General features: G+C 35.9%; 1 long non-coding RNA gene across 1 annotated transcript; it reads left to right on the top strand.

Annotated features, from left to right (window-relative positions):
• Window positions 1-16,319: 16,319 nt before the first annotated feature.
• LOC146890747 (uncharacterized) lies at window positions 16,320-27,471 on the top strand. The gene is made up of 3 exons (XR_014998268.2): window positions 16,320-16,577; window positions 25,395-25,656; window positions 25,826-27,471. It is a non-coding gene; the product is annotated as an uncharacterized LOC146890747 (long non-coding RNA).
• Window positions 27,472-72,089: the final 44,618 nt, after the last annotated feature.

Genomic DNA, 72,089 nt, shown 5'->3' with positions numbered 1-72,089 from the left:
TGTTTGGTCCATAATAAGAAAATCAATGATTATCCAGCAAAATTTTTGAATATAAGTCCTTTGTAAATGAAAAATATGCATTTTAGTTCAATTTCAAATGCAATGACACAAACACATCGCAAACTCAATTGGATGAAAAATGTTGTGCTCATGGACAATGATGCCAATAACAGAAAGGAATTCCAATAAATTCAAACTGGTAATTGGATTTGTTTCTTCATAGGAATTACTGGATAGCTCATTACTCATCATTGTCTATAACAGGGAAGATCAAATGACCACATCTCCCCTAGTACAATCTAACTGCACCTGTTTTTAATACTATAACAATTCATTTATGTTTGCCTTCTGATTATACATTAACAGTATTACTTACTGTAAAGTGAGATAGAAAATAAGTATAATATTTTTTTCAGGTTTATGGTCAGAATTAGAATGTAATTAAACATTTTTATGAGAGAATATAAAGAATACAACAAAGATATTTTATACATTACAGAAAATATAATATATAAAAGAAAATATAATACATAAAATTATATAAGAAAATCTTGTAATCTAATGCTGCTACTTCAGTTTAAAAAGCATCTGTTATACAAATACTGTAAAAGGAAATGATCATGAATCTGATAAATGTTCCCAGACATATCATTTATGAACAGTGGGCTAGAGATCAACTCCTTTCATCAACTAGCACCTCATTTTGTGTGATGTACATGGAGATCCCAAAAGGGCTATAATTTTATCATTTCTGTTCATCCTTGGCTGATTGGAACATGAAATGAGTCCTACGAGAATCTACAAACATTCAATTGCCTATAAAACTATACCATAAATATTACTGTTGTTCAATAATAATATTTTGTCTTCAATTTTAATTGGCAGAAATGCTGCTTCACAAGCCCTTTAAAGAACAACTTTCAGTGAATGATCATAAATCAGCACCCAAGACAAGCCCAACACCATAGAGCCAATTCTCCAAATAGTAATGTTTCATTACACAAAATACAAGTAACAAGATTTATTGCATAGAAGAGAGTCCTTGTATTACTGGCACGTCTTTAGTTATAACGCCCACAAATGAAGCAGAACTTCAAGCAGTTCTGCAACTAGAACTGTGGCTTTTCTGATAAGGAAAGGTGTTTCTGTCTCATTTCATTCCCTTTATATGCAGGTTACAAGGAGAAACACTAAACAGAGCAAATTCAAATCTAGAAGGAAAGATGATAGAGGAGACTTATACCTTTATTAATGCTTCTCGCCAGAAGTCAAATCAGAAGATTTCAACTTTTTCATAATGTTTTCAGACTGGGGGTTGAGCACTGTGTAGAAATATGTCCAATTAAAGGATCACTTCAGCCTTCCTCAAGTTTAGTCAATTGTTCTATCAGTATTAAAAAGAAAGTAAAGGTTAATGTATTTTCACAGTTCTCCATAAATAGACTTGATTTATTTAATGAGTTAAGCAGATATGTAGCAAAATGCCTTAAACTAAGATTGTAATTATTATCAGTACTATTACTGCCTTTTAATAAAAACAATTATCATTATTAGATTTGAAGGAGGAGCAGGGTGAGGTCTCTTGGAAACACTGGTGGTCACACTGTGGTAGAATAGGAAGTCTGAAACTCTTGAATGCAAAGCTAAATAAAGATTGTACAAAGATAATGATATAGCAGGTGTTTGAAGATTCAGTATGAATATGCAACATATGTATGTAAAAATTTTTGAAAAATAATTGTTGATTGTCAAAGAATGATATTTTAAAAAATTATTTAGGTGAGTTGGGCTTTCCACAAAGTTCCTCTTTGATTTTGAGAGTTAATGACTAAAGTATTCATCCAGAATTTTTTTTTATTTCTGGTAATCAAACTATTGAAGTGTCTAAATTGAATCATTTACCAAAAAACGTATAATATAAAATTCACCACATTACTGGTGACTTTATTACTGGGTTATAGACAAGAGGAAGTTCTTAGGTTTATCAGTGCGATGGAAGAAAAATATCTCTTATTAAATGTTTTTTTTTGTAAATGGCTATTGGACTCTGTCTACTCCCTTGGATGAGAAATGCAAGGAGATAAATATAAGCTCTTCCAAGTTTGGGAAGTCTGGGCCTTGCCTGCCAACAACTGATGCACTGCATAAACTCCCAATATAGGGAATCAGAGACTCTTGGGTATAGGCAAAGCAAACAGTCTCTGTTCTGGAGTCATGGCTACTTGGTTCACTTTACAGTATCCACATGGCATCTCCCATCTCCAGTTCCAGGGAATTCAGCACCCTCTTCTGGTCTCTCAGATACTGCGTTTAGATAATACAGTGATAGACAAGCAGGCCAAACACTCAGGCACATAATAAAAATTGAAAGAAAAATAAATCAAATGAAAACCTGTGTGGGGAGGCTCTGATTGCTCATGCAAGAAATTTCTGTTCAGCTTTTCTATCATAAATATACCAGTACTCTCCATTTAATGAAATCCTTGGCTTTAAGTACAGTTAGCAATGCTAGGCAGAAGCAATCAATGCCAGCCAGTGTTGGAGCTCTTAAACCAATGTCTATATTCTCAGAATGACTGCAATAAAAGTCACAAAAAATGCTAACAGTGGACAGACAGACTTCAGTGTCTGGAACAGCAACACTGAAAGCAAGGAAAACTTAAATAAAATTTAGTTATTGACAGATCATGGGCCTTTTCAGTTAAAGCTCTGTGATTTGTTGTCTTGTGCCTTGGCATTCCAGACTTGGTACCTATTTGGACCTCTTCCAACTGTCATGCTTTTTAGTCTACCATCCTCCATCATCTGCCAATTTTGTTTCCTAACTCAGAGCACGCTGAAACTCTTCAACAGTTTTCCTGTCAGTTCCTCTGACTGATAACCGCCACTGAATTTGTCTCAGACCTCTCTTGCCATTAAAAAAAAAGAAGAAATAAGAAAATAGACTCTAATTAAGAAAGAAAGGCCCATTTAAAAATAAACATATTGTATGATAGAGGTAGAGAAATAACGGGTACCCAGAGATGACTAAAAAGTGGGCTGAACACACTTGCTACATTAAAAGAAAGCGGTGTGTAGGATGAGTACACAAAATGAATGCTTGTATTTGCACCAGTCAAGAACAGCTTTCCGTGATAGGAACTTTGCCTTTTGAGGAACAATCACAAGTCCTGACTTGTGAAATCACCGAGTCCCACTAAATTGCTGAAGAGGATTACACCACCTAGCATAAGGGCAAATATAAGAAAGTTCCCCTAAAGTATACTGAGGTTGTTTTTTGACTGAAGTGTTACCATTCCAGGACAGGACACTGTCTGGAAGGTGAGAGTAGCAGTTCTGCCTGTATTTTGATTAGTCTTTCATCCTTGAGCCTGAAGAGTTCTTACAGAGATCGTCTAGAGTTCCAAACAGTCAGCCACCTGTATAGGTGATGGCTAGTGGTCAGAGAAAAGACTGTTCCTCTGCCAGTTTAACTCTCTATACTGTGGGTATAAGGACTAATTTATCTGCTGCCTCTCAAAGATCTGAAAATCTCACTCGCATCAGTTTTTTTAATTCATAAAATATGTAGTGGATAACAACAAACAAGTGTATTATAGGGTCCTTAGAATAAATTCTTAAATGCCAACACAAAATTTCTATATAGCAACATTTAACAGTGTTTAATGACAAGTAGAAGAACCCTAGGAAGAGCTGGAATGCCTCTAAGCTGTCACCAAGTAAGAATTACCAGAGATATAAGAAGAAAAATCAATGAGGTATTCTCATCCTGTGTTTCTTCAACCTGAGATTTCATTGGTTTATCTCACTTAGGAATAAGCCCACAACATCTTAGAGAATTCCTTCCAAATCTATTTCAAATGGATAAAACGCAATGCTAATGAAGGAACATTTAGGAAAATGTGCTTATTGAACATTAATACTAAGGAGAAATGGGGGAAAACACAATTGTGAATGCATATCAGTATAAATAATACAGTCCAAGAGTAGTTGTTGCTTTTCTGTTTTCCATGCATATACTTCTAGAGTACTGAAAGACAAAGGCCCAGAGAGAGGACAACTAGCGTGATACCCAAGATCAAATCTCTTTCTTTGGTTCCAAAAACTTGTGGAATGTCTGTCTTTTCTAATTACTAAATAGTCTGGGATTCAGGACAAGACAAGGTGTTCATTGGATCTTTGTCTTACAGACATATATATATATATATATATATATATATATATATATACTTTTTTTCTTGTGTGTGTATGTTTGTATTCGTGGTGGTGGTGGTGATGGTGGTTTAGAACACTTGGTAAGGTACTCAGAAATTGGATCCTTATGTTATTGGAATGGCTCCCTTCCTGATGGTAGAATAAACTTATTCCACAGAATCAGTAAAAACACATTGGGATGCACTATCTTTAAACACATAACACAGTCAGTAATAGATACTAATTTTCATGGAACTGACTTTTTTTTCTTTAGGAGTAAACAATACCTGTGGGTATATTTATGTCTGTTAGTGATTAGACAGACTAATTTCATATTTTGACAATTGCAAAAGCTAACACAGCAAAAAGCATTGACATGTTTGATTATGCAGACATTTTTTGGCATGCTGATATTCTTACTCTTGACTTAAAGTCATATCATATGGTGGGGTATTGAAATAAGTTCCTTATCTATTGCCACATTAAAAAATCAGGTTAATATGGGTCAACGACTCCATTGAGAACCAGATATTCTAAACAGATTAGGAGAAATTGGGGGAAATACAAGATGTTGACATAGGCAAACATTTCAGAATTGTGACTTCAAAATTCAGGAACTAAAGCAAATTTGGTTCCATGGAAGTACACAAAATAAAAAGCTTATGCACAACAAAGTTACCATCCAGTAGAGGGTAGTGGTATCTCTAGACCAGGAGAAAAATCTCTGACAGCTACTCATCTAGCAGAGAACTAATTACGGGAATATATTTAAAAATACCCTGAAAAATAAAAAAATACAAATCTAGCTGTTTTATGGGCCAAAGATCTGAAGAGACACATCTCAAAGGAAGCAATTGAAATGACCAATAGATAGAGGGGAGGGGAATGTTAATATTGTTAGCTATCAGAGAAATGTAAATCATAAATATTTTAAGATTTTATCTTACCATGACTATTTTTCAAAGAAGAGCAAAATGATACATACTGGTGGGAAAGGAAAGCAACATTAACCATGTGAGATTCTCATAGGAAAATAAAATTAATGTAGTCACTATTAAAATAATGCCTGTCAGTTTCTGAAAAAAAGGAAGAAGAGAGAGAGAGAAAGAAAGAGAGAGAAGAAGAAGGAGAAAAAGAAGGAGAAGGAAAAGGAGAAGGAGAAGAAGAAGAAGAAGAAGAAGAAGAAGAAGAAGAAGAAGAAGAAGAAGAAGAAGAAGAAGAAGAAGAAGAAGAAAGAGGACGAGGAGGACGAGGAAAATGACAAGGACGATGAGGGAGGGAAGCAGAGAGAAAGAAAGAGAGAGAGAGAAAGAGGAAGAAAGAAAGAAAGAAAGAAAGAAAGAAAGAAAGGATAAAGAAAGAAAAGAAAAAAGCAGGTAAGAAAGAAAGGAGGAAGGAAATGAGGAAGAAAGCAGGAAAGAAGTGAACATTAATTACCATATGTGAATGCTTTAGCCAGTGATGAAAGAGTTTAGCATCATTCTTAAAACAGTTGTTTGAAAGTCTCAGAGAGTTCTCCCACACTGAACGTATCTCAGTTTGGGGCACATTTGTTTTTGGTGTTAGTTGCGGTCACAGTATGCTGGAAGCTTTCAATACTTTGTCTATAATACCACTTGAACTTAAAAGGATTGGCTATTGGTTTAATATGTTTTATCTTTCTTTCAAGAAATTTTAAGCAGGTCACACTTTTTAAAAGTCTGTATTTGTGTCTGTTGTTTGTGTGCTAGATGAAGAAATGAGGTGTGGACAGTATTCACTATGATTCTTTTTGAAAAACAGTTGAACCATTCGATACAATTGATATTGTATGGACTTAAAGAACTGGTAATATTTAGCAGTGAAACATTTTTCCCTGTAGTTTTCTTCATGACAAACATCCAAAAGACAGATTTAATTATGTTACAAAGCAAACAACTGTCCACGTTACCTTTGCAAAGCCCCTATTCTAGACAGGAAACAGATGGAAAAAGAAACAAAATGATATTTCAGGTATGTGTCTCAATTTTTGAAAACATTTTTAAAAATTCAACACAAGCAGTTCAATTTTTAGTACACTGAGCAGAAGTTAGCACAGGATCATGTTTAACTAAAATGAAGTCCAGGGGAAAGAGTTTTCTAGCTGAGTGCATTTTCATAAGTACAGGCATTTCATAGTAAGCAGGGAGGACAGCCTAGCAAACAAATGACTAGGTTTTAGATAGAGACTCTATTAAGCATAATGAGTCTGTAGCACTAGTGGATCAAAAATGACATAATTAATTATATCAGTAATGAACTACTCCCACACTTCAGAGAGAAAAAGATTAGGGAATCAAAAATGTTTTTTGATACTGTTGAAATGGTTGTAAAATTTTAAAATGGAAATCTGGGCTACCAAATTCTTCCTAGAAAAATATCTTTACTACAACAGTAAGGCTATGCTACTGAATGGTACTGTAACATTTAATGTTGACCATACACTGTCTTGACTATCAGCATATATCTCAGATCCTTAAATCTTCTGGGACTGTGTCTCATGGGAATAATGTAAGGATTTTTTTCTATAAATTACTTATGGTATATAAATCAATGGCAATCTCTAATAATATATTCTCATTGATGTCCAGGACTTTCAAAATATGTATACTTTCTTTCCAATGGCCTTTTTTCATTATCTATGTTTAATGAGAACATACTTTCTCTTTTGGTTAGAAATAACTCCCTCTCCTTCTTCTATCTAGAAAATATATTATTTCAATAATTTACCTTCATTTACACTTTCACCTGAGTTATTGCTATTATTCATACTATGTTTTGTATTCATTTAAGTGTTCCAACTTAGCATAAATCAAACATTCATATATTGTTATATATTAATTCAGTAATGAAGTGAACTCACTTTTAGTGACTATATTTTAATTTTAATATAATTTCTCTAGACCATTGTTCTTGTTTAAGAAGCATACTATTGTATAATATATTCATACATTAATTATATTATACAAATACTTAAGGTTTTATATTATTTCTAGTCTATTTTTGGCTGAATGTTTAATTTGTATTTTTATTTCTCTTGACAGTGGAGAACTTTTGAGTGGTTTATTGTATTCAAGGAAAGCCATTTTGTTTTCAATAGGTTTTGTCAGCCTAGGTCTCAGGTGATTTTCTGTTGGGAATTGGCTACTTTCATAGACAGATCCTCAACACAAGAGTTGCCAGTATTTTTTTCTAAAAAAGAGTTCTTTTTTGTCACTAAGAGAGTGTGAGGTTGACAGCTAACATTTGGCAGCTAATCAACAAAGGGTGCTATGTTCTTACACTTAAGTTTTCTGATTTAGCCCGTTCTTTCCCCAAACTTTCTGGGGGAAAAAAGGCTTCTAAAATTCTTGTACTTCTCTTTTTACCCTTTTCTGTGTAGAGAATAATTAGGAAACATGGCTCAGGGGTAAGGTATGTGGTTTCAAAATGTGACTTTATAATCTATCTTCTAGTTCCTCCTGTCTCTAATCAGTAAGAAGACTTGATGGGTTCCTACCTAATACTTTCCAAGGGTTATATATTTTATCAGTTTATTTCCTTATTTAGTGAGTGTATGTATGTATATATAAATATATATGTGTGTGTGTGTGTGTATGTTTGTTTGTGTGTGTTTCTGTGTGTGTGTATGAGTGTTTTCTGCATGCATTTTCATGTACCACAGTCATGTATGATATCTGTGAGGGCCAGAAGAGGGTTCAAATGTCATGAAATTTGAGGTAAGGATAGTTGTAGGTGCTGCAGAAAGGTTACATCTAACACCTACTAGCCTACTGGGGCGTGACGTCATGGACTATTTACCTGGATGCAGAAGCACATCTGTCCCCTTCCTTCCTGTCTCTTCTTGCCCCTGGGCCCCATTTTGGCTGTTTGATTTGCTTTGGATCTGATCTTCATCCATCTTTAAAGCAGAACATCCTGACATTGTAAGTCTACCCCTTAATAAATACCTATCTGTTTTCTTAGTTCTGAGCTAGTGTGAGATTCCTTTTATGTTAAGCATCTGATCATCCCACCTTCACTTGACGCCCAACGTGGGGCAAGCATCTACTACACCATGTAAGTCTGCACATGAGTGTTCTCCAGAAGAACATCCAGTGCTGTTAATCACTCAACCACGTCTCCAGCATGTGGTCTATTATTTAGTTCTATGGCACAGATATAACTACTACTGGTTCTTAACAGAAAAAAATAAATAGAATAATTAGTCCTGATTCAGTGTGTCAATAGTAACATCTGCACACTCAAAATCTTCAGTCCACATTCAGTTTTCATTATTCTACTTTCATTATTTTTTACACATACACACATATGGCATACACATAGTATAAAACTAAGCATCTGTTATTTAATCTATTATCCGCAACTCTATTTATAACTAATTTCATTTTACTCCCTTAGTGTAAGGTATCTCCTGTATCTCCAAAACAACTATTTGAGTGCTTACAATGGAAGTACAAAACTGAGAGGTTCAAGTAGCTTTCTGACCTCTCTAACTTTCCTGTGACACATGTGTGCTGACATACACTGGACATACACAATACACACAAAAAAAGAAATAAGCATGCATGCTGTTAGTCTCATCACTTTTTTAATCTGAAGGATGCTACTATTCTGAAGGCTGTGAAAGGAGAAGCATCAGGAGAAAAGAATATGTAAGGCTAGAGGTGAGACTCAGTGAGCACAAGAGAGCCTAGATTCAGTTTCCAGACTTCAGTCAAACAGGAAAGCTCTACTGATGATCAAATGTTTCCTCGGAATGCAAAATCCAACATAAATTTTCAGGAATTTGAATACCACATCTAGTTTTTATATCTGCTGTTGTGAAAAGACATGGACCAAAATCATATTGGGACAACAAGCTTTTATTGGGTTTAGAAACTGCAGTTTATTAGTAAGGGAAGCCAAGGCAGAAAGTGAAGCAGAGACCAGAGACTAACACTGTTCACTCATTTACTTTCTCTGGCTTGCTCAGCTACATTTCATACCCAATTCAGGCCCACTTGCCAAAGGATGGGGAGCCCTACAGTGACCTGAGCCTCCCCATCACTTATCAGTTAACTAGTAGGAAAATGTCTCATAGTAACAGACACAGGTGAATCCTATAGGATCCATTTTTCAGTTAATGTTACCTCTTTATAGATGTGTTAAGTTGACAACTGAAGTTACTCTACTAAACTTAAATAAGTACCAAGTCAAAAAATAAAATATATTCTGAGCTGTCAAGACTATGTTTCTCTGGCATCTTAGAGACATGGAGGTGGAGTTGATAACAAGTCTTCCAATAGAGAAGTAAGATTTTTCTGAAGATAGTATCTTTTAATGAGATATTTGAAATATTTTTCTTCCTACATGTCATTTCAGAAAATTCAAACTACTGGTAAGATTGTCAAAATGAGTATCCGACAAATAACACAGATGCTGAAACATGTATTCAAAAATAATAATATATAACAGAAGTGCATTAAACAGAAAGTGATGTGTAGTTTGGGGATCAACTTGAAGGGAGTTTCTGGTTGAGAATGAGATATGGATCAATGAACTCTAAGTAAAGCTGTTTGCCTCTACACAGTGTGGATGAGGCTTATCCAATCAACTGAAGGCCTGAAAAGAATACAAAGACCACTTGTACTTTCTAAAAGATAGCTTTTGGAACATAGGCTTCTCTGAGTCTTCATAATATCTCTCTATAAAATGGAGCTCTATCACTGGTTATCTTGAATCTTTAGATTATCAGCCTGTGTGGATGTATTATTAAAGAATGAAAAGATGGGACTTTGTCTTGGAATATTCTTGAGCAACACTTCTGTCTCTGTGCATTTTGTCTATTTATAGTTTGAAGTCTGTGATCTATCTAGTGTTTTGTGTGTTTGTGTGTGTGTGTGTGTGTGCGTGCAAGTATGTGTGTGCTCTGTTTGCCCATCTTGTCTGTATCTTACAGATTTGTTCAGTATTTATTTAAAAATAGAAAATATGGTATAAAAAGCAATGAAGAATATGTTTTATAAAAATCTATAACATAGTTTTAAGAGTGAAGAAGTTAGTTTACAGATCTGAATTGATACAGAACACCACAGAAAACCAAAAAGACATAATATCAACCATTTTTCACACACTGACTCTAGCATTTGTGGTGTATTTATTTTGTTTAAGGTTGTTTTCAACCTGTTTGTGTTTTCAGCATATGATCACTCACACATATGTACATATTCATACATACACACATACATACACATACACAAATATAGTTAGATGATAGAAAGATAGATAGATAGATAGATAGATAGATAGATAGATAGATAGATAGATAGATAGAAAGAAAGAAAGGCAGATACACAGACCACATTGTTTAGGATCAGATGTATGAAGTGTTACATAATTTAAGATTAAGGTCATGCATTTACCTTGAGTTGTAAAAATTTACTACCTGGGAAACAAATGAAAGCCACAGTACATCTGTGTGCATTGTTTTCATAAAAGCAAGTTAAGCATAAACAGGGTGAGTGCGCAGTAGTAGTAGGGCAAGTTGACTACACAGTGATAACTGACCTGAAGATGTATTATTAATTTGTTTTCAAGTCCAACAAAAGTTCAACACTTTTGCAAGCAAGAGATATTTTCAGAAAAAAAAATGTATGCTACGACAACATCCAAATCTATGGAAGCGGCTGTATTCAGTCTCCTTAATCACCTGAGGTTATTCTCTGAAGAACATGAATACCCACGGCCTATGCTAATTTATTTATTCTAACAGAAAAGCAACAGGTTAGTATCACTTGATATTTCCTTGGTACAAGATGCAGTGTCATAAAGACATAAACAATTGTAATGTACATATAAATTTGTAAGAAATTGATATGAGTTGCTAATGAAAAATTATAATGTGTCCAATATTCATTCAATTGGACTGCCTTTTGTCAAATGTCACATCTTCACTAGAAACATTGTCAAAAATGAAATTAGAATTAGAAGAATCTCCAGATTAACTGGCTCTGACATTTCCTATGTGCTCACAGGGATGATTTCATTTGCAAAAGGATTTATACTGCCTCTAGGAACAAAAGGCAGATGACAGGTGCTGCTAATAGTGATAGTGTAGCTACTCAACCAGCGAGGCAGGACTCAAATGATATTGCCAGTATTCTTTCTCCACTCCATGGAGCAAGAGAATGGTAGATAAACTCAGTCCATTTTCTCCCACATCCCAAACAGATGTAGAGAAAATTAGTCCACCATTACCTGTTTTATTGTATTAAATTATTAGTGGGACATGGAAGTTAAAATTTAACTCTTACTTAGATAATTTGTAAGATAATTTTATTATAATATTAAGCATAGGAAATATTAAGAAGGCACTTCCCTAGCACTCAAAAACAGATTAACAAAAACATTAGGTGAGGGGTGATTTGTAAGCTAACTTGGCAGTTAAGAGTACTGGCTGCTCTTTTTGAGAACCTGGGTTTGGTTCCTAGCACTGACAGGGAAATTACCATAGAATCTATGCCCTCGTCCAGCCTCTGCAGACACTGTAGATATACAGTACATATGCACACATGCAGAAAGAACAACCACACGCATAAACTTAAAGTAAATAATCTTTCAGATAATTAATTTGTGTGTCAGTAAGACAATAAAGCAACATAGGAACCGAATGTCCTTAATAAGATGCCATTTCTGATAACATCAGTGGCAGTAAGATTTATATATGAAGGGAATAATATATTTTATGGGAACTAATATACCTATTAAAACAGAATGAAAGAAAGTTTGGAATACTATTCAAAACGGAGTGTAAGATAAAAGTAAAATTTGTATTTAGGCTTTGCTATTTTATCTAACACAGTGACAGAGAACTTCATCAAATCAAACTGAACCTGAAAATTTCTCCTGCTGAAATTGTTCATAATCTCACAAACCAAATCAATAAATCTAAAGCATAAATGTATGCCAGTTTACATTGCAGCTCCTTTGTCTTTCCATTTCATAGAGTTTGTGAAAGGTTCTTTAAAGACACAAGTATTTATAATCCATATTTAAGACTGTATAAATCTATCATGTGACCTGATAAACTTCAAAAAAAGTGGAGAATTTTATTAAAAATTTTCTAAGAGGAGTTTGGTGGTGCACTCCTTTATTTCCAGATCTCTAAGGGCACATAAATCTCTGTCAGTTCCAGGCTGTCTTTGTCTACATGTAAATCTCCAGGCAAGTTGAAGTTAGATAGTGAGACCCTGTCTTAAAGCATTTCACTTTTTTAGAAATGTCAATCCCCACAGAAAAACTATGAAACAGAAAAGTTAAATTTTCAGTATGAAACAAGTGAAAATTGATTTCTATATAAATGAAAAATATACTCTACTTAAAATTTTCATTTTATTTTCCTATTATAATTTTTTAAAGTTTTTAGTTGAAATATAATTATATCACTTTCCTCCCTTCCTTTCCTCATTCCAGACCCATCCAGAAACCCATCCTCTAACTACTCTCAAGTGGCCCCCCTACTCACAATATGATAGTCTCGTTTTAATAGTTACATTAAAGTTTTATATATACATAACCTGTTGGGTCCACTTTTGTTGTTCTAGTGGTGAAATTCTCCCACTTTCCACATTAACGTGCCCATTGAAATCACTATTATTGCAGTCTTGTTTATGCAGATAGCATGAGGAAAATCTATTTCACATTAGACTTTCTATGTATCTTGGAATAATACACCTTCTGCCCCTTACTCAGTGATGGTTCCTGAACTATATATGCATATTAGCTGTAATGTCCATGTACCAACTGGACCTGGGATCCCAATGATGTTTACCTTTGTATTGTGTTTATCTAACAGTGTTCCTTTGTTATAAATAGACACTTTTTTGATGAAGGATAGTACCTTGTTTTATCTGTGAGTATAAGGATAAGATTTAGAATACAGTTAAGAATTACGCTATTTTAGCAAAGTGGTGTTAGTATATTATTTTCTAAAATTTATGGTCTCACTACTCCTAGGAAGCTGACTAGGACTCCAATAACAGGCATGAATTCCATCCTAATGAGTGTTTTGTAAGTCCAGGTAGCTAACTGTTGATGTCCACCAACATGTGAGTGCCAGTTAACATACTGTTATGTACATCTTGACATGCTGGTAATTGTTTTAGTTCATAACGGTAACCGCTGTTTACAAATATTTTAATTGCTTTCCTTTCTTGACAACCTCCATAGCATTTTCTGGAACCAAGGGATATAAATTACAGGAAAAAGGCTTTTAGGTTGTACCCAGCTTAAATCATTTGAGTCCTGTGTCTTAGGTGTCTAGTGTCTCCCTTAGGACCAAAATATTAAAGGGTCCCTTGATTGATCATTTAACAAATTAGAAAAGCCTTTATAGACAAGATGAGTATTCTCTTTGAGAAATGACAGAATGATATGAATATATGTTCCAAAACCCACACCTTGCATTTCCAACTGATTTCCCTCATCTATCTATTTATATATTTTTGATGTATAATCGCATCTAGATACAGTTTGTGGTTGCAACCTTTTATCTCTGGAAAATCTCTCTAAATTGAGCCTGTCTTCTAGTTACCACATTTAATTTTATATTTTATGTTTAATCATAAAAATCAAACATCTTAGAGAAGGTTCATCTATCCCTTCTTTAGGAATTACCGTCTTATTTTTGCCTGTATATATTTCAGATGTGATCTCAAAATTGGCATTTTGTTCTCAATACTCAAGCTTTGACTCAACAGAAAAAAACATACAGGAGACATGCAGCCTCACATTTACACTGGACATGAAGCAAATTGAGGCCTAGGCTTCTTGCAGCAATGTGTTTTCTAACTCAGAAACACAAAAGTAAGATATTTCTAATTCAGTCATATGTCATCCTGAGCAAGCACAGCCTCTGGACCCAAGGGTCAGCACTTGCATAATTTATGGCTGAAGTAACGGCAGACAAAGAGCTCTCTGTATAGGAAGACAAATTCTGGGCAAAAAGAAGAAAGGAGCTAAGATACATGTATCCATTTCCTTCTAAACATTTAGCAATAGGATAATATATCACTCTTCTCTTTAAAATAAAAATATATGGGAGGAAGAATTGGAGTGTTATATATTAGCATATCCATTTCCATTAGGATGGTCCTCCAGAATGAAGGAAACATTTTAAGTGGTGAATATGGATGATGTTAGTTTTTGTTTATTTGCTTGTGTGCTTTTATGTCAAAATGAAACATAGTATAAGGAGACAGACATTAATTTTGATGTAAGAAAATATGGATCCAAATCTTGCTTTAATAATTTTTATTCACTCTTTTACAATAGTATACTTAAAGTGAGCCCTTAAAATTTTCCAACATTTCAGCTGTATTTCTCTTATACTGTTTATATGCATTCTGGTCTTGCTTTTTACATGTCTGTGGTTAGTTTAAATGTATGTTAATCTTCAATGTACTCTCTTATATAACAGGACTCAAAAACATGTCTTGGGGAAATTATAAATGAGTATATGATATTCCTAGTGTCTGAATATTAATGCTATCTATTCTTTAAATCACAATCTCTCTTGCTTAGTTATACTCTTTATGTTCAATAAAAGCCTGCCTGTGTGATGCTTTCTAGTATATCTTACATCATGTCATTAATGTTCCTGACATAGTTGATAGTATTTGCCTGTCTCACAACTGAGGCTAGATGCATCTCGTTTTGACTAATGAAAGGAAAACAAAAGTGACAGGAATCATTTCTTAGTAGAAATTCCAACAGCAAATGCAGGGTTCATCATTAACCTTGCTTATGACATAGCAGTAATAGAAACACGGCTAGAGATAAGCTAACATCAGCCTAGATTTGTAATCAAGACAGGTTACAGAGTGCTGTGTATCTGTTGTGTGATAAAAACATTTCTCCTGGCGAGATGAGACTCATCTATTCACCCCATATAGGAAACACACAGCAGACCAAAGAACATATTTGTTCAACAGCTGTGTACAGATTGGTGAAACAATGTGTTTTATTCAGGTTACTTACAGGAATATGGGTAAGAGATAACTTACAGTAGCAAAAATAACTCAAAGAAAGCTATATTACTAAAGTCCACTCCAGTGTGACTGACAGCTCACAAAACTGGGAGCCTGGAGCATACTACACAGCCTGCAGGCAACTCAACAGATTAGAGAGTGTTCTTTCCAAGAGGTTTAGTTGCTGTAAAACCCTTCCAGGCTGCTGAGTAGCTTCCTATTTGTTACAGACAACTGTTCTGGTCTCTGAGTCTTCCTTGCATTTTTTGTTTTCTCCTCAGACAGTCTACTTTGAAGCTCAGCTTTCTTTGTCTGAGTGGGACTCTGAGCTTTTGTGGTTTACTCTGGCAGGGCAGGCATACTGAAACTTGTCACATTCAGGAACTTCCTGAAGCTACTTGGAGTTGTATACCTTCCTGCTTAAGAAACTTCCCTGCAGAGTGCAGTGTGTCAATCTCAGAGGAAACTGCTATACAACAACATCCAGTGTCACATCCCATAGCCAAATCAAGTTTCTATGGCTTCTAGATATTGAATTTGTACATCATTCCTCGAGACATTAATGTGAGGATCAGGCCCCCACAGATTCAGCGATTCCATAGTCCTAGCACAACCACTGAGCAGTCTGACTCCGGGTTCAGTGCCAGGGAATGAAACAAAGAAAATGGGACAAGAGCCAGGATCATAGATATTTTATCTGGTCATAGCCAGGGTCATAGATGTTTTGTTCCCAAAACTAGAGTCAGAGAAAAGTCACCAGACCTGAAAACAGTACCAAACTCTAAACCCCTAGATTCAGAGTATACCAAAGTTATTCACTATGTCCCCATTATTAGAGTCAAAAGGGTAAAAAGAACAAAAGAAACACAGTTTGACCCCAGAATCAGTGTCATTTCTGCCTCTGACACAAAACCAGCCAGTCCCTAAGCAGGGAAAACAGACCAACCACTGAGCACCTAGAGGTTTGGCATTCCCCTCATGCAGTTGTTGGCAGTTGGGAATTCCCCCTCATGCCTGGAAATTCCCTTACATCATAGTAGGAATCCAATTCCAACCTGAGAAGTCTAGAATTCCCCTCACTCCCACAATGCTCCAAGCCTCTTCCCCAATATAAATCCCCTCTTTTCACTGCTCAGGGTCTCTCATGTACTGTCTTTGGTGCTGCTGAGGGTGCTACTTCTGGTGCTGTCATTGCTGCCGCTACCACTTGGTGTGGGAGTTCCTTCTGTCTTTGTGCTGCTTTTATTTGTTAATGAATAAAGAAACTGGCTTGACCTATAGCATGGGAGGAGAAAGGCGGAGTTAGAAGGAAGCCATGGAGCTGCTGCCATAGACAGGAGCTGGGAACTTTACCAGGTAAGTCACTGACACATGGCAATACACAGATTAATGGAAATGGGTTAAATTAAAATGTAAGAGCTAGCCGATAAGAAGTTAGAGCTTATAGGCCAAACAATGATTTAAATAATACAGTTTCTGTGTTCTATTTTTTCCTCTTCTTGTAATTAGCTCTTCCCCCAGAAGACAGGAAATGTTTGTGTGTGTGTGTGTGTGTGTGTGTGTGTGTGTGTGTGTGCTTTTATTTTGGGATGTACTGTATGCTTCAGTCCATAGAACTATATAACAGGGGTTTGTTGAATGAACAGATGAGGGAAATTTAGAGAAGTTCTTTGAGGAGTAAAAGTGAGTAAAAACACAAGCATAGGATAGATAAGAAAAAAATCCCGTGAAGTATCTGACTGTATAGTAGATTTTGGATATAATACTATACAGAATAAAAGCAAGAAAGATAGAGTGAATGTTACTGATTGGGGTTTTACTAATCTCAGTGAACTTGTCTAACAAAATATCTGCCCCCACACTAAACTGGTCATATATGTTTAGAGAAACTAAACTGACCATATACTTTAAGAGAAACTAAAACTGCCTATATACTTTTTGTCTTTCCTGAACTCAAATCTCAAGGTGATTTCTCACTGGTGGAAACCCTTCTCTACTGTTCTTTATTTGGATAAAGCAAGATTGGTTGATTTGCATAGGAAGAGAAACAGTGACATGTTCTATAGAAGTATCAGAACATATGTGCTGGAGTCCATGAAAGCACCAAAAATGTATGCAATCAATGAAAGGTTTTGTTTTTTTCCATGCATGCAAGGGGTCAATCACTCAGCAAATGAGCAAATGGAAACCTGAGAGAAGCTGGCAAACTTCTTTTAAGCAAAGTTAGGGGAATTCCAAGAAGGGGAAGTTAGTCTGGATGCTAATTGGTGGGGTTTAAATATAAAGCTTTAGGGGTTGCTATACAATCGGTTAGTGGTTTTATTGTTAGAGACTATAGCAGCAGGGTGCGAGAAGCTATCTTTGTTCTCTTAAGCTTGTAGAAGGCTATGGGGTACCCTCTGATTGGTTGCTCCAGGGTTGCAGTTTTTAAATAACTGCTTGTTGAGTTGCAGTGGACAGAAACTGGGGCCTGGACCTTGGCAGGTCTATTAGGAGCCTGTCATGGCATTGGTATTGATCCTTGGCTTTTCCACTTGCCACTACTTCTCTCTCTATGCAAATCAGAAAATGTTTTTACAAAGCAAATTACATTTCTGTATTTTTTCAAATTATATGTATGTATTGAAACTCAAAAGCCAGAGAGTTGATGAAAAATTTAAAGATATACACAGATACATATTCAGGATTAATTGCATAAAACATTTTAGAAGAAGAGAAAGGTGAAACTGCTACTCATATGTTTGAACAAAACTTTCATCACTATCAAGCTTAGTCTATATGTATATGGGTTTATGCCCATGTATATGTGTATGCAAAGTAAAGTAGGCTCCTCTTTTGTGACTGGAAAAATCAAAGATCTGTGTAGAGATATGGCATGTGTGTTAACTGCTTAGACTGAAGGAAATGTGAAGAACTGTGTGCAAAGAGTGCTGACAAAGAATCAGGAGGCTCTAACAAAGAAATATAGGAAGCTGTGCGTGGCACTGGACTGCACTCCAGCAATGAATGCAGTATGTTTAGTTGGAAAATTAGCAGAATGAGGTTAGTCACCCTTATTGATCAAAGGAGTGTAGTTTTTTTTTTCCTTACAAGCAATGAAGCCACTGAAGAGTTTAAAAGGGAAATAAAAGGACCTCATTTGCATTTTAAGAGCATACTCCTCTGTCCAAGACTGACTTGTTAAAAGAAGTGCAAAAGAGAAAGAAGGAAGGATACTGAGTTAGTCTAGTGCAAGCAGATTCTTAATGGCCTTCTTGAAAGTGTTCAGTGTCTACCAAATGCGTTCACAGGAACTTCCTCACCAGCATAAGTTCTATTTATTATCCCTATATTCAATATTAAGGCACTGCTGATCATATTTTAAATTATGTAAGAAGAAAAGATTTGAGGACAGTGTCAATCCCCCTGAACACTTAGTTTCTATGATAACTTCATTTTCAAATTCTTTAAATAAGAATTACAGATGTCTTCTGAATATCTCCATTTCTACATTTATGTCATTATTTTCTACTCTTAGTTGACCCAATCTGTCAATAAGTGCAATGCATATTATGATTTCAGAGGTTTTTTTTTCATGTCTGAGTTAAGTTGGTTAAGGAGAAAACTTACTAAAAATTAAAGCAACAACTACACTAAAACAACTTTGATATTAATCTTCACATTTTCTTTACTCCCATATTGTCACCCACATAAGTATCCACTAGAACAGCTGGCACAGCACAAAATGGACTAACTGACAGAGTCTGCCAAAAGGGTGACTCGAATAGGTTGAAGAAAACATCTTTGAGAAACTTGAGTATCAGAATGTGTTATACAAAGAGAAACAGATCCTATGGGTTTTTTTTTTTTTTGGCTTTTAACTCCATGAACTGTGTTAGGAATCAGCATGGCTCAGTGAGATGAACAAACGGCATGGTGGTGTAGGATGGGATGGGACCACTACTACTCAGAAGGCTGAAGCACAGCGCTAAAAATAGTTGAGATAAGCCAGTGTTATTATCAGTATTATCATTTGGGAGGACCTGGACTTTTTGGAGGCTGGCAGATAGACTTCATTTAGGATTATACAAAAATTTTCTTATCAGTAGTTCAGAAGGAGAATATTTTACATAACAATTACTTGAGATCTGTGCATTGATCATGGTAGATAATGCCTGCCAATTCATGTAAGTCAATAGTTGGTAATGTTATTTTTTAATAATAAATTAAACAAACCAGGTAGTGGTAGTTCAGGCATTTAATCCCAGCACTTAAAAGTCAAAGGTGGGATGATCTCTGTGAGTTCAGGGCCAGCTTTGTATACAGAGCAAGTTCTAGAGCAACCAACTATAAACAGAGAAACTATGCCTTTAAATGAAGGCGTATTCAACCGGTACGCTAAAATAACCAGACTAGCTCAAAACAACAGCTATAATTTGATAATTGAAAATGGGGAAACTCATGCGACTGGATTAAAAATTCCGATGTCCAAACGGGTCAGGCAAACACCTCACGCAGAGAGGGAGCACACCTGAATCTCCAGGTTTTCTTCCCTGGGGCCCACGTCGCCACACCCCCAATTCAATGTGATTGGTTAACAGAGTTTTCCCATCATTTAAAAACAAAACAAATCAAAAAACTAATAATAAAAAACTATAAACTGTAATAGGATAAATAAAAAACCAAATCAAACAAGAAAAATAGCCAAAGCAAGAAATCACTAGAAAAACTACTTTGGATATATTAGAAACCACCTAGGCTAAATGTGATAATCAAAAAGCATTGTGGCATAGGTCTAGAACTCTACTTCACAGAAGGCTGAGATATGAAGCCATGCAGAGAGAGAGAGAGAGAGAGAGAGAGAGAGAGAGAGAGGCAGAGAGAAACAGAGAAAGTGGCCAATGTTTTATTGTAAGCATCACTGTTTTGGAGGACCTGACCTCTTTAGTGACATGCAGATTGACTAAGGATATAGATGTAGAGACACATACGTATGCTGTAGAAAATCCTACAGCCAGTAATCTTTAAGTTACCTGCCCACTTGGTCGTGGCCTCTTATACTATAAATGCCAATGTAAATCTCACATTCCCTCTATCTTCCAGCTGTTGGATTCAGTTTCTGCCCCTGTTTCTGCAGAGGACTCTGATCTGTGTGTCTACCCCTAAATGAATAACCCTTTATTATATTCAATTCTGAGCTAATGTGGGGTTTCTTTTTAGCAACCATCTTCACACACATACATATAGTAATCCCATAAAAATCCAAAACTTAAAAACAAATATTAAAAGGATTTGCAAGGTAGAAAATAAATGCCTTATTCAATATTATGAGGCAAAGACTCCAAAGATGTCATTGAGTTCATTCTCTGTTAGCCATATACTGTCATGGAGCCTAAACTTAAGAATATTTCCCTGACAGTCTCATTTTGTGATTTCCTGGAGGCAGGATTGCCATTTTGGACTGAGATAGAGAGTTTCAGTTTTGATGTTCTATCTCAAAGAAAGGTTTGACTATGGGGACTTTTGAAGTTGGACTAAATGCATTTTGCATGATGATATGACTATAAGTCAAAGAGGGAAATTGAGCCATTGACCTAGCCCAGAGCAGACAGACCTGAGGCAGCACACTACACAAGGGCAGGATTGAGCCAACAACCTGGATCAGAGCAGGTCTGGGATCGTGAACTCCACCAGAGCAGGAGTAGATCCAGACCAGGGTCATTTGGGGAAGCAGAATGAAGCCAGTCACCTAGGCCAGAATAGGCCTGAGGAGGCAAACTCCACAAGCGTAGGTACAGGTAAACAACTGTTGATGAGTGGGCCAGAGCCGGAGACCTCTGCAGGTCCTGGTGTGATTCTGGGACCTTCCAGGTAGGAGACATGAGCCAGGACCCTCATAGGTCTGTACGTGAGTCTGGTACATCTAAGAGAGTAGACCTGAGCCAGAACCTCTGTGGGTCCAGGCTTTTGTCTGGAACCTTTGAGGGATTAGGCAGGAACTAGAAACCTCTACAGGTCCAGGCATGATTCTGGGACCTCTGAGGCAGTTGGCCTGAGCCAGGTTCTCTGTGGGTCCTGGTACACTCTAGTCTGGGACCTCCAAAAGAGAAAATCAGAGCCAGAAACCTTTGCAGGACCATTCCCCAAGCCAGGGGCTTCTGCAGGAGCAGATACAGACCAGGGACATTTACAGAAACAGTTTGATCCAGCAACCTAGACCAGAGCAGGCCTGAGACAACAAACTCCATGGGAGCAGAGAAACCCCCAGGAGTAATGAGCAACCTTCAGCAACACAGAGTGACCAATGGGGTAGCTAAAGCCATGGCACTGTACCACAAGGAGCAACCATCTGAGCCTTGGACTCATTGGTACCTAGAAGATTAATTACCAGAGTCACAGACAGCCGCAACCACAACAATTAGAGAGAAAGATGAGTAGACAAGGTAAGAACACATGTAACACTACAAAGATCGACACAACACCAGTAAAATCTAGAAACCCTATAAAAGCAAGACTTGAACAACCAAATATAGATGAAGCAGAAGAAAATGACCCAAAAAATAACTTCAGGAGAATGTTAAGACTTTTAAAGAGGAAATGAGAATTTCCCTCAAAGAAATGGAGGAAAAGACAAACAAAATATTGGAAGGCATTAGCAAATCCCTTAAAGAAAACCAAGAAAAAGCAACCAAAAATATGAAAGAAACTAATCAAGACTTGAAAACTGAAATAAAGACAATAAAGAAAACAAAAATCAAAAGGATTATAAACAATCAGGAACCACAAATGTAAGCATAATTAGCAGAATACAAGAGATGGAAGATAGAATCTCAAGTGCTGAAGATACAATAGAGGAAATAGACTCATCAGTCAAAGAAAATATTACATTTAACAGAATCTTAACAAAAATATCCAGGAAATATGGGACACCATGAAAAGATCAAATCTAAGAATAATAGGTATAGAAGAAGGAGAAGAAGTTCAACTCGGAAGTACAGAAAGTATACTTAACAAAATTATAGAAGCGTACAGAGCACTAAATAGACTGGATAAAAAAAATGTTCCTTTGCCACATAATAATAAAAACACTAAACACACAGAATAAAGAAAGAATATTAAAGGCTGCAAAGGATAAAGACCAAGTAACATATAAAGGCAGAATTGCATCTGACTTCTCTATGTAGACAATAAAAACCAGGTTGTGGTAAAGAGTTATACAGACATTAAGAGACCATGGATACCAGCCCCAACTACTATACCTAGCAAGACTTTCAATCACCATAGAAGGACAAAACAAGATATTCCATGAAAAAAAAAAAAACAGATTAAACCAATGCGTAGCCACAAACCAAGTCATACACAAAGTACTAGAAGAAAAACTCCAACCCAAGGAAGTTGGCTACATCAACTAAAACACAGACAATTGATGATCTCACAGAAACAAGTCCCAAGAATGGGAAAAAATAATAACAAAAACAACAAAAACTAAATAAACAGGAGATAGCATTTCCTGGTCATTAAAATCTCTTAATCTAAATGGACTCAAGTCACCTGTAAAAAGACATAGGCTAACAGATTGGATAAAAAACAGAATCTATCCTTCTGCTGAATACAAGAAACACACCTCAATCTCAAAAACAGATACTGTCTCAGAGTAAAGGGTTGGGAAAATAATTTCCAATCAAATGGACCTAAGAAACAAGCTGGTATAGTTGTCCTGATATCTAACAAAGTAAGCTTCAAGCTAAAAATCAATCGAAAGACACAAAGAAGAACATTTCATATTAGTCACAGGGAAAATCCATTAAGAGGAAATCTCAATATTGAACATCTATGCCCCCCAAACAAAGGCATCCTCATGTGAAAAAATAAAAAAACCTTCTAAAGCTTAAAACATACATTAAATACCACACACTAATAGTGGGAGACTTCAACAGTCCACCATCTCTACTGGACAGGTCAGTCAGATAGAAAATAAACAGAGAAATAAGGGGACTGACAGATGTTATGACTCAAATGGACTTAACTAGCATCTATAGAATATTTCATCCAAGCATAAAAGAATATACCTTCTTCTCAACACCTCATGGTACCTTCTCAAAAATTGACCACATACTCAGTAACAAAACAAACCTCAACAGATACAAAAAAAAAATAGAATATCCCAATGTATCTTATGAGATCACCATGGTTTAAAACTAGAAGTCAGCACCAATACTAATTCCAGAAAGCCCACAAATGCATGGAAATTAAACAAGGTTCACCGGAAACATCAATGGGTCAAGGAAAAAATAAAGGTATTAATGAAAGACTCCTAAAATTCAATAAAATAACCACACAACATACCCAAATTTATTGGACACAATGAAAACAATGTTAAGAGGAAAGTTCATAGCACTAAATAGCTACATAAAGAAGCTGGAAAAATACCACACTAGTGAATTATTAGAACACTGTAAAATTTTAGAACAAAAAGAAGCAAACTCACCCAAAAAAACTAGATGGCAGGAAAAAAATCACATTGATAGCTGAAATCAACAATATAGAAAGAAAGAAGACAATACAAAGAATCAGTAGTACAAAGAGTTGGTTCTTTGAGAAAAATCAACAAAATAGACAAACCTTTATCCAATCTAACCAAAAGGCAGAGAGAGACTATCCAAAGTAACAAATTCAGAAATGAAAAGGCGGACATAACAACAGACGTGGAGAAAATTTAGAGAATTATCGGGTCGTATATACTCCACAAATTGAAAAATTTAAGGAAAGGGACAACTTTATGGATAAATATCCCTTATCAGAATTAAATCAGGACCAGATAAGCAAATTAAACAGACCTATAACAGCTGAAGAAATATAAACAGTCATCAAAATCTCCTAACAAAAACAACAAAAAAAAAAGCCAAGGAGCTGATCATTTCAGCTCACAATTCTATAAGATTTTAAAATAAGAACTAATACCAAGCATTCTCAATTTTTTTCACACTTTAGAAACAAAAGGAACATCGCCAAACTCTTTTTCTGAGGCTACAATTATTCTGATACCAAATCACATAAAGGCATTACTAAGACAGAAAATTACAGACCAATCTCACTCATAAACATTGATGCAAAATTACTGGCAATTACAATCCAAGAACATATCAGAACCATCATCCACCATGATCAAATCAGCTTCATCCTAGAGATGCAGGTATGTTTCAACATATAAAAATCTGTCAATGTAATCCATCATATAAACAAATTGAAAACTTAAAGCCACATGATCATGTCATTAGAAGCTGAAAAAGCTTTTGACAAAATACAACATCCCTTCATGATAAAGGTCTTGGAGAGAGCAGGGATACAAGGGACAAACCTAATATTTCCTAATATTTTTTGATTTGGAAAACGTATGTGGAATAGTATGTAACTGATTAATGTTCTCAAAATGTACATAAGTTAGGCTGCAAGAAGTTGGCTTAGGTTTCAAATTGCTTGCAATGCACGCAAGAGGATAGGATTCTTAGTCTCAAGGACCTTCCAAGTTAATGATGGAAGAGGGGATCTAAAGAGCAAGGTACTAGCCAGACTAATTGAATTTCAAGCTCTGGTTCTTACTGAGGGAAACTGTTTCATTTCTAACATCGATATTGGGTCTCTCAGATAAAAGTACACTCTTGAGGACACACACACAGAGGAACGTGTATACACTCATTCCTACATGACACATACACATCAAAAGGTGAAAACTGGAAAGAAGAAGTGTATATCACTTTATCTTGGTTATTGTGAGATTCATGGCTACAAACAACCATATAATTACAGTAAAATGAGGAAAATTTACACTAAATTTCTCAACACCCATTTCAACTGTTTATACTGAATACATTTGCATAGACTGGAAATATATCAAATGGGATCTACCCTGTGAAATAAAGAAACAAATGCAAAATTAAAAGTTGATATTCATACTGTTTTAAATATTTCAAGTCTCTTAACAATGAGTGCAATTAAGATATAAAGCAAAGGTAATCTAAACCCAGCTTCCACTGGAGTACAATTAATAAACTGCCTTTTAAAATTAGTCAAAAAGGTTTTAAAATTGAGTATTATATATTTAGTCTGAGAGTTTTATTGTAGGGGAGAGTTCAATGATTTTAATTAGTTGTCTTATGATATTTTGTTTTTTAATATCTATTATCTCTTTTACAGAATCTGAAATCACTTGGAAGATAAACCATGAGGCAAAACCATGAGAAAATATTTAGTTTAGATTAACCTTTAGGCAAATCTGCTTGATTAGGTTAATCAAGGCAATAATATGAACCCCAAAATCTGGACGACCATTTCTTTTGTTGGGTCCCAGACAAAATGAATAAAGGTAAGAAGATAGCTGAACATGAGCAATCATCATTAGCTGCTTCCTGACTGTGAATACTTCATGACCAGCTCTGCAACAGACTTCTCCTCTCTGGTAGGCTTTTATTGTACATTGATCCAAGATAACTTTTTTCCTTTGAGTTATCTTTTCAGAATATTTTATTAAAGTAGCAAGTAAAACAAGGTAGCAATTGTGATGGAACTCTAAATACATAATGTTATAGGCAAGTAAATATTTTCCTCTTTGTTCTTATTTTATCCAGACAGAGTTTCTCTATTTAGCCGCTACTGTCCTGGAACTCTCTCTGGAAAAAAGGCCATCCTTGAACTCAGAAATCCACCTCTCTCTGCCTCCCAAGTGCTGAGATTAGAGTATACCACTACTAAAGGACCAACTTCTGAGATAAAATAAAGGCTTTAGGAAAAAGAAAAGCATGTTTCCTTACTTTACTACAGCAAATGCAAATGTGAAAAGTAACTGTGGAGGAATAAGTAAGTATAAGAACCATTGGAATACTGTAAAGGGAAAGCTACCCGGTGAAAGCAGTGGGAACAGAATTCTTCTTTTGTAAACCAAACTAGCCTCAAACTCACAGAGGTCCTCCTGCCTATGCCTCCCGAGTGCTAGGATTAAGGGCGTGTGCCACCACCACCTGGCATGGGAACAGAGTTCTAATGAGACAGAAATGGGTGCAGATCTATTCTGTGACCTTAACATGAATAGATGATATAACTAAAATTATAAATATATATGCTGGGGTGAATCTGCTAATTGGAGGGTTAACTCTGGGAGGGACTTGCAAATAGACTCTTAAAGACATGACACAAATAAAAATGAATGGACCATGAGGCCCTGAAGTGCTGTGAAGTTACTGACCATGGTTAACTCCTGAAGCCGCACAGAAGGTGATGGAACAGTGGGTGATAGAGTTCTCCTCTAGTCCAGAATAAAACAATATCAAGACCCCCTCTTCAGGCAAGCTGTTGGCCTCTCTAGTTTCATTTTCTACTTTGGTTATACTTAAACTCCCCATACATAGGGTTGCAATTTATATATGTAATTTGCGGACTAAATTTGAAGAAAATGGGATTCTAAGACAAACCACAAACCTTTCCTAGAAGTGTCCAGAAAGGGACAAGGGAAAGGGACAATGGGGAAAAGAAATCCAAGCTTCATACCTGCTAGTTTTGATTCCTCTGTTTCTCTTGTACTGATATTTCATTGAATATATCTGCACCTTTTTCCTTGATCTGATTGCTCTTTTGATTGACTGCTTGAGCCTTTCCTTCTTGAGTTCTTCTTTTGGGAACACAATAACCCAGACCGTAGCTGTTGTTGAGGCAAGTGATAATTCTCTCCATAACACCTCTAAGAGATTATACTTGCTTTAATATTAAAATGTAGCACTCACTGCTTTTGAACTAGCAGTGATTAACCCTGAGATATCTTGATTTAGAAGGCTTGTTTAGGAGGTGTATATGTGATATTCTAAATCAAGGTCACAGAGCAAATCACCCAGTTAAAAAAGGGTTGCTATCTAAACATATACAATATAGTGGCAAAGAAAAACAGGATGACATAGAAATGTTCATATGCTCTGTGGTGTGTATGTGGGTGTGTGTGGGTGTGGGTGTAGTACACTTTCAATCTTGCTTGATGCAAGATGTCTCTTGTACTTGTCACTGCACAATATCCTCAAGGATAGCAAGTCTGAAAGCTTCTGGGAAATTTTCCTGTCTCTTACTCTTACTTTGCTCTACAACATCTGGTTTAACAGATGTATACATTTTGTATTGTAATGTATACAGAGTACATCTGGCTTTTTACCATGGAATCATAGAATTCCAGTCATCATACTTTCATTTTAAATTGCAAATGATTTTACCCCTCGAGTCTGTTCCTTGGCTCTTGGAGTAGATGTTGTACTGAGGTTCTTAGAAAATATAGAATTTAAAGTATCTAACCTAATCAAAATGGAAGGGCATTTTAAGGATGAAAGAGTAAAGTGGATTAGAGAAGGGAGAAACTTAGAAAAGAAAAATAGTATAGAAACTCTGAAGGAAAAAATGTCTATGAGTGGTGTTTGGGGGGTTAGAATAGAGAGGTGAGAAAAAATAGGAAGCTTAGAGATTTTCTAAGATTCCTTTAAGGCAATCTGTATGGTGTATCCAAGGTTAAGAATAGGCTGATGTTTACATGACAAGTTGGTGGAACATTTACTGAGCTGGGAGAACATTGACAAGGCCAAGAAAATCTACTTTGATTCTGTCATTTCACTATTCATTCACACTCTGTGTATCATCTCTGATTGCACTGTAAAACTCGAGAACATATATGACTCTTGTCACTGAAGGAATTCTTATAAAGAAACTATATTCTATAAAAAATCCCTTACGAAAATTTTGCAATAGTAATATCTGGGTGTGAATAGAATATTACAAAATTTCTTTGTCAAATAGGATATTGTTTTAGCTGGAGGACCTATCTTCCAGAATTTATTTTAATGGAATTGAATTCTAACTTCCATATTGTAAAACACTCCTCACTTTTATTGAATGATAATTGATGAATAATATTTGCACACATTTAAGATACCAATATAATTTGATATACATATATTGAAAAATGATCACCACAACCAAGATAACTATGTAATTTGTCAACTTAAAGATTTTCTTTGAAAAAGTAGTTTTGGGGATAGAACACAGAAGTCTATTCTCAGACAGAATCTAAGTACAGAAGCCAGCTTCAATCCTCGTATTTTCTTGAAAATTATTTACTCTAGGATATTTTCTTTATATAACTAGAAGCTTGAACCTTTTTGTAATTATTTCCTCTTCCATGAAATCCTTCTAATGACTACTTGTGCAACTTCTACCATCAAAGATATGATATGTCAGAGTACCAATTTACTTAATACTCTTCTAGAATTATCCATTGCAGATTATTCCAAGTCTTTAAGTCCTGCTGTAAAATATGGACTCATGTTATTATCCATGATTTAAATTTACCAAAGTATTTTATATACAGTTTGTATTCAAAAGAATAATTGATCAAAATAATTTTTATCACATTAAGTATGCCAAATGGAATGATTTGCTTCAAAAAAGTAGCTAATTTTATTAAGAGAAGAGATTTAAAATGTTGACCACAATAAAACTGAGAACGCAATAGGTTTACAAGTGTAAATAAGCTTTTAATTTAGTATGAACTGCATCGACTAATACAGGATGATAAAATACATTTGTGTTTTATTAACAAGCATATATCTGTTAATTCACATTACAGATATATATTTTTTCTTTTTGGTTTTTCAAGGCAGGGTTTCTCTGTGTAATAGTCTGAGTTGTCCTGGAACAAGCTCTTGTAGACCAGGCTGGCCTTGAACTCACAGAGATCCACTTGTTTCTGCCTCCTCAGTAATGGGATTAAAAACATGCATCACCACTGCCTGGCTAAAACAGGCAATAGATGATCACTTTTAGATATATAAAACATTGCATTTTAAAAATTATATGGAATATTAGTTGATATTTTTCACAAAGAAATAATTTCAAAGTGAACCATGAATGCACACTTTAAAAGAACTGAGAATGACTAACACTGAGGAAAACCATGATGGAAGAATACAATCCAAAATTGCTACTTATATTACTAATATAATTTATTCTTTAATTAAAAGTATTTTTTCATTCATTATGTTCTGATTAATTTTCCTTCTCCTCCAAATCATCTCATTTTCTTTCCAATTCTCTCATCTGGACTCACAACCTTTGTATCTTTCCATAGAAAGCAAACAGAAAGCTAAAGAAAAGTAATAAAACAAATGAAATAAAAAACAAATAAATAGCAATAGGAAAAAAAAGATAAGAAAAATTGTCAAAATAAACATATGAGAAATACATTTAGACTCACAGACTTACATGTTTGCACACACAGAAATCCCATAAAAACACAAGTGAGAAGCTGTTATACCCAAAGAACTTGTAAGACTAAAGAAAAAATTCTGAAAAATAACTATGAGAATAACAACCTCTGAAGATGCCACTGAGTTTGTTTAGTTTTTTCCATCTATTGCTGGACATGGGTCCTACCTCTAAGAGTGGTTTGCTTTTTCTTAGTGAGCTTTTCTTGAAAAAAAAATTATTTGCAGATGGAACAATGGAATCAATTTTCTGGGTTAGGATGGGGCCAGCTTTCCACTTTTCCTCTCATCACCAGGTCCTCAATCTGGCTTAAACCTGTGCTTGCATCATGCATGCTACCATAGTGTCTGTGAGTTCATAAGTGCACTGTTCATACTATGCTTAGAGGTCCTAGTTTACATGGTGTACCCTGTCACTTCCAGCTGTCTACTTCTTCTCCTGTAGAGTTCCCTGATAGGAGGGAAATGATGGAAACATCCCACTTAGGACTGAGTGCTCCAAGGTATCTCATTCACTGCATATTGCCTGGCTATTAGTAACTATCTGTTACATGGGCTGTAGGAGGACACTTCCCTGATGATGGTCCAGAAAGGAGCTGACCTATGAGTACAGTGCAACATTGTTAAGAGTCACTGTTACAATCCTTTAGCAGAACAGTAGTATTTGAATTTCTGCTGGGTACCTAGAGTATCTACTGTCAGCTTCTTGGCTACCCATTTTATTTAGCAACACACTTCTTCATTGTGTAACTCTGACTAAGAAAAATACAGCCTAAGAGATCAAAAGTATAAAATGACCGTTATAAGCTTTATTGATTTGATTGGGTTAGATAATATTTTGCATACTTGAGATGTACATAACATACTTTTATTTGGGAAAATCAAATTTCAAAATAATTACAGGTAGAAACAAATAGAACCCTTAAGGGGACCAAATTAGGCTCACTGAATGTGCGTGACAGTTGTGAGGCTTGGACAGTCTGTGAGGCCTCTGGCTGTGGGATCTGGATTTATCCCCAGTACTTGAACTGGTATCTAGGAGCACATTTTATTGGAAGGATACCTTACTCAGCCTAGATATAGTGGGGGGGTTTGTTTTGCCTCAAAGTAAAGTGTCAGAATTTGTTGAATTCCCATGGGAAGCCTTACTCTGAGGAGTGGATGGGGAGGTTGAGTAAGGAAGAAGGTGGAGGAAGCTGGGGCAGTGGAGGGAGTCAGAACAGGGGTAGCTAGGTGAGATGAGAAATGACTGTATTAAAAAGTTCTTTGTAAAAAATAAATTAATTAAAAGAAAGAAAGGAAGATGGATTTGCAGTAATCATGGGACACTTAGTATAAACATTGTATCCAGGGTTCTATAGTAAGGGACTAGTTACCTTACTTACAGTTTTTTCATGGCAGTGATTCTTTCAAGCTATGGGGAAAAGCTATTATCATTACAATATTGGATTTCTATAACCAGTAATTGTACAAAGGAACAAAGTGTATCAGATAACAACTTTAGTAGAAAAAATTATCTGTAAGATTGCCAGTTTCAGAGGAAGAACCTAAGCACATTTGACTACCATACCTTTGCGTTGAACTCATCAATGATAACATGGTCCTTCCCCAAACTAAATGGACCAGTGCTATCCTTGCATGGAAAAAGAAGGGCAACATGAGCTGCCATAGTGTATGCTGACGTCTTATCACCAAAACTCTGTATGCAATAGTCTATTTTTACAAACTGCTCTCCACCACGGTGATAAACTTGCATAGCTCTTTTTTTTTCAATTTTAAAGTCTGGCGACACACATGAAGGCCTCAGATACAGAGGTTATAGCAGAACAAGCACTCCTGTTGGAGATGCAGAAAATCGAGTACCACACATTGCAATGCAAGAGGTATAGTATATAATCTTGATATGGAAGTATTTCAAGTTCAAGGTGCAAACTGATATATTTCATGGAGGCATAAAGAGTGCATATAACATGGTCTTTCATACCAACTACACCGAATCTTATTTCCTTCAGAGACGTGAAGTGGTTGTTGTATAACAAAACTGGTTGGATGTTTAGATTAGTTTCAAAATTCATTCCTCAAGAGGATACAAGTAGTTTTAAAACTCACATGTTTAAGGTTTTGTTTGAAACAAACTGGTTCTGACAAATTTCCAAATGGCCAGAAGTAGAAAAGTAAAATATATTTTTTCCATTTTCCATTTCTTATAAATTTATTAGACTCTAAGCAACAGTGAAGAAGATGCCTAAATTGTCCTTCCCCTGTAATCAGACCAATGATCACCTTAATTGTTATCATAGAACCTTCAATTAGCGACTGATGAAAGCAAATAAGAGATCTACAGCGAAGCACTGTGTTGAGCTTCCTGAGTTTGCTTCTTTCTTCAGGGAAGACATTTTTAACGCAAAAGATACATGAATAAAATACATTTTCAAAGCCAGCTTTTGAAGTACATTTTCTTTAGTGTCAAGTTTACAACATTTGCCACTCTGTTTTGACGTCATATGCTATTATGTAAATGCAAGTCACTTACAAAATGCATTGTGGATTGAAATGACATGCTTAGGGAGAGTTGTAAAATAATTATAAAAATACATTTGGAGAAAATAGAATTGACAATAAAGACATAAGGTTTCTAAACATTGAAACATACAAAGTTTATATGAGTTAATGTACTTCAGTGCTTACTACAGTTCAAGATTGAGCAAAGTTCAGTTATGACTCTGCTGAGAGAAATGTTTTGTTCAAAGAGGAACTGTAGTTGTAACAGGACTTTATCTATGGTACAATGAATGGCCTTCTATTATTTTGTCTGTATGGTCTAGCATCTTGTTAGACCTGAAACAGAAGTTGTGAACAAATCCAACAAAGATTAATTAGAAAATAGAGAAGTTAATGAGGAAAAAGAGTGAGCACCATTTAAATGTTACCCCACTTTATAGAGAATAAGACACTGGTCTCCTGGAATGATCAAATACACAAAGGGAAGTAACTTGAATGATAAAATGCACTAGCAACTTGTACTATCTGCCCAAGACTGTCTGTTTCTGGAAATGAGACTATATTTCTGAATATAAGGGTCAGACTTGTCTTCTGACCCACCTGAGTCCAGACAGGACCAACGAGCCAATGCCCTGTATTTCATGTTAACTTGGATGAGTTCCCTCATAAAATATAAATTTGAATCACATAAAATTACCATTTTGTAGGTCAAAAACAATAAAAAATCAGCAATCTTTTAAATAGATCATTAATACTTCTCCTTGGAAAAGAACAGGAGTCACTGACATCATTTAGGTATCATTTGGTTAAGTGATTTTGTTATACTTTTAACTTTTCCAATTAAGACTTGTGTAACTAGACTGAACTGAATTTTTTATATGTTATTACTTATAAACATATATATGCTGATCAATAACTGTATCTATGAATCAGAATTTTTCCATTTTATTAAGGATGCTAATGTCTATAAGGAATGTATGTATGTGCAACATTTGCCCTTTTATCACATTTATTAAGTTTGGGTAAGAGTTATGTATAAGCAGCCATTCAACATTCAGTATAATTCTTTCAGTGGTGTTACTGGGTACTTTTTGATTTGAATTTTGCATCCAAGGACTGCTGTGTGATTAGATTTAAATAAAATTCATGGCACAGCAATAAATATAAACTGGCTTTTCATAATTGATATTTGGAAAATCCTACAGTTTGTGACAGGTCAAAAAATTATACTTTCTAAAATGCTGTCAAAAATTTTAAATTACAGAATAATCATGTAGTTTGAAACATGGAAGTAGGATGATACATATTTGAAGTAAATTATATCTTGTATTTTACAGCAATCATAAAAGCATTGGAAGACACACCAAATAATTTATTACATCTCAAAAACTATTTCCTGATAAACTCTTGGCATACTTTTAATGGTAACTGTCACAAACATAACTTGCAGATCTTTTTCACATTGTGAGATGTGATATTGGTCTTCTAAATCATCTTAAAATGGATTTAAATGACTTAATTATATTGATCTTATTTCCCCTTTGCTGTTTAAAACCACAACTATACCATTAATGAAACCAGTTTTCTCAAATTTACATTTCACTTATCTTTAAGAATATTTTGTAAATTAGTTGACCTCGAAAATTACTGATCTATATTTTTAAAAATGTGTATCTTTTACAGTCATCGATGTTCATGTGTGTGGAGGCAATCAATCTGTGGTGAATCTCATCTTCAATCATGTTCTGTATTACTTTTTGAGACAGCATTCTTCATAGACCTGGAAGTTTATCATTTTAAGCTGAACTGGCTGTTTAGCAAGGTCCACCACTATCTGCTTCCCAATAGCAGCACTGGGATAAAAACCAGAAGTCAAAGTGTCTGGATTTTTATACAGTTTCCTGGGGTTCTACTCAGAACTGAGCTGTCTCCTTAGGCCTCTACTGTTTTCTTATTTTAAAACCTCATTTATAAAACACAAACAGCCATCATTTCTTCTTTACAACAAATTGGTTTTAATGACTGACTTAAGCGTTTGTATTATACAATCGCAGAGTAAGTGAGGTTTCCAAGTCTGCTATTCCCTGTGAAAATGAACAGCTTTAGGTAGATAAACTTGAGGCAGAAGAACAGTGAGAATCAGGTAGAGACCCTCTTGGCAGGAGGGGAAAACAGGTCAAACCCAAGGAATGATGCTGCTGAGGAGAATGACTTCAGATTAATCATGGAGGTAGCTGTATCCAGATGTATATGTGAGGAAGACCAGGCCTAGACAGGGTAGAAGCTTAACTACAGGGGTGGTAAGCATACTAAAACTGCCTGATTGCAAAAGGAGAAGAGATCTACTCAGATAAAATCCTGACTTGTCAGTTGAGGGTTGGTTAGCTACAGTGCCCCTTTTTGTAGGTCTAGTTCCTAATCCTAAATTCATTTATATTTTCTATGGGCCTTACAATTCTATTACCTTAATTCTAGAGAATACGCTTGAGTCATAAGAGCAGTCCAAGTATCAATTTCTCTTACTTATAACTTCTTATCGGAAACTTCTATCCTACTTCTACAGACTAATTTTCTTTAGCCACATTTGTTAATGAATTATAAACTTTATGATGGCTGAATTTTTTTGACTAAAGAAATTTCTCTTTCCTGATTAAGCCAATTCTTATGAATTTAATTTTGGCAAGGTAGCTCAGCAGGAATAAGCCCTTGCTTCAGAAGCCTCATGACTTGCATTCCATACCCAGATTCCATGGTGAAAGCAGCGGAGCAATTCCCAAACGTTGTCGTCTGGTCTTAAAACATGATGGAACCACAGATGTGCTATATTCACATGCACATATTACACACACACACACACACACACACACAAACAGATCAACACAATAACAATGAATGCAACTTATTTCTAAACAACAGAAAATAAGGAATATAAAAATGTTCATTTTCATTCAGCAAAGGTATACAATTTGATTACCAAAACACCAAATCATCTAGAGGTAGATATAATAAGAATACATGCTCTATAAAAGATAAGCTGCTACTAATATTATAAGCTACACAGAAAAAATTGTCAGCAAGAAATAAATATAAAAATTGAATATTAAAACGGAGAATATTTTTGAAAATTTCTAATGAATAATTGCTGAATATTTGCAAAATGAATATACTATATAACACTTCCCTAAAGATTTGTAATGATGTGATGAAAAAACCCTCAAAACCCTAAATATTTGTATTAATTTGTGTAGAGAGCCACATGATGCCACACCTTACAGGTGGTGCTGATTCCCGCTTTCCACCTTTCCAAAGCTGAATGCTCTCAGATGTGTAACAACTCCATATATGGCTAGTGCTAAGATCTGGCTTGCTTCCGCATTTCTGGACCTATTTGCATCTCCCATGGGGCTTGCTAGGGTTGGCTACCCAAAGGTTATTTAAGCTGCAGACTGGCTTTTCCCCGGGGCGAGAGGTAGCAAAGGATGAGAAGATTGTTTTAAGGGCCTGAATAAACCGCAGTTAAGAAGAGTCTGGTGTTGTGTCTTCATTGCTGATAAGGCGGATGCGACAATTGGTGCTGAAGCCTGGGAACGTTACTGGGAAAGGAACGTGAAGGGGACACAACCTCTCATCTGAACTCAGAACTTGCTGCCAGCAGGGAAGTCTAGTAAATTCCCAGGTAAAGGGGAAGTCCGCATCAAGAGCGGGATTAATGACCACAAGAGTGGGGTTAATATGACTGCGACAAGAGCAGGGTTAGTGTAAATGTGTACAGATGTTTGTTATGTTGTTTGTGTTGTCTTTTGTGTACTGGACAGGAGGAAGATATTTGAATTTAGGAACTGCTAAGAAAGGTATTTTGAATTTAAAATATGGGCCTAAGGATTTGATGTTTTGGAAAAGAGGTTCTGTTTTTGTCTCCACAGATGAAGAAAGCCTAAGGATTTACTTGAGATTTATGTGGTTTGAATCACCGAGACCTCCGGAAACGTAGTAAATACCCCTAAGAATGAAGCGTCCCTGTTCAGCAGGAACTAGCCAGACAGACTGACAACGCCCAAATTCCCTGAAAGATTAAGTGGGGTCCTTTCAGTGGTTACAGAGCAGCAAGCCTGCTTCCCTGAGTTCCTGAGTTCCTTTCCACTCCAGTTTGGACCAGTTTGGACCCAAAACAAATGCAGCTGGGGCTAGAAGGCAGCTGAAGCAGAGCTTTGCTAGGTGGCTGTGGTGAAAGGCACATTGCCCCAGTCCAGTTGGTGCCTAGCCTGGCGGATGCCACAGCAATGCTGCAACCTATCAAACAGAGAATGGGAGCGGTGCCACAAGCTGTCAAACCAAAAGACCTGCAGTGTGCCTGGAACTGTGAGGGGCTCTGAGGCTGGAGTGGCTCTGGCTCCACTTGGCTGAGCTGAACTGTGCTGACTTCAGGCAGGACTTGTCGTAATTATCATAATAAAAGTGCAATTGAGGTTTAGACGCAGTAAACGGGCAGTACCGTATTACTTCTACATGGTGCATGGTTTTTTAAGAACTGCTTAAAACCCTTATATAGGTACAAAGAACCCCTGAATATTAAGGTGATATAAGTCCTTGGCTAAATCTGTGAGAATTTACAGCGTCTTTTACTGTGGCACAGGTGAAAGCTTTGAATAGATACTGCATGACACCTGGTGATTGGAATGGCTTGCACGTGAGTGTTTAAGCCAAGGACAGTATTTAAACCTAAAAGCTTTCTTGATAGAGTTTGCTAATGAGGAAGCCACCTTGTTCTCCGCCTCTCCCATCAGTACATGAGCTGCAACGGCTCCAGCGTGGACCCTTAGGGGGCTCTGGCCTGTGCCGCCTCGGTCACGGTTCCAGCACCTCTGATGTTGGCTTCTGCCACACTCCCCACCAGCACAGTGCTGAGGGCAAGGCTAGCCCCGCGGGGAAGGCAGGGGGGCCTGGGGCTGGTGCTGCCACTACGGGGCGGGCTCCATAGCCACTCAAGCCGGGAATCAGTGGCAGCTGGTGGCGTGGCTTCCCCGAAGGGGCAATGTCTAATGGGGTTTACGCCCTGCCAAGTGTGGCCAACAGAAAAGTAAAGCCTGTAATGTCCAGCATGCCTCTGGTAGACTTCTTGATGCAGTTGGAGGATTACACCCTACAATCCCAGATGTAGTGACTGATTATTTACCTGAACCGTGCTATAAATTTATCTAAGCAATTGTCTAGTTATCTTCTAGGTAATTGGACTGGAGAGTTGGATGCTGTGATGGAACAGCTGAGGGTGGTCATCTTCACCGTGAATTCTACCCGAATGGATGCGGGAATGACTGAAGGAGTCTCGTCCTGGATCTCCACTGCCATAAAACACCTAAAAGAGTGGGCGGGCTTGGGAATATTAGCAGACCTCTTGGTGTTGGTCTCCCTGGCTTGCCTGTGGTGTATATGCAAGATCAGGTTTTTTCAGTAGCGCAGAGCAGCCATGATTATTAAAGCCGTTACAGCCATTGAAGCAGGACAGTCCCCCTACATGCTCAGGATGCAAGGCTACTCTTACCTGTTGCATCTAAAACAAAAAGGGGGAACTGTAGAGAGCCATGTGATGCCACGCCTTACAGGTGGTGCTGATTCCCACCTTCTACCTTTCCAAAGGTGAATGCTCTCAGATGTGTAACAACTCCATATATGGCTAACGCTAAGATCTGACTTGCTTCCGCATTTCTGGACCTATCTGCATCTCCCACGTGGCTTGCTGGGGTTGGCTACCCAGAGGTTATTTAAGCTGCAGACTGGCTTTTCCCCAGGGTGAGAGGTTGCAGAGAGGTAGCAAAAGGATGAGAAGATTGTTTTAAGGGCCTGAATAAACCACAGTTAAGAAGAGTCCAGTGTTGAGTCTTCATTGCTGATAAGGCGGACGTGACAAATTTGCATAAGTACAAAAAAGTAAAGTGATTTCAATAAGCCTGTAAGAAGTATTCCATAAAAAAATCAGTACAGTGAATTCAAAAGCAAAATTAACTGCAATATTTTATAAGTGGTGCTATGGATACATACAATATTGGTTTATTAAATTATTATAATAAAGAAAGTAATATTTTTGATTATCTTGGTGTAATGTACAGCAAGTTAAAAAGTATACTAGTAGTGAGATATCACAGTCTCTGTAGCAGTAGTTAGTGAATGCTTGATTAAATTTGCGACATTTTAGTAGATGTGTTTCTTCATAGAACTGCATCATAATATCACTATCACGTGATATGGGAGGTCTTCATTTTCCATAATAACCAATGAAATTGTAGAGACTAGTATCTATCTTCCAAAGAACTGTCTGGCTTTCTGTCTCATTAGGCATTGACATTAAACACAGTCTTTTGCTCTTTCCTGGCATTCTGAATATAAACCCCTCCAATTAGTGAAGGGATTTGTAAAGCATGTTGGTAGAAAAGAATTATTTTAGGGGTCTTCCATCAGCCAGTCAACCAAAAAATATCCATAAATCTATGGTTTTCCTATAGCTATTATATTTGTCTAACATCTGCCCTGTGCATATATGCAGATATATAGGAACCTTAAAACCTTGAAACCTTGAAAGAGTTTTTCAGGACCTTTACCTTTTCAAGTGAGACAAAGGTAAACCTAAGTGCTGAGCTGTAGAATTGTATTTATAATTTTTTACTAATTCCACTTTACAAATTTGCATATTATATGCCCTTTTACATCTATGATTATGCATGTTTATATATACTATGAAAGTGCATGTTTAAATAAATCAGTGCTTAAAATACAGATATACTCTTCTGAAACAATACTGAAAAGACAGCGTAAGTCCCTGGGAGGTTTCTTGTTCTATTTCTTACCTTGGCACCCTAGTACAAGATAATACAAGAATTTAGAAGATGACTCTTCTATAAAATCTAACTCTAAGGATTAGAATTTCTTTGTTGGCTAAACATATTTTCTTCACTTTCCCACATAAAGAAACAAGAACTCTAATATGTCTTATTTGCATCACTAAAATGTTAATAAGGATTAGCAAATCAAGTAGAAGTCAATAGAATGAAGAAACAATTCAGCTGTGAGAACCAGTGCCTGAATGAGCTAGGAGATTGGCATGATGTAGAATGGGCCTCATTGAGAATTTTGTGTATCTCAGTCTTGTTAATTGCCCCATTAGAGTTTAAAGTTCTTTTTCCAGTTTATCAATATTAAATAATCTTCGAAAAGGACATTTGCCAATGTCTATTTGCATCTAACAATTATAGCTAAGTGGACATGGCAGATACATGACTGCTAACAGGGTATCTCATAAGTGTTAGTGACAATGATGGTAGCAGCAACTGGAAGAGGCATGACACTTTTCAGTAGTCCACTTCATTTCCTTCCACACCAGAGGGTTCTGAGGAGCTGAGAACATCATATCTTACTCTCACCTTGACTGGATGACTTCCAAAATAAATTTTATCTATGACCTTATAGATATTATGGGTGTACTTGGATTTATAATGAACAAAAACACAACTGTGTTTCCAATTCATCATGGGAGAAATTGTACCTTAAAAATTTATGTAGTTTTATTTCTCAACTACAAGATGCAACTAGTTTCTCAAGAACTTTATGTGAACCATTTCAGGGTTTTCAGAAGGAAAAAAAATATCAGCTTTTTTGCTTGATTTTCATTTTGTGAATATATCCACTAACTTGAAAAAGGAAATTTGCTTTTGTGAATACTTTTCTTAAAATGAATAAGCCCATTTTGCTAGTGGGGAAAATGAATGTTTCTACTAATGGGAGCATAATAACCACTAATTTTATATTTTAAAAAGTTTACCTGGCCTTCTCTACTAATCTCGTGGGTCTTTTGCTTTTTTTAACACTGCAAATGGAGATCTACCAGCACCTGCTTCAAAGGACATCATTAACAAAATGGACGTCTGGAGATAGCTGTCACCTCACTCTGACATTCCGTCAGAAATGTTAGCCTAATTCTTCCAATTGTGCTATAGCAATAGAGCTCCATTTGTCTAAGACTTCCTGTCCCTCCAATGTTATTCTGCCTCAGGTTTTCTCTTTCTGACATTGGGTGTTAATTGTTCTTCTCTGGCAAGACAGACAGATGATGAAGAGATTCTGAGTACAATTAGCAAAGCTGCACAAGCCTCATCCTTCCTTACATATGCAAGTCCTGTGAGGCAATCAGACACAGTGCTCTCCTCTATGATTGCCAGCATAAAATAAATCCTAATATCTTCATATGAAGTCCTAACCTTTGAGCCTATGCTATTATTTGCATTTGCTTTATAATTCATGCTATTTTCCTCCAATCTAAGAAATATCAGTGTCAAATATGTTCCCAATATGTTTGCCTTCGAAAGTATTATGAATTTATGTTTTACCATAACTAGCTGTGAGCCAATATTAGCATGCATTGTGGAGTTATTTGTTGCAGCTCTTACTTTGTCCAAAGAAAAGATATAGATATATTGGGTACCAAAATTTTCTTCTTGTGAGCTGGTGGTGGTGGCGCACTCCTTTAATCCCAGCACACGGAAGGCAGAGGCAGGCTAATCTCTGTGAGTTTGAGGCCAGCCTGGTCTACAAGAGCTAGTTCCAGAACAGGCACCAAAGCTACAGAGAAATCTTGTCTCGAAATAAACCAAAACCAAACAAACAAAATAAACAAACCCAAAATTTTCTTGCTTATGAGAAGAATTCTATTTTTGATCATAGCTGCTTTGTTGATAATGAAACACTGTATACACACACACACACACACACACACACACACACACACACACACAACCAGACTCACAGTGAGCACTATTAAATTGACTGTGAACTTACTATTTCTCTGGAACAGGAGAGTTTTGCTGATTGGAGTTACACAGTTTTCAGTGAAGCTAGGTGTGCTCTTAGCAGAATCAGGTAGACAATTTCTATCAAACCAATACATTTTGTATATGTGATACGGAATGATTTATTTAGAATTAACTTGAAAAATTAATGTCTAATAGTATTCAGTTTTGTGATACGTGTACTTATAGTATCAGCTGCTTTTATTTGGGTTCACTAAGTTATAATAGCAATGCTACACATTTTAAATAGTCATATATATGCATATATATGTGTGTACTACACATATGTTGTTTTAATCACTTGCATTCAATATATATAGCAATACTGAAAATGGTCGAAAAAGAAACTAACACATATGATTATTTTAGATATAAAATAACAACTGGATTCTCTCTGTGTGTCAAAGAGCAGTGAAGCATAAATTTACTGAGTATGTTGTGACGCTTATCCACTGCAGGTTCTCCCTCTAGACCTCCTCATACCCTAGTCTCCTAGTCTCTGGTAATTATTATTTATTTCTCTTATTGTCATAATAATACATTTAGTTTCAATATACCCAAAAAGTGTGTACTATTTATCTTTCTGTAGCTCACTAATTTCACCAAATGTGATACACTTGACTTTTTTGCATGTTGTCCCAAATATCAAGATCAATTAACTTTATTGCTCAGTAATATAATTATTCACATGTAACTTTTGAAAATGTGCTTTCCCTTTCATTCAGCAAAGATTCTTTTCTCATGTTATACATTCTGAGTATAGTTTTCCCTTCCTCTACTCCTTCACACTCTTCTCCTTCTTTTCCATCTAGATCCACTCCTTTTCCATTTCTCATTAGAAAAGAACAGGCTTCTACGATATAAAAACAAAACAAAGAAAATAAAACATGATAAGATAACACAAAAACCATAAAACTTAAATTGGACAGGCCAAACCAAAAGAAAAATAAAGAAGCTCCCAAGAGAAGGCACAAGAATCAGAGACCTACTCCTATTCAGAAGTTCATTAAAATAACTAAACTGAATGCCACAGTACATATATAGAGGTCCAGGAGCAGATTTGTGTAGGCCATGTTATTGCTGTTTCAGTCTCTGTGAATTCTTATGGGTTTATGAGCTTTCCTCAGTTGTTTCAGAGGATCTCGTCCCTTTTGCCTGCTCTTCTGCCAGATTCCCTGAGTTCTGACAAGAGGGATTTGATGGAGCTCCCTTATTTACAGTTGTGTTCTCCAAGGCCTCTAACCTGTAGTCTGGCTGTGTGTCTTTGTATTTATTCCAATCTGTCACAAAAGAAATCTCTCTGATGATGACTGAATAAGGCATCAATCTATGTGTATAACAGAATATCATTAGAAGTTATTTGTTTAACCCTGGTTTCTGTCTATATTCCTTGATAGACTCATCATTACCATCTTGGTTTATCATAAGTGAGAGCACTCCTCTATGTTGTTGTAATTATACTGCTATAAAATTATTAAATGTTAGTTGCACTTTGAGGGAAATATACATCCACAAGTGAGAGAACTGTATCATAATTCAGACTTTGTTTTATCAAAAACCTCTATATGGATTTCTAAAACTGGTTTTGTAACTTACATTCCCAGAAGAAGTATGTGAGAAGATATTTCCCTATCCTCACCAACATTTAATTTCTCTCCCCTTTTTACATTAATTTTAAAACAAATTTACATTTTAAATTTTATGAATGCATGTATCACGATTAATAAAAACACAGAGACAGATATTGGGCTTCAAACTGAAGACTAGGAAAGCAAAGCAGCCAGGCTCTGGCTCTTAGCTCGACTTCAGTCCAAAAATGGTGATCCTGACTCCAGGAATCTTCAGAATGAGACTGAAACTGACAGCTGTCTCCTCCCATTTTATAATCCTCTCTGGTTCTGGGTTAGAGATTATCCTGGTTTGGGAAAGTAGCAGTAGTACGATATTCTCTATGGAGGGTAACAGGCATGATTTTCCTCTTATTAAGATGGACTTATGGACATATATATATATATATATATATATATACGTGTGTATATATATATATGTATATATATATATAATGAATTCTGCCATTCTGCCAGTTTATGAGTACATTTTTAACTTACTGGGACATCTTTCCATGCTGGCCATAGTTTTTATTCATAGGCAATGTAACTAGGTAGAATGATTGATTACTTTTCTTCCTTGACAGCTTCCATTATACCTCACTGTATTATCAAAGCTATCTTTTAATGAAGAATCCATCCAGGTCAAATCCAGCTACATTCTACTGAGTCCTGCATTTGACATGTGTGGTATCTTCAGTAGTAACTTGTAATTCTGAGAGACAACTAAGAGCAATACCAATAGTCTATATTTGGTAGGTAGTTACTTAGAGTTCCCTGTTCAACAACTCAAAAGAATGATTTGCTTGTGAAATCAACATTATTACCTTGTACAGTACTTTTTGACTCCAGTTTCTCCTCCTGTATTGCTCCCATTCCCTTCCACCTCCCTTCTAGACCCATCTACTCTGCATTCATTTACATTCAGAAAAAAGCAAACCTCCCAAAGATATCAACCAAAAAGAGAATAATAATATACAATAAGACTTGATGCAAACCCTTATATCAGAGCTGGGCAAAGGAATTCAATAGGAGGAAAAGGGTCCCAAGAGCTCATGAAATTGTCAGAGACACCTGCATTCCCACTTTTGAGAGTCACAAAAACACCAAGCTGACAATCATAACATATATTCAGAGTATCTAGAGAAGACCTGTACAGGATCCATGATTGCAACTTCAGTATCTGTGAGCTGCTATAAGCCAAAATTAGTTGAAATCAGTAACAAGGCAAGGCTGTCCACTCTCACCATATCTCTTCAGATAATAACTGAAGTATAACTAATATTCAGATAATAACTAAGACAATTGAAGGAGAACAAGATGACATAAAGTGGAAAGGATGAAGTCAAAATAATGCTATTCACAGATTATAAAATAGTATACACAGAGCTGGGTGGTGGTTGTGCCCAACTTTAGTCCCAGAACTCAGGATGCAGAAGCAGGCATATCTCTGAGAGATCAAGGCCAGCCTGATCTACAAAGTGAGTCCAGGATAGTCAGTGATATTTCAAATAAAAACCCTACCTTGAAATTAATTATAAAAAAAGGATTAAAGGAGAGTATGCATGGCAACCCCAAAAATTATACCAAAGAAGTCCTACAACTTGTAAATATTGTCAGCAATGTGACAGGATACAAGATTAACTCAAAAAAATCTGTAGCCCTCCTATATAAAAAAGACAAATGATCAAATGAGAAAGAAATCAAGTAAATAATATCCTTCATAAGAGCCACAAATGACTATCCAAGCAAGTGAAAGACTTGTATGAGAAATGCTTCAAATCTTTGAAAAAAATAAGATTAAGAAGATGTCAGAAGGTTAAAAGATCTGTGCACATGGATTGGTAAAAACAATATAGTAAGAATGTTACTTAAACCTGGCACTGTGAACTTTGTTAGCCATTTTATAACTCTTGATAGGGATCATTATCATCCCAAGTGTTGTAGTTTCATTTAAGCTATATATGTATATAATATATTTATATACATGCAAACATTTTATATATGTGTGTATATATGTGCTGTGTAATTTGAGAAAGATATCAATAAAGTAATATGATAGAGAAATTAACTCTCCCTGCCCTTCTCTCTCTGTATTATCCTTCCTTCTCTCCAGTTAAAGGCATTTCCATGTTCCCTCAGTTCCCTTCATGACAATTTTACACTGCTTTGTTCTTTTCTATAGCCTCTTTGCTCCCACCCCATTGTGCTTTTTTTACTGACTTTGTTTCTGGGGTAACTCCAGGCCAATCTCTCACATTTGATTACTTAGACATAGGAACTACAGATCGGATATAATATAAGGCATTTGCCTTTCTGTGTCTGGACTGCTTTACAGAATATATCATTTTGTAATTCCATCCATTTATCTATAAACTTCATTATTTGATTTTTAAAAGCTGAATAATATTTCCTATTATATATGTGACACATTTTCTTTATCCATTCCTCCGTCAAAGGACCTTCAGGTTGCTTGCATTGCCTAGCTAATGCAATAGAGTTATAATAAGCATGACTGAGAAATTATCTGTGGAATAGGAAGTAAAGACCCTTGGGCATTTGGCAAGGAGTGATTTAAATGTATCATATGTTAGAGTTACTTTTAGATCTTGAGAATTCTCCACAACACTAGTCCAGAGTGTTGTGGACTAGATTAGAGTCCCACCAATGGAAAATGAGTGTGCTTTTGCCCCACACATTCTTCAGAATTTGTTTTCAAATGGTTTAATGGAAACATCTTTTATTTTTGTAGTATGTCATTGTGTGTGTGTATGAGAGAGAGAAAGAGAGTGAGAGAGAGAGAGAGCGCGCCAGAGCCAGAGCCATAAAGGGAGGGAGGGCAATCTAAAGAAAATAATTCATCTGCATGTGTTTTTAGTAATGCATAACATATCCAAAGAGACTGAAAGAAAGAATAGAATCCCCCTGAAATGGAGTTACAGCTTATTGTGAATTACCAGAAGTGGGTTCTGGAAACCACACTGCTCTGCTACCAGAGCAGTATGTGCTTTAAACCACTAACCCATCTGTTTAGTTCCAAGATAATATTTTCTAAACAATCTCAATCCATCTCAGAATTCCTTTCTATCTTTTTTAACTCCTATTATCTACTTAGAAACTACTATACTACATTTAATGAATCCATTAAACCTTTAAACAACTTTTTTAGAGCCAAACTATGTTGTATGTGTATGCTTTACTCAAGGGGAAAATAGTCCACATTTTGTCTGACAGTTCTACATATATATATATATATATATATATATATATATATATATATACATACACATATATATATTTTTTTTAAAAAATTGTTCATTAAAATTCTTGAGTATAAAGTAGGCAGTAAAGAGCCATTTTTGTATCTTTCACTATTGAATTTTGTTCCACAAGTTTTTTTTAATAAATGTTCAAAACCCTCAAGATTTTTTATTCTATTTCATTTGTTGGGTTGAGATCTGCACAGGATAATCCTTTTGAAGACAGCCTAATAGGAGTTGAATCAGTTTGAACAAATTTAATTGACAGATCTGCCAGCATAAGACCTTTATTTAAGAACCTTTATTATAAATTTTCCACTGTGTCTACTTCCTACAATTCATAAAAGAATAAAAAATCTATTTGATTACAGGTAATATGAAATAGTAGATATAATTTTGAGAGACTCTTTCTGGGGAGAAATCTAAACACATGTACTAGTAATTTTATGTTAGAGATATTAGAAAATATGACAGAATTGGGCAATGTTAAGTTCTATAATAACAGAGAAATATTTGATCAAGCTTGGGTCTCAGATGTGACTGGGTTTTGTATTTCTCTGTATCTCAGGTTGTTGTTTTAAAATGCTATGACTCTGTTCTATGGAGGTAAAAAACTTCAGGACATTTCTTTTCACTTTCCTCTTATGCTTCTTTTTTACCTCTCATTTCATACAATTCCTTGTCCCCCTGACTTTTTAAAGACCTTTCCTACTGCTCTTTTTTCAGATATTTGTCAAATATATTCTAATGATGATTTTTAGGGTTTGTTAAAGGTTGCATATGGAGGTGAGATGGAATGTGAATAACTACAATAAAAACAAGCTTCAGTAACTTGGCACAATGATTCTGATCTATATCTACAACATTCAGTCAAATACCACCTTGTAAAAATTGAAATGGCAGAAACAAACAATGGACTGATATGTGAATAATGCTGACGAGAATAATTCTCAAAGTCTAAATTAGGAGATGAAGGTATATATTTATAACTACATATGTATTAAATATAAGCAGAAGGAAAAAGAAAGAGAATAAGCAGCTAGTTGAGAAATGTTTTCAGAATGCATTTGCTTTAAAATTTAGTTTATTTCACATGTTTCATAATTAACAATAATGTAAAAACTTTAAACATCAAGAATAAAATTAAATATTTAATTTAATAATATTAATCTAATCCAGAGTAGAAAGGATTCATGGGTTCATAAATTATATTATTTGTTTCATAATAATTATAGAGTAACCAAATTACATTTTTATTCTCCTGCTTCAATTACTTAATATTGTGTGGGTCAAATTCTAGGATTCCTTACCATTAAATTATAGAAAATTTTCCCAGAGTGATAAAAATAGAAAAGTTGTGAAGATTGTATAACTTTTCAAGGCTTTAAGATGAAAGTTGTCATTGAGAGAATATTTGACCAATAGACAGATAATTCAGAATTTTCATCAACTAGTTCATCTTAAGAGTTTTCAAACTAATTAGTCAATATTCCTTATAAGCATGGAAATTCCCACACCACTTATGTAAAAATCTATTTCTTGTTGCTTGTTTGGGAGGTCACTTGAGAGAGAAATATTTAGTTGACAATTGCTACATGGAAGAGAAAACACATCCTTCTATTTTTATTTATAAAAGACCTGGTTTAGGGGGGTCTTTTTTCTATGTGTTGCTTTCATTGGTCAAAGAAAGAAACTGCCTAGGTCTTTTGATAAGACAGAACATAGAAAGGCGGGGAAGACAGGACTGAATGCTGGGAGGAAGAAGGCAGTGTGGCAGACACCATGGCTCTCCTGTCCTAGAAGGATGCTGGTTAGACTCATGCCGGTAAACCACAGTACAAGTGGCAATACACATTAATGGAGATGGGTTAAACAAATGTGTAAGAGTTAGCCAATAAGAGGTTAGAACTAATGGGCCAGGCAGTGTTTAAATGAATACAGATTCTGTAAAATTATTTCAGGGGTTAAGCTAGCCGGGTGGCGGGAGGCAGCCTGCCACTCCCCTTACAACAAATACCTACTGTAATGAGAAAGTAAATGCTTTGAAATTTATTAGACAAGCACAAGTTTAGATGGAGTAACTGACTTAAGGTGGAATACAACTTCTCTTGAGAATCTCTAGTCAATATAGCACTTTTTATAGAAAATCTGTGTTAATAACAACTAACTTAATATCAATATTCAGTACATATTATTTTGGTCATTATCAAAAGAAACAAAAAATCAGTTTACCAAGTAAAAATAAAATACTGTTGTTATATTCCAAATATATAAACAGTGTCCGTTATCAACAGGTAATAAATTAGCCAATTTTGAAATAGTCCACAATAGTAAGCTGAAGTATGGAATTATTATAAAAGTTTAAAACTGTTTTATTAATTTCATAAAATTTACATTTGTATTCATATTAATTTTCTAAGCATAGAGACATTCATAGTGAATGAATCCAAGCTAAGTCATGTAGTTCTTGGTGAAAGTAAGGCATTCTAAGACATTTATGCTTTCTTAAGCTAGTACAAATTGAAACATAGATGAGTAACCTCATCTAAAAATGTGCATAGCGTTGTGATTTTTTTATTATACTATCAATATCTTATACAATAAGTTGTAAAATTGATGTTATATATAAATAAAGGATATGAGCTTCTCAATTAATTTCCAAACCCACATACAGGCAGTAATGACATTTAATCACATTTCTTAAAAAGACAAACAAAATATATTTCACTTGCACATAAGAACACACTGTAATTTTTATGAAGTAAATGTTTAAAAAAAACTGTTTCGAAATGTGTCACTTTAAGCAAATAATTGAATCATTCAAAATTTAAGAGAGACATAGAATAGTGATAAAAATAAAAATTTAACTGAAGACAGATTTGATAACTTAAGTATCAAGTAGCCTGATTGACATGCATGTAGAATGATGATATTTCTTAGGAACAATCAGGAGATTCAGAAACTTTGAATAAAAACTGGTTTAGAAGATCAATGATACTGTGCATTAGAGCACAAGGTACACCTAACACTCAGTAACACATGATTACTACTCAAGCCACTTCCCACCCATTCATCACTGAGGAATGTGTTGTCACCTCATAAACAGCAGGAGTGTTGTGAGGGGCAAGGGCCACTTGTTGCTTCCCAGCCACTTAGCCCTGAAATAATTACACAGAAACTGTATTAATTAAATCACTACTTGGCCCATTAGCTCTAGCTTCATATTTGCTAACTCTTACATCTCAGTTTAACCCATTTCTCTTAATCTGTCTATTGCCACGTGGTTGTAGCTTACCGGCTAAAGTTCCATCTGGCTCTGGTGGGACTATATGGCTCTGACTCTGCCCTTCTGTCTTCCAGCATTCAGTCTAGTTTCTTCACCTCGCTCTGTTCCCCTTTAGCTCTCTGCTGTAGGCACAAAGCAGTTCCTTTATTAACCAATGCTATTCTCAGCATACAAAGGGGAATCCCACATCACAGGATAACAGTGGTGTTTGTGTTTACGTTTTCTTTAATGAAAAGTACTCCAAAGAATAAGAATAGTGTTGTGGCAATTTAACTTGTGATATGGAAGTCATAGTTTGTTTTTACTTTTCAGATTAAGTAATGAAAAACATAGAATGAGGTTGCTAAGGTATGGTATGAAATTTAGACTACCTTTTTAGTGTGCCGAATTTGTGAATAAATAATAGCTATGTACATATAGAAGAATCCAAATGAACATGGGGAAGACACTATCACATTTTTATATATCCTCTGAGACACATGACCTGCAAATAATGAAGGAATTCTGTTTGTGCCTAAATTTCCAAAAACTGGAGCCATATTAAAATATTTTAACTCCTCAGAAATTTTACAAGTATTTTGTTGTGTATAAATGGATGAATATGAAAGAAAACAGAATTTGATCAGATAAATTGACAGAAAATTGATTTCAAGAGTTATTTCTGTCTACCGTCACTTTTCTTTTAGTCACAGTTACTACATTTATTTTACTTGAGAAGCTTCCATTGTTTTTCCTGTCTGTTTTTAGGCCAATACCAGGCTGTTTTCAGTACTGTAGATCTCTAGTAGACTTTGAAGTAAGGATTGTAATGCCTCCAGAAGTTTCTTTATTGAACACAGTTATTTTGGCTATCCTGTTTTTTTTGCTTTTCCATATGAAGTTGAATATTGCTCTTTCAAGGTTTGTGAATAATTTTGCTGGGTTGTTGATCCTACCTATCCAAGAATATGGGAGTTGCTTTTTTTTAAATTTTTTGGTGTCTTTTTCAATTTCTTTCTTCAAAGATGTGAAGTTATTATCATACACATCTCCATCTGTTTGATTAGAGTTACTCCAAGATTTTTTATGTTATTTGTGGCTATTGTAAAGGGTGATGTTTTTCTGATGTCTTTCTCCAGGGATTAACCATCTGTGTAAATGAGGACTACTGATGTTTTTTAGTTAATAATCTATCCTGCTATATTACTGAAGGTGTTTGTGAGTTGTAGAAGTTCCTTGTGAGAATTTTTGATTCACTTATGTAAACTATTATATCACCAGCAAATAGAGAGTTTGACTTTTCCGATTTATAACCCCTTGATCTCTTACTGCTCTAGCTAGAACTTCATGCACTATATTGAGTAGATATGGAGAGAGTGAAAACCCTTGTCTTGTTCCTGATTTCAGTGGGATAACTTTGAATTTCTCTCTATTGAGTTTGATATTGAAATGAAATTGGTATGGTGAAATAAATAATGAAAGGTTCTTAATGTCTAGGATACTATATTGTATTATCAAACTTTTTCAAAGATGAGTAACAATAATGCAAATAATTTCTACATTTTTCCCTACAAATTTCTCCAAAAGACAACTACTACCATAAGCAGATAACCTAACAGTTAAAAATTGCATGTGCATGTTATTTACTGTGTGAATTATTTTATTTTATGTTTAATAATTTAAGCTGTGGATTTAACCACTGTAGAAAATATTGTGACATTTTAAAGCATCTTTTGCTCCTGTAGAACCTCTTACCTCTCTCTTTCTTGTGACTTATAAATTGAAAATTCAGAATGCCTCTATTTCTCCATTTCAAGTATAGAGATAGAGAATATTGTTATGTTCATTTAAATAGAAAAGGCTTTATTGTTAGAACAACAAAACTTGAAGACTTTGAAAACCTTGATAAGTGGAGAAACTTTAAATAGAAAAGTTGCTAAATTGACAGAATAGATTAATTAGGTGAAAGTAAGAAAATACTCAACTGGTTTAGACTTGAAATTAAAATATCCGTGTCTTCCACATATTATTAAAAAAGCTAAATTACTATGGTGATGATGATGATGATGATGATGATAACTCTAAATATATAGTTTTTGAAAAATGAAATCTTGTAGCAAATATTTTTACTTGAAAGCACATTTTGCATTTTGACTTCAAGGTAAGATTAAATTCTTTGAAAAACAACATATATAATGGAAATCACAAGGCATTCTAATACATTTAGTAGCATTTTCTTTTACACTAATTTATGTGGCAGAGATAAAAATTGCATATTTTACATCTATATATGAATGTTTATATAATCATTTAAAATAGAAATGACAACAATAAATTTAATTTTCTTATATTACATTTAAATTTATGAAAGAATGAACTTTGACTTACTTCTAAATATCAAGAAACTCTAGAGCAAAAGTTGAGATATACAATTTGTTTGTATACCGTAGTGATTTCTGAAATTAGTTTTACATTTATAAAGAATAAATAAAGCAATAAAGTGAGAAAATGAAAGTAAAGATAAACATGCTTTAATTTTTTTAAATATACCTGTTACTTTTTAGTGTGTCTGTTGAGAAAACCCTTTTTGGTTTCAAGTTTAAAAAATATGAATGAACTTGTGATAAGCATTCATTTAGAAAATTTCATGTGGACCTCATTTTTATAGATTTTTAAATATAATATGTAATTACTGATTGCTCTGTGATAACTCCTCCTAGATTTTCCCTTACTTCTAACTTACCTGCATACACAATCTTACCCTCTTCTTTATCAGAATAAAAACATGTATCTAAAATAATAATAATAATAATAGAAGATGAAAAATTACAAGCCAGTTAGGACTAAATAAATAATCAACAAAAGGAAAATGTGAAAGCAAAATCTCATTAAACACATATAGATGCTGAGAGACACATGCTCACACACAAAAATTTTTAAGATTGTATTATTATTATAGTTTACTTATTTGAACAAAGAGTAATGTAGAGTGTATAAGAACTTTTTTGGTCCTAGAAAGAACTTTGGTTGTCCTTCCTTGTAGAAGTTAGTTCGATTTGGGAAATAACTAGGCTAGCTAAAAGATAAATAATTTTATATTTATTTATCTTAAGGAAAAAACTCATGAAATAGGAATAAGAAGTTCAAACTCAGCTGTGTCACAAGGGAACCACAGAGAGACAGCACCTTAGTCATGTACCTATTTTTCTCCATGTCTCAGTAAGGCACACCATAACTTGGTTACACCTCTTGAAGATTATTGCTTAACAAAGCTTTTCTGTCAGCTCCCCCTTTTGTCTAAACAAGAGCCATCTAAACCCAATATAAATAATATATATACATATATATACATATATGTATATACATAATATATATGTATATATATATTATGTAATACATATAATAGAAACAGATATCAAGTATAAAATTGCAAACAACATAAACAATATTAAGCAAGAAACACATGATAAATGTTGTAATAAACATTCTATTTTAAAGAGTCTAAATCTTTGATGGGAAATAGGCTTAGCTAAATCATAAGAAGATGGTAACTATGACTATCTAAATTTCAACCCCATCAAAGGCCTGAGGAGGAAGATAATATTACTTAAATTGAGCAGTATATAATGGAGACAATTGGCTATCTGATCAATCATCCAAAGTCTCATTTGCAATGTTGAAGAAACCAACTTTGGCTAAGGCCTAGCATAACTGACAGACCATTTTAGAGGCAGGGAACTTTTCTGAACTGTCTTACCCTGTCTTGGCAAGATTTGGCATTCCTTTTCTTTATGTCCTGCTTATCCAGTCTGGATACTACATACTTTATCAGTGTTTGAGGCATGGGCAGTTCCTTGCCCAAAAGCCAGTTGTGCCAAGAATAAAACAAACTCCGAGTGGAGTGTCTTTAGTGCTCAACATTCTCTCAGGAATAGACTGGGGATGTCAGAAGCAATCAGATCTCATGTCAACGGAACCCTCCGTTATTTAAAGGTCATGTTCTACAGATCCTTGAAGTGGTTGAAGACTACCTATCTAGGCAGAATACAATCTCTATGTACCTAAAGAACCTAATTAATCTGACTATTTATATAACAAACATGAGCAACTATTGACCTATAATATTTAACACCTATATAACTTAAAGTCTAAGACTACATAGAGGATTATTAAATAATCTGTAAACAGATGTGTAGCAAATAAGGACAAAAACCTCAAAACATAAACAATGTATAAGTAATTTGTTCAGAGTTAAGAATAATACATAATGTAATATGAAAATATATCCTAAAGGTTGTATCAATATACAAAATGTCCTAAAAAGAGGTAAAAACCATTCATAGATACAATCTAACAGAATAACTTTGCATAGGTGTATCTATATTATAACATAAATAAATACAATTTGAACTTGTCTCAATATACAAAAACCATACCAATGTAAATTATTCACAAATAATAGCTCACAAGTGTTCACTCTATTACACATTATCATTATTTTTTTAAATCTCTGAATCTACATAGTTTAGGCACCACTTTAGAAGTTAGCTTGACTTGGAAAATACCATGCTAGCTAAAATATAAACAATTATATTTTTATTTATTATAAGGGAAAAAGCTGAAGAAATAGAAACAAGAAGTTCAAGCTCAGCCATGCCACAAGGGAACCACAGAGAGAGGACACCTGGGCCATACACCCATTTTTCTTCAGGTCCAGGAAGCCACGCCCTGACTTGTTTCTACCTCTTGAAGACAATTGGTTAACATGGCTTTCCCATCACTTCCTCATGAATATTTTAGTATTTGCTGGTAAAATATACCTTTCTTAGGTTTGAAGTTTTAGTTCAATTATTAAGCTACATAAAGTTTTAAATATTTGTTCTCCTTTTAAAAGTTTGGTTTAAGTATAAAAACAAAGAAAACATTTTTTTAAACAAGGCAAGTTTATAAATAAAGGTTGACCATAGTTTCTTGCTTACCATTGCTTCTAACAGACAGAAGGAAAACATTCATTACATGAAGAAGTAGGTAAACTACATTGGAGCATCCTGAAAGACAGAGGGGTGGGACAAGGATTTTACAATTTTATTTTGCCTTTTTTCATTTGCTTTTGTGAGTTAACTGACATTTAGAATCTCTATTTAATAAGAACAGACATCCAGTTTTATCTGTAATCTTGAATACAATAGTGAAACTATAGATCCAATGGTCATTTTTAAAGCAAAGCCAGAAACACAACAGAGAAATAAAGCAATTTTAGCAGCTGTCAAGATATGCTACTTTTCTGAAGTCTCTGATTTTATCCATTTTCTAGTTCACACATACACAAAATAACCAGCAGAAAAGATATTTCAACCACATCAATATGAAGAATTGAGCATTGAAGGGACAATATTTGCTGTTAAAATTGTTCAGTCTACAATATAATATTTTAAGACCAGTCATTTTAGTGAATAATCTCCATTTATGACCAGGATTCATAATACCCTTTCTTGATGAATATCTTTTCACTAGCACAAGCTAAGGACTTATCAGGAGAACATATCAATCATTACCTGTTTTCTCCACAACCCAGTTTGTTTTTTCATTGTTATTAAAAGTAATTTTTTTAACAGGTCAAAGCAGTTTCTTGATTATTCATTACCAATGAAAGCAGCTAATAGACAGAAGGACCTCCGACACCATTTCCTTTTTTCTGTTTTAACAAAAAAGAAGTTATCCTATTTAATTAAAAGCAATTTTTAAGGGAGTAAATAATAAAAATTCAAGATCATCTTTTACTTACTGTTGTAGAAGGATATATAGTATGGGGTACAATATGAATTTTTTTTAAATTTATAGACAGGGCTGAATTTTTAATCCCAATATTTGCATCTATTGTTTGTACATATATTCTTTTAATATTTACAGTAAATTTGAAGTGTTTATATTTTTAAAAACTGATTTTAAAATGTTTTATAAAGACAAAAACATGAATAAAAAGAAATATTTTAATGTTGCAAAATAAGAAGGATCACAAAAAATGTGAATTTCATATAATATTAAGAACTATAAATGAATCTTTAAGTGATCCAAATCTGGGCCAATTCTACTTATTGCCCTCTTATCTCCTAAATAACAATTTTGTGATTATGTACAGGCAGACCTAACATTGTCTTTGAATTATCCAAGATGGTAACTAAATGTTTGACTTAAAGCTTTAGAGGCTTACCTTATATCAAATAGTCTTGACTATTCTGTTGGAAATAAAGTAGTCACATTTTAGAAATCAGTCAACTGTCCCTTTTGGATGTTGGAGTAGGCTGCTTGTTCATCCTAGCCACCCAGAACCAAAATAATCACACATAAAAAATGTATTAAATAAATCACTGCTAGGCCCATTAGCTCTAACTTCTTATTGGTTAACTCCTACATGTTAATTTAACCCATTTCAAGTAATCTGAACATCACTGTGAGGCTGTGGCCTACCAGCAAAGTTTCAGCACATCTGTCTCTGGTGGCTCCATAGCTTCTCTCTCTGACTCCATTCTTATTTCTCCCAGCATTCAGTTCCATCCTCCCCACCTGCCTAAGTTCTGCCCTGTTATATGTCCAAAGCAGTTTCTTTATTAGTCAGTGAAAGAAACACATAGACATAAAGATGTCCTGTGCCATTAGGAGACTAACTGCCATGAACACTTCACAGATACCTCCAGAAAACTTTACTTAATTTTGAAGACCATAGCAATGTTGGATGTGGTTGTCACTACAACTTTTCCCTTAAAGATCATGCTCATGCTAAATAAGGTGACTATATCATACATAAGATCTAGTATACTCTGTTCACTACAACAACCCTCATGATCTCTAGAAAATTATGTTCTCAGTTGATATTACTGATGATGATATCATAGAACTTGGCCCAATTGGGGCATGAAGAGAACTGATAGACCTTCTTGATTACTCAGCTAAGAATCTGTAATTAAAAGTGCAGATGCACAATCCTGTTACACAATCACCCAGTCTTTTAGTCCATTCTACATCCATTTAAGAAACTGCTCTTTTGTAATATCTTTGCAGCACTTTCTTAATGGCCATTATTTATTAATGTGTGATCTTGATTGGAGGAAGAACTGGCTGGAAAAATTCCTCTAGAAAAAGACCCACAACTTCTCTGGTTTTCAGGGAATCTAGAAGGGACATTTGTAGGATGACCATAAGTTTCAATAAATACTCTATAAAGCAACTAAAGAATTTTGTAGAATGTCAAGAGTAAGAGACAGTGGAGACTACAGTAAACTAAGAAAGTCAGAACTATGGCAAGATTTTAGAACTGAGGAAGCCAAGAGATACTGAGCAGCCAAGACCTTAAATAATGAGGATCCATGCATAGTTGAGGAGAAGAACACTGATTCTGCATTCTAGAGAACTTCCAAAGAGCCACTGAGGATTAAAAGCCTATGGTTCCAACTGGGAATGTTCAAGCTGTAATGCTAGTGGCTCATTATGGGCTGATGATAAAAGGAACAACAACATCATAAACTTGAGTACATAGGGGTATAAGTCTCTGACTTTGAAAGCCTAGAGCTATAAATCCTTTGGTTTCAATGTCCACAGCTTTACATATAGCACTGGCTTCCAAATCTTGGAAAAATAATTCTATGATGCCAATTGTTTGGAGTCATAAATCTGTGGCTTTGAGTGTCCAAATCTATAACTCTTCCTCTCAAGGCCTATACTCTACATTTCTGAACTTCAAATACTTGTGATAGAAAGACTCTACATTCACAGATTTCAAGGAAATCATTCACTTCACATTCATTATGTACATTGAATGAGAACAAAAAACACTCAGTCGTTTGTAAAAGTTATTCTCCAATGTGAATTTTTCCTTACATAGATTCTTTCCAAAATATTTCTTTCATTTCTCTCCTGGTATTTAGCCTATGGAACATATTTCTACTAGGATATCATTGTCCTATTTGGGGGTCTTTCATGTATTAACACGGTTGAAGCCTATCACTACACCTTTTATTTACCTGTACCTTTCCTTGGTATATATTCACTTGTTTCTTTTCACCTGTTTTCCAATTGAATATTATAGCTAGATATTCTGTAACCAACAATAGATTATAGAATTTTACAAGAAACCGGATTTGAGTACATCACACTCGTGTGATTTTTGGTATGCTTTGTTTTGCTTGCTGTGTGTGGATTGATATTGATGAATTGAGAATCAATAAACATTAGTTCCCCATGGAGCCTATAAAACATTATGAACCTTCATTGTTTTACCACTATCTGCACAATAGTCTTATGTTTCCAGAGAATTATGACTCCTAACAGTTTTTAATTTTCAGTGTCTATAATTGTTTATATTAATTTTAATTTAAAAGAAATGCCTGTGAAGTAATCATTTCACACTTGCATTTCATATCTGCATTTTCATTCCATGTCTTATTAAGTATCAAACTTTTAGATAAGAATATATCTTGTATTTAGTCTTTGTGTTCCTCTTCTATGAAGAAACTCAATGACCATGACAACTCTTATAAAGGAAAGCATTTAATTGAGGTTTGCTTACAATTTCAGAGGTTTACTCTATTTTCCTCATATCCAGGAACATGGTGGCAAGCAGGAAGACAAGCTGCTGGAGAAGTAGCTGAGTCCTACATCTGGATCTGCTGATAATAGGAAAAAAAAAAAAACTCTGGACTTGGAATGGGTTGGTTTGAAACCTCAAGGACATCCCAAGTGACACTTCCTCTTACAAGGTCATACCCACTGATCCTTTCAAATAGTGCCATGTTGGAGGAGGGCCTGCTTGTTTGCCCCGGGTGCCCAGCTAGCTTAGCCCTGAAATAATCACACAGAAACTGTATTAATTAAATCAATGTTTGGCCCATTATCTCTAGTTTCTTTTTGGCTAACTCTTACATCTTAATTTAATCCATTTCTATTAATATGCATATCACCATGAGGCCATGGCCTACCAGCAACTTTTTGGCATGTCTGCCTCTGGCAGTGGCTCCATAGCATCTCTCTGACTCTGTCTTCTTCCTCCCAGCATTCAGTTCAGTCTTCCCCACCTACTTAAGTTCTGCCCTATCAACAGGCCAAAGCAGTTTCTTTATTCATTAACCAATGAAAGTAACACCTAGATAGATGGACCTCCTCCACCAGTACCATGCTGTGGTGACATAGTATTCATATTTATGGGGGTCATTCCTATTTAAACCACCATAAGAAATTTCCACCAAGATCATTTATTTGATCCCATAGTAGAAGCAAAAAACAACTTTTCCAAATTATCTTCTAAATTCCGTATATATTTTGTAGCATGAACACTCATATACACATGCATGCACACACACACAACTACAAAAGAAAAACTATATGAAAATATAAACAATTCTCAAAAAATGCAAATTATTGCATTTTATTCTTTCTATAATGCATAGTACTGTTTTTCAAATATAATTGTTCCTGACTTAAATATTTACTCTCAAGGTATAAGATACCATGCTTCAGTTATATTCTATTGTTCCTTTCTTATAACTTATAAATATAATAAAAATTTTGCATATGTATTTATAAACAATTACTACATTGAAAGCATGTTTTTAATTATATTATAGAATCTGTGAAAACAGATGTGGTGCATGATTTTTTATCCCAGTTTATACATATGTAGGACATTATATTACATTGCACAGAATAGGTTTAAAAAACTAAAGTAGCTTAATGCATAACCTTATGGCATTCATGATTTAGCATCTAATTGTGCAAGCTTAATTTCATGATTACAGTATTGTTTGTATTCACACAAAAATAATATATGTAAATGACTAAAGTGGGAGACTCACACCATAACCTACACTGGTACAGCCATTTAATCAGGTACAAAGAATGATGCAAGAATCTATTGAGGACAGCATCTTCAATAAATGTTGTTCTGAAGAGTGGATGTCAACTTAGAGAAAATGAAATTAGATACTTATTTATCATTTGGCATAAATCTACCCCAAATGCATTAAGAAATCTCAGTGTAAAATTCAAACCATACAAATTTCTTAAATATTGTCTAGGAATAATTAAGGATTTTCTAAATAATCTCTTCTCTTTCACTAAATTAGTCCTAAAACTGAAAATGGCAACCTCATAAACTACAAAGTTTACAGATAACAAAGAAAACGTCACTGGATTGAAGAATTAACATAAAGGACACATGAAAAAGTTTCCCAGTTACACATCCACCAAATGATTATATGTACAATATTGATTTTACACAATAACGAAAACAACAACACACACATACAGTCAGAAAACTAAGTAATACCAATCAGAAATGTGCTACAGAACAAAACAAAATTTTCAGAAGAAATGTGAATGGCTATTGATTTCTTTTAGAAGTCATTATCATTAGACACTATAAAAATGAAAATCTAAACTATCTTTATGTTCCACATTATCTAATTCAGATATTTAATCATAAGAAAAAAAGATTGCAAGGTAAGAACAATGACTGTCAAGCAGAAAAGCTTCTGTATTAAAGAGAAAAGCATGAGAGACGGCCAATGAGAGAATAATATGACCTAAAGTCTGTGTATTCGTGTATGGAATAACAAGTAACAACCAAAAATATATTTAAAGTGAAAACTGAAAACTATAATATTCAAATATAATATATCAAATTAATTATTTTAAACACCTATATTTTTAAATTTAAGATTGACTAATTCCTTTAAAAAGATTAATGCAGAAAAGTAGGTTTAAAAGCCTTTAAAGCCCTTTTGTTGGTTCTTGTCAAGGCACCTCTTTCACTTCCTCTCATGTAAATATATATTGAGGTAAGAGTAAAGAAAGAATATGTAAAATCACAAGGAAACTGCTCAACACGACACAGATACGTTTTGTTTTCTGACTATTAAGAGTATATTCAGCCACACCAACTTAACAGGGACTGTTAATGCTGCATCAGTTCTTCTTAACCGGGACCCATCTTCTTTTCTCCTCCAGATGTCATATCTGCATAAAATTATCCTGAAGTCACTTATTCTAAGAAAATCTGTTTTTATCCCTAAAGTGAAGAGGAATCAAAACTCTTAAGCAATCAATGTCTTTTAGGGATTTGTCGAAAATTTTCAGCAATCTGACATCCCTGAGGGGTAAATTGAAGACAATTCTTTCATGCACTTCCCAGAGGTTGCAGCATCATTAACTCTGACGCACTGGATAACTATGGTAGTAACACAACTTCACTTACACAGCAAGTCCTCCATTATACACCAAAGTAAATCCCCTACAAAATCACTCACATAGAAATCTTTTATTTCTCAGTCTGCTTCTAAAAATATCTGAACATGTTTGTAGATATAAAATGAAGAAAGGATAAAATATCACTGAAAATATCTTGGAAAGTTTTAGCCCCAGGGACCTAGGTATGAATATCAAATTTCAGAGAGAAGCAGGTATTTATCATTCTTCCTAAGTTCTTTAATGTCTTATGGAATTAAGACAGTTGTCTAAAGCGCTCATCAACAGAAGAACAGTGGAAACTTCCCAGGCCAGGCATCAAATCCTTCATATGACTAATAGCCACAAATACAAATCTGTATAAAAAAATCTGTAAGATGTATCAATTAAAAATGCATTTTATCTCCATCTGTCGCTGGACAAGGTTCTATGGTGATATTCAAGATAGTCATCAGTCTGACTATAGAACAAGGCCAGTTCAGGAACCCTCTCCACTGCCCAGGGTCCTAGCTGGGGACATCCTTGTGGACTCCTGAGAGAACCCCTCTAGAGTCCAGACTCTTGCCAATCCCACAATGCCTGCCTTAGTTAAGATATCTTCTTCCCTGCTCTCATATCTGTCCTTCCTCCATCTCAACCATCCCATTCCCCCAAGCTCTCCACAACCCTCCCCTTCTCCCTTCTCTCTCCCCCTACCCCCTTCCCTCACTCCCATGCTTTTGCCTGGCAATCTTGTCTACTTCCAAGGAGGATAACTATATGATTTTCTTATGGTTCACTTTCTTATTTAGCTTCTCTAGGATAATGAATTATAGGCTCAAAGACCTTTAATTATGGTTAAAATCTGCTTACGAGTGAGTACATACCATATTCCTCTTTTTGTGTCTGGGTTACCTCACTCAGTAAAGCATTTTCTATTTCCATCCATTTGCAATCAAAATTCCACTTGTCATTGTTTTTTAATGCTGGGTAGTACTCTAATGTGTAGATGTGCCACACGTTCTTTATCCATTCTTCCATTGAGGGGCATCTAGGTTGTATCAAGGTTCTGGCTAGTATAAATAGTGCTTCTATGAACATAGTTGAATAAATATTTTTGTAGTATGATTGGGCATCTCTTGGGTATATTCCCAAGAGTGGAATTGCTGGATCCTGAGGTAGGTTGATTTGCAATTTTCTGAGAAACCGCCACACGAATTTCCAAAATGGTTGTACAAATTTACATTCCCGCCAGCAATGGATGAGTGTTCTTCTTACTCCACATCCTCTCTAGCATAGGTTATCATTGGTGTTTTTGATTTTACCCATTCTGACAGGTGTAAGATGATATCTCAAAGTCGTTTTGATTTGCATTTGCCTGATAGCTAAGGATGTTGAACATGTCCTTAAGCAACTTTTGCCATTTGAAATTCTTCTGTTGAAAATTCTCTGTTCAGTTCATTACCCATTTTTTAATTGGGTTATTTAGAATTTTAATGTCTAGTTTCTTGAGTTCTTTATATATTTTGGAGATCTGGACTGAGCTCCTAAGGTTCAGTTGAAGAGCAGAAAGAGGGAGAATATGACCAAAGAAGTCAGGATCACTAGGGGATGATTCATCCACTGACACAGTATGCCTGAACTAATGGAAGCTCACCAAAGCCAGCTGGAATGAGACTGAATGAGCATGGGATCAAACTGAACCCTCTGAATGTGGCTGACAATTGCGGCAGACTGAGAAGACAATGATAATGGCACTGGGATTTGTCTCTATGGCATGTACTGGGTTTTTTGGATCCTTGTGTATTTGGATGTACACCTTCCTAGGCCTGGATGGAGGGGGAAGGGCATTGAACTTCCCACAGGGCAGGATGCCCTGCCCTCTTTTAGAACTGGAGGGCGGGGAAGGAGGGTGAGTGGAGGAGTGGGAGAGTAGCAGGTGGAGGGGAGGAAGTGGAAATTTTGATTCCTAGTATTAAAAAGTAATAAAAATGCATTTTTAAACTATGAAATTATATTTAGTAGCTATGGTGACATGAGAAACTTTTAGGGGATATATTAAACACAAAATTAGCTAAAGGCAGAGAAAAATGTAGTAAGTACTAATAAAAATGGTTGTTTTGACACAACAGAGTGACCCAGATTTTACTTGGTATTAAAAGGTTTAGACATTGCCTTATGCATTAACCTTCTTTCTCATACACTCCCCTATTAAAGACTTCTTTTCTAGTCTCCCATTTATATTTCAATTACAGTGCATTGCATTTTGTTTTTCTGGAAGTTCCTCCCTTGCCCTGTGGTACCCTACCATATACTTACTTTCTGTGGTTATTTGGAACATAGCATACATTTTGCAATCATAAGATAAACACCCACATAATATATATGTGTGTATATGTATATATACATATATATTATATATTAAAATATATGTGTATGCATTTATATAAATATACATATATAACCTGTATACAATATATTATTCAGCTCTCAAAAATCAGGTTATGAAATTGGCAGGTAAATAGACGGAGCTAGAAAATGTAATCTTGAGTGAGGTAACCAAGACCCAAAAATACAAATATTCTATATTTGAGAATTTTAAAATGAGTTTACTTGATCCAGAGGGCCTTCGGAGTGGTGAGTTGAATCGGGCCCGCGACAGGGGCCCGGCGAGGGGAAGCTAGGACTCTCCCCGACCCCATAGACTCCCAGGTCAGCCTGCTCTGCTGGCTCCACCCTGTTAGCTTCCCCGCCAGCCATCCCAGCTTCTATCCAGAGGGCCTTCGGAGTGGTGAGTTGATTCGGGTCCCCGCGGGCCCAGCGAGGGGGAGCTAGGACTCTCCCCGACCCCATAGACTCCCAGGTCAGCCTGCTCTGCTGGCTCCACCCTGCTAGCTTCCCCGCCAGCCATCCCAGCTTCCATCCAGAGGGCCTTCGGAGTGGTGAGTTGATTCGGGCCCCCGCGGCCCGGCGAGGGGAAGCTAGGACTCTCCCCGACCCCATAGACTCCCAGGTCAGCCTGCTCTGCTGGCTCCACCCTGCTAGCTTCCCCGCCAGCCATCCCAGCTTCCATCCAGAGGGCCTTCGGAGTGGTGAGTTGATTCGGGCCCCCGCGGGCCCAGCGAGGGGGAGCTAGGACTCTCCCCGACCCCATAGACTCCCAGGTCAGCCTGCTCTGCTGGCTCCACCCTGCTAGCTTCCCCGCCAGCCATCCCAGCTTCTATCCAGAGGGCCTTCGGAGTGGTGAGTTGATTCGGGTCCCCGCGGGCCCAGCGAGGGGGAGCTAGGACTCTCCCCGACCCCATAGACTCCCAGGTCAGCCTGCTCTGCTGGCTCCACCCTGCTAGCTTCCCCGCCAGCCATCCCAGCTTCCATCCAGAGGGCCTTCGGAGTGGTGAGTTGATTCGGGCCTGCGACAGGGGCCCGGCGAGGGGAAGCTAGGACTCTCCCCAACCCCACAGACTCCCCTGCTAGCTTCCCCGCCAGCCATCCCAGCTTCCATCCAGAGGGCCTTCGGAGTGGTGAGTTGATTCGGGCCCACGACAGGGGCCCGGCGAGGGGGAGCTAGGACTCTCCCCGACCTCATAGACTCCCAGGTCAGCCTGCAGTGCTGTTTCCACCCTGCTAGGCTCTCCCACCTGCCATCCCAGCTTCCATCCAGGTACAAATTTCTATATTTCTCCCCTCCCACTGAGCCCATAAAATTTCGCCAGCTCAGCTGCCTTGCACACTGGGCCTGCTCTATAGGGGCATCCCGGAAAGAGGCAGTGCCTGTGGTTCAATACCCTGCTTGGGGAAAGGTAGGCATTCTATCAGTGAACTCCCTGCCCAACAAGGGAACCTGACCCGATACCAGAAGTTCCAATAGAGAGCATTTGATCGAAGAGATGGGCAGACGCCAAGGCAAGACCTCCTCCAACAATCTGAAAAACAACATGAAAATATCAGATCCCAATGACCCTACAACAGAAGGATTTGAACACTCTAACCCAGATGAAGTGGAAAAAGGTGCCATTATGAAAGCAATAGAGTCCCTTAAACAGGATATGAATAACTCCCTTAAGGAACTGGTCGAGAAGTATAACAAAAAGTTTGAAGAAATGAGTATAGAAATGGATGAGAAATATAACAAAAAGTTTGAAGAAATAAGTAAATCCGTGAGTGATACCCTGAGAAACCAAGAAAAAACAATCAAACAAGTAAAGGAAACAGTCCAAGAATTAAAAACTGAAATGGAGGCAATGAAGAAAACACAAAACGAGAACCGGCTGTATATGGAAAACCTAGGTAAACGAGCGGAGACTACAGAATCAAGCATAACCAATAGAATACAAGAGATAGAAGAACGAATCTCAGATTCTGAAGATACCATAGAGAAAATAAATGCTCTGGTCAGAGAAAACGGCAAATCCAACAAATTCTCTTCACAAAACATTCAGGAAATCTGGGACACAATAAAAAAACCAAATCTAAGAATAATAGGGATTGAAGAAGGAGAAGAACTGCAGATCAAAGACCCAGAAAATATATTCAACAAAATTATAGAAGAAAACTTTCCCAACCTAAAGAACGATATTCCTATGAAGGTTCAAGAAGCATACAGAACACCGAATAGATTGGATCAGAAAAAAACATCCCCGCGCCATATAATAATCAAAACACAAAACATAAATATTAAAGAAAAAATTTTAAGAGCTGCAAAGGAAAAAGGTCAAGTAACTTATAAAGGTAAACCTATCAGGCTTACACCGGATTTCTCTATGGAAACCATGAAAGCCAGAAGATCCTGGATAGAGGTACTGCAGAAACTAAGAGACCATGGATGCAAACCCAGACTACTATACCCAGCCAAGCTATTGTTCACTATCAACGGAGAAAACAAAATATTCCAGGATAAAAACAAATTTAAACAATACGTAGCTACTAATCCAGCCTTACAAAGAATATTAGAAGGAAAATCACTACCAAAGGAATCCAACATTCCCAACACGATCTACAATAACTCGAACATCTAGCGACCATTCACAAGCACAAATCAAAGAAGAAAAACACATACACTCTACTACTTAAAAAAAAAAATGACCGGAGTCAACAACCACTGGTCATTAATATCACTTAATATCAATGGACTCAATTCACCTATAAAGAGGCACAGACTTAGAGATTGGATACGAAAACAGGATCCAACATTCTGCTGTTTACAAGAAACACACCTCAACCACAAAGACAGACACTTACTCAGAGTAAAGGGTTGGGAAAAGGTTTTCCAAGCAAATGGACCTAAGAAACAAGCGGGCGTGGCCATTCTAATATCTAACAAAATCGACTTCAAACTAAAATCAATCAGAAGAAATGGAGATGGACATTTCATACTCATAACTGGAACAATTCATCAGGAGGAAGTCTCAATCCTGAATATCTATGCTCCGAATATAAAGGCACCCACATATGTAAAAGAAACTCTTCTAGAACTCAAGGCGGTCATCAAACCACACACACTAATAGTAGGAGACTTCAACACTCCTCTCTCACCAATGGACAGGTCAATCAGACAGAAACCAAACAGAGAATTGAGAGACCTATTGGAGGTATTGAATCAAATGGACTTAACAGACATCTATAGAACACTCCACCCAAATAGGAAAGAATATACCTTTTTCTCTGCAGCTCATGGAACCTTCTCGAAAATTGACCACATACTCGGTAACAAAGCAAACTTCCACAGATACAGAAAAATATTAGTAACTACCTGTGTCTTGTCAGATCACCATGGACTAAAATTAGAATTCAACAACAATGGTACCCCCATGAAGCCAACAAACTCATGGAAGTTGAACAGTCAACTACTAAATCACCCCTGGGTCAAGGAAGAAATAAAGAAAGAAATTAATCTCTTCCTTGAATTTAATGAAAACAAAGACACAACATACTCAAACCTATGGGACACTATGAAAGCAGTGCTAAGAGGAAAGTTCATAGCACTAAGTGCCCAATTAAAGAAAGCGGAGAAAGCACACATTGGAGACTTAACAGCACACTTGAAAGATCTAGAAAAAAAAGAAGCTGATTCACCCAGGAGGTCTAGAAGTTTGGAAATAATCAAACTGAGGGCTGAAATCAACAAAATAGAAACAGAGAAAACAATCCAAAGAATCAATGAATCAAAAAGCTGGTTCTTGGAGAAAATCAACAAGATTGACAAACCCCTAGCCAAGTTAATCAAACGGCAGAGAGAGAACATGCAAATTAATAAGATCAGAAATGAAAAGGGGGACATAACCACAGACACAGAGGAAATTCAGAGAATCATTAGATCTTACTATGAAAGTTTATATGCCACAAAGTTGGAAAATGTAAAAGAAATGGACATTTTTTTAGATAAATACCATATACCAAAGTTGAACCAAGAACAGGTGAACAATCTAAATAGACCTGTTAGTCGCGAAGAGTTAGAAGCTGTTATCAAAAATCTCCCTACCAAAAAAAGCCCAGGACCAGATGGTTTCAATGCAGAATTCTACCAGAACTTCCAGGAAGAGCTAATACCTATACTCCTTAACGTATTCCTCAATATAGAAACAGAAGAGTCACTGCCTAACTCCTTTTATGAAGCTACAGTTACCCTAATACCAAAACCACACAAAGACACAACCAAGAAAGAGAATTACAGGCCAATCTCACTCATGAACATCGACGCGAAAATTCTCAATAAAATACTGGCAAACCGAATCCAAGAGCACATTAGAAAAATTATCCATTATGATCAAGTCGGCTTCATTCCAGAGATGCAGGGCTGGTTCAACATACGCAAATCTATCAATGTAATCCATCATATAAATAAACTGAAAGAAAAAAACCATATGATCATCTCACTAGATGCTGAAAAAGCATTTGACAAAATTCAACATCCATTTATGATAAAGGCGTTGGAGAGACTGGGTATACAAGGATCATACCTAAATATAATAAAAGCAATATACACCAAGCCGACAGCTAACATCAAACTGAATGGAGAGAAACTCAAAGCCTTTCCACTAAAATCAGGAACGCGACAAGGCTGTCCACTCTCTCCATACCTCTTCAATATAGTGCTTGAAGTTCTAGCAATAGCAATAAGACAACATAAGGGGATCACGAGGATTCAAATTGGAAAGGATGAAGTTAAACTTTCGTTATTAGCTGACGATATGATAGTGTACATAAGCGACCCCAAAAACTCTACCAAAGAACTCCTACAGCTGATAAACACCTTTAGTAACGTGGCAGGATACAAGATCAACTCCAAAAAATCAGTGGCCCTCCTATACACAAAGGGTAAAGAAGCAGAGAGGGAAATCAGAGAAGCATCACCTTTCATGATAGCCACAAATAGCATAAAATATCTTGGGGTTACTCTAACCAAGGAAGTGAAAGACCTATTTGACAAAAACTTTAAGTCTTTGAAGAAAGAAATTGAGGAGGATACCAGAAAATGGAAAGACCTCCCCTGCTCTTGGATTGGGAGAATCAACATAGTAAAAATGGCAATTCTACCAAAAGCAATCTATAGATTCAATGCAATCCCCATCAAAATCCCAACAAACTTCTTCACAGACCTTGAGAGAACAATAATCAAGTTTATATGGCAAAACAAAAAACCCAGGATAGCCAAAACAATCTTATACAATAAAAGAACTTCTGGAGGCATTACCATCCCTGACTTCAAACTCTATTATAGAGCTACAGTATTGAAAACAGCTTGGTATTGGCATAAGAACAGAGAAGTCGACCTATGGAATTGAATAGAAGACCCAGATATTAACCCACAAACTTATGAACACCTAATTTTCGACAAGGGAGCTAAAGGTATACAATGGAAGAAGGAAAGCATCTTTAACAAATGGTGCTGGCATAACTGGATGTCAACCTGTAAAAAAATGAAAGTAGATCCATATCTATCACCATGCACAAAACTCAAGTCCAAATGGATTAAAGACATCAACATTAATCCGTCCACTTTGAACCTGATAGAAGAGAAAGTGGGAAGTAGTCTACAAGATTTAGGCACAGGAGGCCTCTTCCTAAGTAGGACCCCAGCAGCACAGACAATAAGAGAAACAATGAATAAATGGGATCTACTGAAACTGGGAAGCTTCTTTAAAGCAAAGGACACTGTCAGTAGGACAAAAAGGCTGCCTTCTGACTGGGAGAAGATCTTCACCAACCCCTCATCAGACAAAGGTCTGATCTCCAAAATATACAAAGAACTCAAGAAACTAGGCACTAAAACTCTAATTAACCCAATTAAAAAATGGGGTACTGAACTTAACAGAGAATTCACAACAGATGAACTTCGAATGGCCAGAAGACACTTAAGGTCATGCTCAACCTCCTTAGCGATCAGGGAAATGCAAATCAAAACCACTTTGAGATACCATCTTACACCTGTCAGAATAGCTAAAGTCAAAAACACCAACGATAGCCTATGCTGGAGAGGATGTGGGGTGAGGGGAACACTCATCCATTGTTGGTGGGAATGCAAACTCGTGCAGCCACTGTGGAAATCAGTGTGGCGGTTTCTCAGGAAACTGGGAGTCAACCTCCCTCAGGACCCAGCAATACCACTCTTGGTAATATACCCTAAAGATTCCCTAACATACTACAAAAGCATTTGTTCAACTATGTTCATAGCTGCACTATTTGTAATAGCCAGAACATGGAAACAACCTAGGTGCCCCTCAATAGAAGAATGGTTAAAAAAGGTGTGTAACATATATACATTAGAGTTTTACTTGGCGGTTAAAAACAATGACATCTTGAATTTTGCATGCAAATGGATGGAAATAGAAAACGCTTTACTGAGTGAGGTAAGCCAGACCCAAAAAGAGGAACACGGTATGTATTCACTCATAAGTGGATTCTAACCATAATTAAAGGTGTTTGAGCCTATTATTCGTGATCCTAGAGAAGCTAAATAAGAAGATGAACCTGATGAAGATTATTTAGCTATCCACCAGGAGGTAGGAAATAGACAAGAGTCCCAGGTAACCTCGGGTGCATGGGGGGGTGGGAGGGTCGATGGAGGGGGAGAGGGCTAGAGAGAAGGGAGTAGGGGAGGAATGGGGAAAGCTTGGTGGCTGGGGATGGGGGGGGAAGGAGGTAGGATGAATATGGGATCAGGGAACAATATATTTCAACTAAGGGAGCCATTTTAGGGTTTACAGGAGACTTGATTATATATGGGATCCCAGGTCCAAGGAGAAATCCCCCAGATTGCTCTCTGGACAGAGGAGAGGGTGCCTGAATCGGCCGTGGCCCATGACCATACTGATGTATATTTTGCTTATCACCATAGATCCTTCGTCTGGCGAAGGACGGCTATGCAGTCGGAGGCCCACATTGGAGCACCGGATTGAGCCCCCCGAGGTCCGGAGGGGGAGCGGAAGGTGGAGGAACATGAAAGACGAAATCAGTACTGCGAGGGATGCTATCACCCACTGATACAAGGGAACGGATCTGATGAGAATTTACCAGGGCCAGTCGGACTGGGACTGAACGAGGACGTGATCTAGCCAGATTCTCGGAATTTGGCCGGATTCTCTGACTGTGGCTGCCCCGAAGTCTTTCTGAAAAGCCATTGACTATGACACTGGGACCTGTTTCCTCTGCATATGCTGGATTTTGGGGATCCAGTCTGTTTGGACGCTCGCCTTCCTGGACCTGGAGGGAGGGGGAAGGAGCTGGAGCTTCCCACAGGGCAGGAAACCCTGACTGCCCTGGGGGACGGAGGGGAAGGAGGGGGGGAGTGGGGGGAGTGGGAGGGTGTTGGGAGGGGGGGTGGAAATGGAAACTTTTATAATTTAATAAAATTTACTAAAAAAAAATAAAAAAAATAAAAAAAATTAAAAAAAATAAAATAAAATGAGTTTACTTATTCTTTGAGAATTCCATACATTTTTATTATATTTCTTACTTTCCTTCAATTTTTCCAAGACTCTTTTCCTCTTCTTTAACCACAAAACATCATTTTCATTCCCATAATAAGAATGGTGGGATATGTCAACAACGACAACAAAACCCCACAAAAAAAATGGATAAAATTTCTGCAAATCAAATAATCCTGAACTCAGGAACCAACTTTTAGTGTTGTTTATATAACCAGTGTCATACCATAGATTAAAACTCTTTTCTCCTTTCCCAGAAATTGTTTCAAAAGGATTCATGCATAGTGGTTGGACCTTGTTTCTACTATTTTTCCTTTTGATTTTTTTTCTGGCTTGAGCTTATATAAGTCTTGTACATTATATTACAGCCTCTGTGAATTCATATGTATACCTACTCTACTGGTCCTGAAAAACAGCAATTTCTTGAAGTCATTCACCACATAAGGCACATAGAATTTTTCTGTTCTCATTTCCATAGATAGTTTAAAGCAAGTGGTGTGGGATAGAAATTTCATTTAGGGCTCATCACTCCAAACTCTATAACTATCTTCATGCTGTCACGCTGTGAGTTTCTTCTTTAGTTCATCTATACAGCAAAAAGAAGCTTCTCTTATTAGTGTTGAGACATGCAGTAGCATATACATGTACATATATGACACCATATGTATATGACATCAGGAGTTATTTTATTTTTATGTTCATTTATCAGAAAAAAATAGTAGTAGTTTTTCTCCCAGGGTTTATCACCTATCTATCTTTATGAGCAATTGACTTTACTTAATGGAGAGGGCCATAAATCTAAAAAAACAAAAAAACAAAAAAACCACGTGGTTGGTTACTCCCATAACATTTGTGTTATTATTATACCAGTGTTCATATCTTGCAGGCAGTTTCTTATTTCTCACAGGGTTCCTGACCAATTAAGACTGTTTATTACTTAACTCTTCTATTAGTTTGTATTGTAACTTCCAGCACTATAAATAATAGCGATAATGTATGAAACTTCCAAATGAGTATCACATTTCTAGATTTCTACATTTTTTATGTGCCAAGAGATATTGCTGTCTTTAGCAAAAGGTTTAATGGTTAAGTTATAGAAGATAGAATTCAGTATTGGCAATAGCATTAATGCTTTATTGGGGGTGGCATCTATGTTAAACTTTTGTCCAATGAGCCAAAGGAGTATAACGTATTCTTGGTAATAAGGTTTTACTTTGTATCATATGATGAGCAGTTGGCTTTTTATCATACATTTTTCAAGGGTAACTCTTTTACATATGAACATATTTAAATATATAAATATATTTTGTGAATCTTCTGTAACAGAAGATTTCTATATTTATTTTCAAAATGCCTTTAGTATCAATCGCATCTTTCCATGTTCTTTCCTCTGCCTTGGAAGCCTATCATCGACATTCTTTAGTCTTCCTATTCTGTGTTCTTCTTATTCCTTACATAACATTATATTATTTATTTCACCCTTGCTTGGAAAATTCCTTACTTCCCTATATTTACTCCCTAGGTAACTACCTAAACACTATGGGGATTATAAATGAAGTATACTTACATAAAGTTTCAAAATATAATACACGAGAAAATATTGAATACTTGACTGTCTGGGTCTGCCTTATCTCACTGAGGATGATTGTTTCTAGCTCCAATAATTTCCTGGCAAATTTCATTTTTAACAGTTGAATAATACTCCACTATGTGCATATATCACATTTTCATGTTAAATTCATCAATTAATATTTCACAACTTAAGCTTTATTTATCAAGACATTTAGGATTATCAAACATCATAGAAGGATCCCTACCACAACAAAACATAATACTGCATTAGTCTTAGATAGCAGAGTACTTCTTGCTTGATGAGGCTGAAGAAGGGAATATGAGGCAACTGAAATTTGATGCACACATTAGGGATCTGGACAAAGGGAAAGCTAAAAGTATCTATTTAAATAAGTTCATGAAATTTGAAATTTGAATGTGTTGG

The sequence above is a fragment of the Myodes glareolus genome, chromosome 18 (assembly GCF_982192425.1).
Source record: "Myodes glareolus chromosome 18, mMyoGla1.1, whole genome shotgun sequence".
Lineage (NCBI taxonomy): Eukaryota > Metazoa > Chordata > Mammalia > Rodentia > Cricetidae > Myodes > Myodes glareolus.
The sequence above is the reverse complement of the archived record's forward strand: the minus strand, read 5'-3'. Positions and strand labels throughout refer to the sequence as shown.